The sequence below is a fragment of the Pleurodeles waltl genome, chromosome 8, assembly GCF_031143425.1.
Source record: "Pleurodeles waltl isolate 20211129_DDA chromosome 8, aPleWal1.hap1.20221129, whole genome shotgun sequence".
In the NCBI taxonomy this organism is placed as follows: Eukaryota; Metazoa; Chordata; class Amphibia; order Caudata; family Salamandridae; genus Pleurodeles; species Pleurodeles waltl.
In genome coordinates, this window is record NC_090447.1 from 1,149,011,645 (window position 1) to 1,149,083,733 (window position 72,089).

A 72,089-nucleotide genomic window follows, 5' to 3' on the forward strand; every position below is an offset into this window, starting at 1 on the left:
AAGGGCGTCACTCTCGACTTTGGGTATATTGACAAACCTGTGTTTGGGTCGTATTTTAGTTATGTCAGTGGTGACTGCTTTCTCAAATGCCAGAACCTCGCAAGGCATTGAAGATGAGGGTGGCATGAATTTGTAAGGTTTCTTCAGACCAGAGTCTGAAGGTAAATTGTCAATAGGTTTATCTTTAAAGAAGAATTGCAGTCTGATTTTTCTAAAAAACTGCGAGAGTTCACACTGTAACCGAAAAAGGTCATCTTTAGGAGTGGGTACAAAGCCCAAACCTCTATTCAGAGCCCTCATTTCATCAGGAGAAAGAGGTCTAGCGGACAAATTGACCACTAAGTCTTTGTTTGTTGGACCTTGCCCTGGCTCCGCGTGACCATCTGCGGTTCTTCCTGGGACCAGTGGACTCTCCTGCCTCTTCCTCGCCTTCTGCCTCTTCCTCTGCCCCTGCCGTGGCCTAAAAAAGGCAAGTATGGTAACATGGGACGGGGTTGGTAGAAGGGGAACGGTTGTTGCCATGCCAGCGGTTGACCCAGATGATATTGGGGAAAGTTGTAATAAGGTTGTGATCTCTCATCCTCAGTGCTCCAACCATCAGAAGAAGAACTGTGGCTGTATTTACGAGGTCTCCTACCTGAGGTAGAGGATTCATCTGATGAAACAGATTGAGTATCTGCGGTATAGTCTTCCTTAATATACGGATAGACCTTCTCTCTATTGAACTTGTTGATATCTTTCTGTAATTTAGTGATCTTTTGTTGTGTTAGAAATTCTTTTGTTTAATTCAGATCTCCGCTAGTCGACTCTTAAATGCCAAAATGGAAACTGTAGTTTACTGTATTAAATAGCCCTCACAGCAACAGCGTATGTGCGCTGTTAGGCGAGACCTAAAAAAGAAGTCAAAACTTAGCTAATTAGAAAATGGCATCAGGCACAGAGGGGCACTAAGAAAAAGTAGCAGGACACGTAGAAGGAGGTCCAGATGTTTGTAATTTGAAGACTTAGCACAGTTTTATGGTTATAAGAAACAATTCACCATAATTTTGTTAGGAATGTGACATGCAAGGGAGAACACATGGATTACAACTATGTGTGCATACATTAAGTATCCAGTACAGGAAAAACTACGCTTGCAATATGGCAACCATTCACGAGGAGTCCTACTATAAAATACTCTAGACATCATACCCCTAGATCCAGGATTTGAACATTATAGGCTTTGACCAAACCCTTGTAGCTTTCACAATCCAGGACACATTGATACAGTTTAAACTTTGTAGGCAAAGTCTACTTGCTGCTAAAACAGAAAGAAGCATGTGGAATCCAGCCAGGAAGGATGCGTGTTGCTGTAATATGACTGTTATATTACGTTACGCTGATTTGTATAATGCACTAATCACTGAGAGGGTATTGAGGTGCTTGGGCAAGGTGTGTGGTACCAAGATGCTTATATGAAGAGCCAGGTTTTCAGCTTTTTGCAGAACTCAATAAGTGAGGAGGCGGCTCTGATTTGTTGAGGGGAGGTTGTTAAATTTTTTAGGTTCGATGTAGGAGAATGAGCGACCTCCAGTTTTGCTACTGCGGATGTAGGGCATGTTTGCAAGTGAGTGAGGCACCGTATAGGAGTCTGGTGGGTTGGTGAAAAATGTATGTGGTTGTTCAGGTACTCTGGTCCTATGTTGTGTAGGGCTTTTTGTGTGTGTGAAAAGTTTGATTTGGCAGCGCTTGTGAATGCGGAGCCATTTAGGCTACCTGAAGTGCTATGTGATATGGATGCAGCATGGGAGGTACAGTAGGAGTCTTGCAGCTGTGTTCTGGATAGTCTCGAACGCATGTAGGAGTTGTTTGGAGATATTGGCATAGGGAGAGTTGCCATAGTCCAACCTGCTGGTGATGGGTGCTTGTTTGATGGGCCGTCTGGTGTTCTCAGGCAACCATCTGAAGATCTTTAGTAGCATCAATCAATCAATCAATAAGGATTTGCAGAGCACCGCTTATCACCCGCAAGGGGATCCAGGTGCTAGGTCTAGGCTGCTTGGGGGCTTCAGTCGAAGAGTCAGGTCTTGAGTCCCCTCCTGAACTCCTGGAGGGAGGGAGATGTCCAAAGGTGGATGAGGAGGCTGTCCCAAGATTTTGCGGCGAGGTAGGAGAAGGAACGACCTCTATTGTTGCTGAGGCAGATGCGGGGTGTGCGCGAGGGAGAGGGAGGTGGAATGCAAGAGTCTTGAGGGAAGATGGATGCTGAGGCGATAGTTGATGGACGCTGGTCCTTGGTTGTGGAGGGCTTTGTATTCGTATATCACGATCTTGAATTGGCATCTCTTACGTAGAGGGAGCCAGTGGAGGTTATTCAAGGGGGGTGATGTGGGTCTGTCTTGGGAGATCAAGGATGAATCTGGCCGCTGTGTTTTGGATGGTCTGAAGTCTCTTCAGGAGCTGAGATGCGATTCCAGCATAGAGAGCCTTGCCATGGTCAGGCGGCTGGTGTTGAGAGCTTGAGTGACGGTTCGTCCGGTGAAGACTGGGCGTCACTAGAAGATCTTATGAAGCATGCTTAGGATGTGGAAGCAGAAGATGCACACTGCGATGACTTGAGCCGTTGTGTTGAGCTTGTCATCTAGGGTGATCCCTAGATTTATTGCGTGGTCTGTAGGGGTTGTCCTACCTCTGAATCTCACCAAGTGGAATCCCATGGGGAGGTCTTGTTGACGAACAGCAATACTTTGCCTTGTCAGAGTTGAGCGTCTGTCAGTTGGTTCTTATCCAGTCTGCTACCATGGTCATGCAGTTCGTGAAGTTGTTTCTGGCAGTGTTTGTCTTGTACGCCAGACAACGTTAAAAATGGGGTTGAGGGACGATCCCTGCGGGACACTGCATATCAATTTCTTGGTCTCTCATACGAAGGGTGGCAGTCTGACCTCTTGGGTTCTCCCCATGAGGATCTGTAAGAATGTTTCTTAATCTTTAACCTGATTACAAAACAACAGCGATTTACTATACAGGGATTTGTTATCGGATGCCTGCACACATTATTAATCATAACATTTTAATTCATGTATTTTCAAATAGAAACAGAGTGCAGCATTTAGCCAAGTGAGATGGGACTGGTTATATCACTTAAGAGCAAACATCTGCCAGCCTTATTCTCACCACACATGCCACGTACAATATGCAAAAAGTATGTGGCAGGTATGGCGAAAGCAAAGCTTGAAGAGATCAAAAACTGAGCTGTAGTGGCTGCAGTAGCCTTTGTGTTAACCCTTAGTAACTTGAAACATCCCAGTGCTCAAGATTCGGCCAGTGTAACCAAGAAACAGGAGCTGTAATCTGAGCATTCTCACTTGAGCAGCCCAGACATGATAATTCCAATTGATGACCATAATGTACTCAGTGACCACATTTTTTGTAACAAAAAACCAACACACTTTCCAAAAGGTGCAAACTTCATATGTTAATTTCATAGTGGTCCACAGACCATCATAAAATTACCATCCTGTGTGAGTGTAAGACATTCATGGTGGGCATTCTGATTTCCTGCCAGCTGCAAATCAGAATGGTCTCAATTCCCATTGGTCGGAAAGATGCGGTTGTTCTGACCTTTCTGAATGATTTTCGCAGCTCACATCTCTTGCGACGGTAAAACACACTCCAGTGAGGCATGGGCAGCTGAACACAAACATTTTTGAGTTCGGCAAGAAATGTGTCCAGTTTTACTAGCTTGCGGATTTTTATAGCAATTTCAGTCTGTGCATAGCATTAAAAAAGAAGAGGCAGATTTCAGAGGAATCTGCTTTTCAGCTAATCATTTAATCTTGACTTAATCAGTATACCGATATGATAATGGTAGTGAATGTGATCCATTTCAGTCTCAAAAGCTAGAAAAACTGAATCACCTTGTAGGGATTTAGCACAGGAGCTCAACCACAACACTATGCTGCCACTTTTAAAATTTAAGGCAAAAACGTGTATCCAGCCGAAACTTTGCACATTTTAACTTTAATATCACCTTCATTACAATATTAGAACATTGTAAAGCTGAGAGCTTCACTCAAGTTAATGGTGTAGCTCCATGCTTATAATGGCTGACATAAGCGCGCAGCACCAACATTCCAATGTTTGACTTCTTGTTTCTCCCTTTTTTTTTTTTTTTTTTTAGAACATTCTACACTTATTGAGTAGAATGTTCTAATAGCCTTACAGCCCTTCTGCCTCTGGCTATACTGGTTTTTAAAGGTCCTGTCCCTTGTAATAACTCGGGCCTTTATCAACCGGTATAGCCCTCCGAAGCAGATTCTAAGGCTATGTTAGAATGTCCCTCTGCTCTAGCTTACTCCCTGCATTGATCGGTCCTGTAGTGTTTGTCGGCAGCAACTTGTCCGGGCTGCCTTGCTTCATAGTGTGGACAATGAACTTTGCCTCGCATTGTGCAGTCTCACGAAATAACAAGTAAATATGGAATGCATATAATCTCAAAGCGTACACTACTGGAGATGGAAAACAAATGACACCATGAATAAGAAAGTTCAAGCTTTAATATCAAGTCTGCTCACCAAGATCCCTGGCTTCTAAAACAGTGACTGCACCAGGTCCAAGTTATTCAAATAAAGCTAGAAAACACAATGAACCTATGTAAAGTGTGAGGTAAGTATGACATTCTGCTGACTGCGCAGTTCCAATGCCCCTGCCCTAGCTATTGTGTACTTGTTACATGTGTAAACATAGCTCGCTCTGCTGCAGCCTGTGTGTATAGGGGCTGCAGATAAGTGTGTGGGGGGGGGGTCACTACTGGGGGGGTGGTAGACTGCGTGTGTTTGCACAGCCACTGCCCATGAAGAACATATGTTATAAGACCATTTACTATTATTGTCTGCCAGTCGCGGCTCACGGGTGTTAAAGGGGGCGGGGTGGCACGCAGGGTGGAGGGGTACCGGGGAAGGGGGGGGCGAAACTGGGGAGGGTCGCTACGGGGGGGGGAATATTAAAAATTGAAAAATAAACTTACCTGCACGCCGGCCGCGTCGCTCCTCTGCATCAGCTGGCTGCAGGCACAGGCTCCCAGCCTGCCCTGCTGCCAATCCTGACGCTGCTCAGCCCGGGCACTGAGCCAGGGCGCACCCAGGTAGACTGGGAGCCTGTGCAGGCTCTCTCCAGACCACCAACACAGTTGCTGGGCTGGAGAGAGCCTATTGTGTGTGTGTGTTCGGCCAAACACACATGGGCTTTGTGGGGGAGTGCACTGATAGTCCCCCCTGTGGCCCGCCCCTTTAAAAGAAAATGATAATAAACTAAGTTTATTATTGTTTTCTTTTAAAAGTTTTGTTGCTGCCCCTACAACGGTCCTCTACCCTAACAAAAGGAGCTGCCCCTGTTGCCTGCGTATCTAGTTTGTGTGTGTCAAACTTGCCTTGCTACGGAAGCTGCAGAACATTTTCTGACAGGAAGATAAGAAAAGTTTCCGGTGGGCCTGCTCTGTGTGAAGTGCTGCTACACATGCAGACCTGTTTGGAATGGTCAGGCACAGCTGCTGCCTCTTTGGTTTGTATGAGAAAGGCTTGCACTGCTGCTACTCATGCAGCATATGTTGAAGGGAAACATGTAATCATAACTTATAAAGGAGCTTGCAACTCTGGTGGCCATGCTGTTCCTGGTGCGCTGTAAGAGAAGCTTGCATTACTTCTTCTTGTGCTGAACGTTTTCAGCCGAACTTTACTGAACGTCTGAAGTATGATCTATTATTATTGTAATTAAATACATCATCATATAGCAATAAATATAATGTGCAAAATCTTTGACTGCGGGCGAACAGTACTCAAAGAAGAGTGACTAGAGGGCGGGATGAAAGAGGATGTGAGGAAAGAGAAAGCACACAAATAGGGCTGGCTATTGGGAAGAGTTTAGCTAGCTCTGTGACTCACAATAAGTATGAAACAAATTATATATATTTGTAGAGTAACCACCTCCCTCGAGATTATTTTGTATGCGGTTTCTAGTCCTGGGCTTTTTTGCGATACCATAATGCATTCTCGTTGTTGTAGTCTTGTTTTGCTTCCAATGAAGTAATTAGACTAACACACCCGACATCAATAATTTGTAAGTGAAAAGTTCAGGATAGGATACAGTGTCCGTAAATATCTAGACTCAAGTTTTCAAGCAGTTAACTGGATTTAAGTCGCTTATGTCATATAATCTGCTCTTTGTGTCATACAACTATTTGTCCATATGTAGTAACACATTATATATATTTATAGAATGGTTCCTACTGATCATGTGAGAAGTTAAAACAGAAATAACTGGAAAATGTGACTCATTGCCACATTGTTAATTGTATGGTATTTTATTGCATCATTTATATAGATCTTACTACCCCACTGTGGGGTGCTGAAGCGCTTGTCAACATGAGTAGCATGCTACACCATGTAGGGGGTGTGGTTGGTTGTTATCTTTGCTTTGATCCTATGTTGGAAGTGTTTCATTGTCATGCGTGATGACCACCGAGTTGCAGTTTTTGTGTTATGGGACGTAGCATGAAGTAGTATGGTGTATGATGAAGTATGAGGGACAGGCGTGTAGTCTTATGGTTGTCAGTATGCTAGCACCGTTGAACAGCTCTGCAGGTCCCTTAATAACATTTTATATGAAATAATCTGCTTAGCTGGTTCCAGCACTGGGGTGTCCAACCTAAGATTTGTTTATAGTTTTTAATGCCCTAGGAGTTGGTGTTCGAATGGAAATGAAGACCATAATCCACACAAAAACTAGCAAACTTAAAAGGGCTAACGCACAGTTTACAAGAGCCATTATACACCATAAACATATTCCAACGAGTTCAAGTTCGATAATGCCCTCAGACCAATGTTCGAGTCTCATAATGCATCCTAGAGTTGCATTTTATAAGAAACCTTATTATTTTTAACTGATGATAAATCAATGCAGTAGATACAAATCTTTCGATTAAGTGTAGCGCCATCATCTAGTGGCTGTTCGGCAGACTTTTAAGATGATGAAAATCTTCACTGAAAGGATTGTAACCTTGCTGTCTCAAACAAGCCAAAGCAAAGAAAAGCTGGTCCGTTGGAGGAAATTCTTCCCATTTGGTCCATTTCCAACCTGCGAGGAAGCCAGAAAAGTAAACAACTTAGAAAATTGTAATAAGTTAAACAGGAACCTAAAGCAACAGGCAAAGAAAGGCGGCTTTTGAACCATGGTGTCCCGTGCCCCTCAAGAACAGTGGTGACTGGTGATATTTGAAAGTGGTGGAGCATAAGCTTCCAGTGAGCGAGTAAAGAAAACCTCACTATTTCTAAGAGGAGTTTGAGGGTGGAGGGAGTTTCTCTACGAAATAGATTTTGGGAGAAAACTAGGGTCAAATAGTGCATTTCAAACCACAATTTCCACATAAACTTGCTAAAATGTCAGATGGTACTCATGAAAAGATATCAGTACCTCCATGGTGCTGCAATTAACCCAACAGTTACCACAAGTCCATTCCATTATTTAAAAAATTCCATGAGTCCTGCCGTATGGTAAAAATTACCTCTGGTATGCCATTACCACCTTTTTCTGATGGGTGCCACACAGATGCCATGGGTGCTGCCTTATGCCAATAATTATGTACAATATGCCTGTATCAGAATTTTGTCATTGGTGCCACCTTGGACTATGGGGAACTCATATGCCAATGATCTACAGTAGGCCAGGACCAGCGTTTTCTCTTACCCCCCACCCCAAATATGCCACAGGTATCCTACTTGAGGCTAAGAATTAGCTCCAACAGTTTGGCGTAAGAGTTCCATATACCAAAAACTGCCTTCCATATCCTAAGCTCTGCTTTCTGCTCTTATATGGCAAGAATTACCTCCAGTATGTTGCCATTGAGCCTTCCATTGAGCCTTCCATTGAGCCAATAATTGCCACCATTATGCCAGTGTCACAATGTTGCCATGGGTACCCCCATGAGCTAAGAATTACCTTAGCTAGGTCATAAGCTGTGCCAGACAGACAGGCAGACACAGGCCTCTATTTCACTTCTCCCTTACATCCCCTTGTCCATTCTCCCTCATTCTTACTCATTCTCCCTAACATACTCTAACTCCTCACTTATTCTAACTCACACTCCTAGTCCACCATACTCCTTCATTTCACTCACCCCCTACTCACTGACTGTCACTCAAACACACACTCTTTCACACTCACTGACTCACTTCCCCTATTAACTCCCGGCACTGATACTCCCATACACCCATGCACTCTCACTGTTTCTCACTCACAAACACTCACTGACACATAAACAGAGCAACACTACTAAATGTTTCTTCAATTACACTGCATCCTCTGTTGGTCATTCTTCCATGGCAGTAATAGCACAGAAATCCTGTGCTCGCGATTGTATGCAGCACGTCACGATTCATGTAGTGGAGACGAGGAGCCAATAAGAGGGGCAGGACCAGGATTAACAGAGGAAGTCCCTCCTCAAGCCCCATAACAGCTTCTGCTATGGCTGAAAGCACAGCTCTACCAGAAGATGGAAAAGGGCTCGAGCTCTGTGTGGTCTCTTGTTGGGCACACGGATTTACTGGGGTTGACCCAGACAGTCCAGTTTAAGCAGATACACTGTGCTGTCCGAGCCCTGCACAGTATGGGTGCTAACAAAATGGATTGTGCCTGCATGAATGGACCATAGTTGAATTACGCCCCTCAGACATGCGCAATGCAGATATTCATTTGCAGCGTACCGTCTTCTTTATCAACACTTTGTATCATCACTCAGCTCCACGGACTCTATCCTCCTCCACTATTCAGTGACCCTGAGAAGCTAAGAGGGCTGACCTGCGAACAATGTTCATGAAAACATGAAGGTCATATTTTCACAAACACTTAAATAAAATAAATAATAGTGGAGATACAGAAAGGGTGCATTGTGTGGCAGTGCACAGGGCACCACCCAAACAACACAGCTGAGGAGCCGCCTCTACCCAAAAAGTGCCTTCAAACTGAAGACATTGAGATTAAACCTCATTACTCAACACTGCGAACAAAACAAGGGCTGTTACTGAACTTAACAGCACGGAGAAGCCTTTTGTACAATCTTTTTGGGTCGGTTGGTCAGTGTTAGAGGATCTACACATTCCTTCTGGTGTATCCAATATTAATGCTGTAATACCCCCAGAGATGGGTAGGAGTTTCTGCATGGAGCTGCTCAGCAACCTGATCACCATTGGTGCCAATATACCAACACTCAATGACTCCATCATCTGGTTGGGGTGAACTTTAGGATGTTCTTGAGGAGGTCAATATAGGATGGTGCTACCCACCCAACAAAGAAGGTGCATTTCCTGTTACCTGCCACTGAACTAACTTCTCCTGAAGTTGCCATTAGGAACTAGGAACCGCTACTCAACTGTCCTGCTCATTCTTCTTTAGCACACTCTGCTGGCTAGCCTGCTGCACTCTGGCATCGCTGATACTTGGGGTGGGAGATGCAACTCCTCTGGCCACTCACTGGGCTGCATGCCTGAGCATCAAAGGCATCAGGGCTGTGCCGGCAATGAGATTGCTAAACATAGCTTGTGGAACACTACATCAATCCCGGGCCTCTCTTCACAACACCACCCGCCTCCAGTAGCCCTGCATATTTTGGGGGAAATTAAGATAATGGTACAGGATAGCGACTGCTCACTGAAGGATCCATAAAGATTTTATAAGCATTCACTAGAATCGGCCATTGTTTCAAATCTGAAGCACAGTGCTAGACTGCTGTAGACTTTTCTCATTGCAAGAACTTTCACCTGACTTCTCACAAGATCCAGGTGGCTATCTTGTGTCTGGCTCCTTTGGACAATGTATTTCAGGGTAGAATACAATGAGGAACTCTCTGTGACACCATTTTTGCCACAATGGTACTTAATTCTGACATAGTAGCATTACTTGCCCTGAATCCCCACGTGTTTTAAACATAAGCAATGTCTATAAAATTGTTCTTAAGTAGTGCTATGTAAAGCACTCTGTTACCTCCTGCGGTGTAGTCTGTCTTGTATATGATAGCAAATAAATTAAATACATAAAATATGGACTAGTCTAAGTTTAGACATAGTTTCTATCTAAAAAGCGTTTTTTGACTTCCCTATATCTTTGGCGTCACTTGATGAATCTACATAAAACCTTCCAAAAATATTTGCCAGTCACATCAGCTGCTGTCTGGAATGTTTCGGGGTGATCTGTCCGGGAGGGGCTTACAAAAAGTGGCGGGGGTCCCAAGACATGTTTCCCCATTAATTTTTCCATAGGGATTTTGAACAGGGATAGCGCCGAAACTACTGGATGGAGTTATACCAAGTTTGGCAGAAAGGTAGGTCCTGGTCCAGAAAATGAACTTTTGTTTTGTTTTGGTGTAAATCTGTTCAGTAGTTTTTGAGAAATTAAGGGGGAAATATGTGTATATATAGGGATGCAAGGGATTCGTGACCCCTACCGAGCTCGTGCAGAGATCTGATTGGCTGTCAACACTTCAACCAGGAAGTGTTGGCAACCATCTTAGGACTCGGTAGCCGAGTTCCAGAAATAAAAATAAAATAAAATCAAAAAAGGAGCCAGGGTACAGACACCCTGACCCCTCAGCTCTGGTAGCTCTGGTGGTAGGGTCCCAGGGCTAAAAGCACTTTTTTTCTTCTTTTTTTAAATTCCCCATCTGCGGCAGATCTGACGAAAAAAAAAAAAAAAAAAAAAAAAAAAACGTGGAATCCCTCACTTCGTGTTTATTAACCTCCTGGGTGGGCCAAATCCCAGGAGCATTCTACTTTTTGAGTGGGGGGTGGGGTAGGGGGCCTCCTGTCTCTCTCCACCCAAACCTCCCTCCCCCCGCAGCACCAGGGACCGCAACCTCCCGAAATGGAAATTATATGCAGGGGAATCATTACCGCCCTAGGGCAAAAAAAATTATTAGCATGGGGAGGCCCATCAGCCTTCCCCTCAGCCCCCAGGACGGCCACTTTCCCGAGGCTTTAATTAGTTAAGAAGAAAGGGGGGTGGGGGAGGGGGGGAGAAATCTGGCACCCCCACTGCCCCGGGGATTGCCACCTTTTCCAGGGCTATATAACATAAATGGGGGTGGGGGAGAGGAAGAGGGAAGGTTACGCCTGGCCCCTCCATGAGAAACACCACCTCCTGGGGCAAGGATAAAAAGTTGTGAAGGGGTCTGGTTTTTGAACCCCATTTAGCCCCAGACATCACCACCGCTCCGGGGCTGTATGGGCCTGGGACCTCCACCCCCCCAGGGTTGGCTCCTGTTATGTCCTGGGATGAACACCCCGGGACACTGCTGTTTGCTGTGGCTTTGGGGGTGTCCATCCCCGGGACATAGCTGTTTGCTGTGGCTTGGCTGCAGCTTTGAAGCTACAGCCAAACCACAGCAAACACTTTAGTTTTTGACAGCGGGACCCGTCAAACAGGGACTGCGGGGGAGCTCTTGAAGGCTCCCTCGCGGTCCCAGATAGTCCATAAAGGGCTAAACAAATATTTAAAAAACAAAAGAAGAAGCAATAGCTCACTGTCGCAGACCTTCACACTGAGCACTCAGGGTTCAAGTCCAGCCGGACTCACTTTCCTCTCTTTTTTTTTTTTTTTTTTTTGAAGTACACATTTTTGTATTTGTTTTTAAATGGCAGATACATTTTTTATTTTAAATATCATATATATCATACATCAAAGCCTAAAAAACTCTCTCTTTCAATCAATGTCTCCCACTCACACACCCACTCACTTACGCACCCACTCAGAGCCTCGTGCACCCACTCACAGCCCCAGTCAGACCCTCACACACATACTCACAGACCCACTCAGACAGTTACGCACCCAACCATTCACACACCCACTCACAGCCACATGCACCCACTCACAGACCCACGCACACACTGATACAGCCACTCTCACACCCAGATTCACCCTCTCACACCTATTCGGACATGCAGAGAGGCCCCGGCCAACTTCCGCTGCGCAGGGTCAAAGGGCTGTGCACAGCATGGGGTTGGGTGGTTAGGCGGGTTGGTTGCAGGGTCGGCTACAGGCCAGGTCTTGCAGACAACCTCCACTGCACACGGGCGAAGGCCATGCAATGTTGGGTGCTTATGAGGGATTGGCCTCAATGGCCAACCACTGCTGCAAATGTCTGAAGGCCATGCGTGGTGGTGGTGGTTGGACTAGCATACAGCAATGACAATTAATGTATGTAAAAAATAAAATTAAAAAAAAAGACAGACAGTTACTGAAAAAAACCAAAGGTTACAGGGACGTTATAGTTAGAAAACAGAATTAAAAAACAAAAAAATAGAAATCCACTAGTTAGGCTCACATTTTAAACAGGTAAAACCATAGAAATTCACCAGTTATAGTTAGCGTTACCTCAAGAAACTATAACTTGTCGCCTAAGGTAACTATAACTCACGCCCTGCACTAATAATTACCCCACAAATTACAGCACTCATAACACCTTTGATATTATTAATGTAATTTTTGCAGTAACATTTGACAACAAAACTGTGCATTAGAGTAAAATGTGATTATATACATTGATAATTACAATAGTAATTATGATTATAAAAGTACAATTTATATTGTTTTTCATTTTTCCAGCTCTGGTGGTGAAGGACCGTGCAGAAGACTGAAACAAGCACATACTGTCCCTCTGATCCCCAGTGTATAAATGCATTTATGTTCAAAATGGAGTTACGCTGACAAGCCCGCAGGAGTAACCATCATAGAACACTTTGTTACTGGCAGGTCAAGTAAGGAATCACATTCCACTTTTAGACATTGTGAGAAATGTGGACAGCAACACATTTCCCGAAGTATTTTACCACAGAAAGTGCGGGAGCATGTTTACTATGAAGAGAGATTTACAGGCTACTAAGCGAAACGCTGAAGCAAGTGTCAGTTAGGATGCTGGAACGAGTGAGTGCACAAGTAAACGCTTAAACAGAAGAACATCATTAAAGTCAAACATGTATGCTGACGAATGTGTATTTTGTGGAAAGATAAAATGCTACAAGGGAACATCAACTCGTGAGAAATTAATCAAGGCAATGGGAGCTTTGAGAGTGTGCAACCATTAATTGTGATTTAAAGATCTTAGCAGTTTGTAGTAGGGACATAGTGGCTACAGAAGCCCATTATCATGTATCTTGTTATAGGAACTATACAAGGGTTAAAGCAAAAGAGGAAGATCATGCATCTAGCATTCAAACTGATGATCACTACAACAATCTGAGAGATGAAGCATATGATGAACTATTTCAATACATTAGAACTGTGATTATTCCTAACAAAGAGGTAATACGTGTGATGACTGTTACTGATAGGCGTGAAACCCTCCTGACATGCAGAAGAATACAGGGAACAGACAAATCAACCAAGAAGCAAATTTGAAGAAAATTGGACTCCGAGTTCGGTGACAGCTTCAATATATCCCCAGACAACCAAGGAAAATTATTGGCCCAACCAGATGGTGTCATGCTACATGACATAAGGGAAAACCAGAGCATGAAATGAGAATTATCAGTTTTAAAATTTAAGGCAACAAACATGAACAAGATTATTGATCAAACATCATCACACATAAGAACAATGATTAAAACAAACTGGACATCAACACCTTGGCCATATCATCTATCAGACATTGATAAGGAATCATTTACAGTGCCCGATTACTTTAAACGTTTCCCATTAGTACTTTTGACTGGAGGTCCAGAAAACACAAAGCTGTCCAAAAGGGTTGCCTTACTTATGCAATCATTCAGTCAGGACATTACATATTCCGTCTCAAATGGCCACCAGAAGCCCCCCCCAAACAATTGTTGCCCCCATATGCCGTAGAAACGCTGACAGTCAGTGTTGAAATCATTCACACTCTAAACAGACTTGGTTATGGGATTTCATACTCGCAACTGGAAGAAAATGATACTGCCTCGTGTCTTCAGAAACTCGCTGCTACCTTAAAAGAGCAAATTGTTCTTTCAGCTGACATTCAGCCTCATGTCTTCACTAACTTAGCATGGGATAACATTGATAGGCTGGAACAGACTCTTAATGGTAAGGGGATGACTCATTGAGTCATCGAGCTGTGCAGCCCAAGTTGTTTGGACCAGAATCTTTTACAACTCCTTTACCAAGCATTGAGAAACTAAAGCAAAGAACATTAACCACCACAAATACTGAAGAATTGTTCATGTATGTTTCTGATGAACGAGTTGGGCCTCAGCAATTGATGACAAGTACCAAAGTCATGCTGGAATATGTTGCCCAATTGAAGCTTGCACAAAATTAGAACGTAATCTGGGTTGTTACAAGACAAGAAGCGAGCCTCCCACAGATAATACCCAGTTGGACAGGATTTAACATCAGTACTAGAGACCTAGTTAGTGCACCACAGGATTCCATTGGCTACTTATCCACCATTAATGCCCATGGAACTTAGTTGACAGCTGTTTCTGAAATTTTGAAACAGTCACGAGCTGATAAGAAAATCACTGCATTTGGTGAACATTGTAGTGGTTATGGATCAAGCTCTCTATGCAAAAGCAACTGAGATTGTGTGGAAGCTTAAAGCTAAGTACAACAGAGTCATTCTTCAAATAGGCACCTTTCACACCATTTGCAATGTCAAGTCCATTCTTGGAAAACACTTTCAAGGTGCTGGTCTTTGCAACCTTTTCATTGAAGAAGATGTGATAGCAGAAGGATCAATATTATTAGTACTAGATAGATAATCTTATGTACAATCATGCAGTTTGAGTACAAAGTGTGTGTATGAAGCTATGTTGAGACTGGCTTGGTTGGAATTTATCCTGAGTGGAGAAGAATTATGAAAAGAACATTTAGGCAGAATACTCCTTCATTGAGGATGTCAACGACTTTGCCAATGACCTATGCCAACAGAGATTAGACGATCTCTTGCAGAATGCTGCCTATGCCAAAGTAAAACAGTTTTGGAATGTATTCCTGGAACATCTTCAACAGGACAATGGAGATCTCTCTGCATTTTGGATGGCGTATGTGGTTATTGCTGAAAATATCTCGCTAGCTCTGTTGCGTGCTGCTCGAGAAGGAAATTGGCATATCTTACAACAATTTGCTCTATGATCCCATGGTGTTTTGCATATGACAGGATGAACTGCGCTAAATATCTTCCTGTATATTATCCAAAATGACATTACATGCAGTGAAACATCCAGATACACCACAACTTTATCAACGCATGCTTTTCAGTTCAACTGTCAGATGTTAATCCGTTTGGATGAATTCCGGTCGATCAAGTGATAGATGTAACAGTCAACAAAAACACACAGACTCTGGGTGGTACGACAAGGTTCAACCTCAAGGCGTGTGCTATGAAAAGATATTATATGACGACTGAACACAGAAGCGCCTTTTTGGGTCAGATAAGGGAAATGGTTCATAACAACAGATCAGATCTTACGCAGACCTACATAAGTCAGGAATTGAAAAAGATGAAGATACTGTTACGAGAGCAGTTAGTCTGGTTCAAAGCTGGATAAACCCAGTTGTTGGTCCACATGGTCTCATTATTCTCTCCACAGCAAAAAAGGCATCTCAAGACATAGTATCCGACATAATGAAGACGGATGAAATAGGTGCACAGTGCTATACAGACTTCAAACTTGAGTGACTTGAGAATAATCCTCCTTTCAAGAAGTTTCATGACCCAATGATAACGAACAAACTAAAAACCTTCACTAACATGTCCAAGAAGAAGGCAGTGAACAGCAATGGCAGACCAATCATCATGAAAGCAGACAAAGCACTATTTGGTTGAATCATTGTTACAGCACAGAATCAGAAACTTCAAATGGCAGATGTACTCTCTCATCCCTTTGGACCTTTACCATGGGCTTTAGCACCCCTTGTGAAGGTCTGTTGCGAAAGACAGTCAAAGCTATTTTAGCAACATACTTGCAGAAAAACGTTATCCCTGCTAAAGAAATACCTGGAAATTCAGCCATGCTGATTAAAAGGTATGGCTCTTGTTCAGAGAATAAAAGGAGAGTAATCAAACTTTGGTGAGGTGACTATGTCGGTCTTGTCCAGGGCTTTGCGGGAAGGAAATAGAAGTCAAAGAATAAATGTTGTGTTTGATACGTACAATGAGACGTCTTTTAGGAACAGCAAAAGAATAATCAGAGGGGAAGAACCCCGGCACCAGTTACAGAGCATCTCACCTTCCAAGATTGTCAGACAGTGGAGGAAATTCCCAACTCTCATTGCATTTCTTGTTAACCAATGGAAGAAAGAGTATTTTGTAAAACCTGTGAATAAAACACTGTTTGTGAACTACAAAATCACATCTGATGGGAGCCACGAAGTGCCCTACCTCAATAGTGCACATGAAGAAGCAAATGGTAATTTGTTGCTGCATGCTGCACACACTGCTAATGAGAGTTATGAGGCAGTAATGATAAGCTCAGATGACACAGATGTGTTTATTATGTTTTTGGGATTCCATGACAGAATCACGGCTAAATTGTTTCTGAAATGTGGTACTAAAATACGCATGCAAGTCCTTGATATTGAGAAAATAGCTTTAACCCTACGTGAAAATTTTTGTCGGGCTATGATAGGTCTCCATATGTTTACCAGTAAGCGCATTGGCGGGAAAAGAAAAAGGAAGTGCATTAAAATGTCTGTCTGCCAACAGACATACACAGGAAACATGTTCACACCTCAGAGACAAATGGGATCTTGCTGAAAAAATGGACAGATTGGAGCAATTCTCACGCTTGCTGTATGCACCAAAATCTTCAGTTCATCATGTGAATGACTTGAGATATCACCTATTCTGCACAAAGAAGGGGGAGACAGACAGCCATCATATTCCACCTTGCAGGGACTTTCTGAAGACACATGCCGAGTATGCAAATTATCAAGCTGCTATAAGCAAGAGATGTCTTCGGAATGAGCCACAGACACCTAGTCCAATTGGGAGAGGATAGAAGTTGGAAAAAACACAAGGGAGCAGAGCAACCGGTAGTGGACGGGATGTTAAGGCAACCAGTACTTCATGCTGTTTTAAATCTACTAGCTTGCAAATGCATTAGGAATTGCAAACTGCCAACATTAGTCTGCTGTCTAAATGGCCTCAAGTGCACTGACATGTGCAGACTTGCCGTCTGTGAAAATCAAACAGACGCAGAGAATGATGACACCTATCCAGAAGATGATGACGACGAATGTGAATGATAAAATTGTGTTTATGTTCACTCATGACATACACTGTCTATGTAAGATGTGGCAACTATTATTTGAAATTGTAAGTGAAAATTATGCATATAATCCATATCAAGATATGAAGAATACAATTAAGTTTTGTTATTATTTTAAGGACTGCTAATGAACTCACATATTACATCACTTATGACATGATGATGTTATACAACTTACTACTGTTTAAATTACCTTTTTAAAGTAACAAATTCTTAGAACTGCACCTATTTTTTTTTAATTGAGCATATAACAGAAACTGTGCAAATATCTATCCAAGTACAAATTCAATTGTGATAATACATCACAATGAAATGAATATGCAATATCCAGTTATTTCTCATCTTTGTTCTAGACAATTAATGTCTTGTGGGTGTGGTCATACATCGTAGGCACCATAGCTTGTCATGAAGAAAATTCCATCAGGTCTCAGCTGGTGCATGTCCGTCTATTGAGCAACTCTACTATTCTACTACCCCTCCGTCTTATCAACCGTGGCCCCCCTTTTCATGTTCTTCAGAGATGTCCACACCTAACCAAGTGAGATATGCCCCTAGGTGGCCCCATATGTCTGGCGGTTGTAGGCTGAAGGGAGGAGCATACTTCAGATCAGTTGTTGCAGTTGTTGAGGTCTCTGAACCATTCATTCTTACTTGGGACTGTTGTGCACCATACTTTAAATATACCATTACTTTAACCATTTTTTTTTTTAGTGATTTTTTGCTTCCCACCCCCCCCAATCATATTTACCCAACTCTCTTACTGAGCACACCTTTTGACCATGAGCCGAAGGGAGTTAGACACAGTTCCTGGACGTAGGGTCTATCCCAAGTCCCTCTAGGTGGCCAACCAATCCACCTGAATCATTTGGTCCAACCACAGTGCATTTTTGTTGTAATTGTAACTTGCATTTATATAGCGCTTACTACCTGTTGGACGGGCAGGTTTGTCTCGGTCTTCTGCCGGTTCTCCAGGCAAAAATCCTTGAAAATGTTTCTAAGTCCCGGCATTTAGGGTTAGGTGGGAGGAGTACTCTGACACTTTATACAAGCGAGTCAGGAGCTTACGAACACCACTTAGGGGTCAGGTCTCACTGCAGGGGAAGACAAAAGGCAGGGGCGCGGTCTAGTTGCAAGTGGTCAGCAGGGCTTTTCTGAAAGGTGTCCCTGCAGCTTAAGAGGAGATCAGCCTTCTGACTCTGGGAGTCCACTTCTCAGTCTTTAGTGCGAGCTGGTCGGGCCCTTGGGGTCTCTCCCCCTGGTTTCAACAGCAGGTACATTTCTTCTTCTGTATTCCACAGGTCAAGATGTGTTCTGAAGAGGGTATTGGTGGTGCCATATTTATGCCCAGTGCAGTCTGTGGTTGGGGCAGACTCCTGACCACTTGTTAGCCAATGGGGTAAACATTCACAATGGTGAACCAATCCACTTTTGCACAACTTCCTGTGTGTTTTACTGTAAACTAGATCAAGATTGCAGAACCTTTCTTTCCTTGTGCAGAGCTCCCTGTGCCCTCTCAGAGGTGTGGTTATGATAATGGGCAAACTCTCCCTTGTGGTCATTCAAAACCAGTTCTGGGGGCAGCTCCTTTCACACGGGGATTGGTGCCTGGCTGACAAGCAGGCCTAGGTCTGAGCTGTATCTGCCTGTAACAGGGCAGGTACCTTTTGAGGTTTAGGTTCCTGGGTACAGCCCACATGGCCAAAACTGGTTCTGGGGACAACCCCTCTCACTGGGACTTGTGCCTGGCTGGCAAGCAGGCCTCAGTGTGAGCTATATCATTTCCTGTAACAAGGTAGGTACCTTTGGAAGTTTAATTTAGTTCCTATAGCCTAGATTTCCATCTTGTCAGGAGGAAAAGCTTGTCTCCATACCCAAGCCTATTGTCCACTGTCTGAGAATAATACATATCCCACCGCAGGAAACCCATTAACAGTCGGGTGATCCTGAACACTGGCAGAAAGGCACACTTGGCTTATGAAGGAAAGTGCCCACTTTCTAAAGTGGAATTTACAAAATAGTAATTTAAAATCTGTCTGGACTAATAGGTTGGATTTTAAATTATTATTAAAAAGAGCCCCTTAATCATCTTTCTAGCGAGTCCCAAACTGAAGTTATGCATTATTAGATGCTATAATGTAAAACAGTGCTTTTCTAAGGAAAAGCAGCCCTAATTTTTAATTACTATGCACCCCATCATATCAGCATGTAGGGCCTACTTGGGTGTTAAATTTTTAGTATTGTAAAGGAAGGTTTATCCCTGGTAAAAGGGTTATTTTAGCAAGTCAAATTGGCAGTTTTAAAACTGCTCACTCAGGCTGCTGTGGCAAGCCTAGCAGCACGTTGTACGTGGTCACTTTACTGGTGGCACAAAAGTTGCTGCAGTTCACTAGTGACATTTACCGTATATGCCCTGGGTATGGGTACCACGTACTAGGGACATACAGGTAGACTAAATGTGCCAATTAATATGTTTTTAGGGGTCAAAACACATGCACTGGAGCCTGGTTGGCAGGAACCCAATATACACAGTCCAAAAACCAGCAGCATTAGTTAAAACAAGCATTGGTAAATGAATTAGGTTTTGCCTGTGTTATTAATAAGCAGCTGTTTTTTGTTGTAGCATTGCGGGGTTATTAACTCGGTTTAGCTTTTCCTGGCATTATGACACACCCAAGTAAAATTTCAACAAAATGTGTGTGCATTACGAAAGGAAATTACTGAAGAGGTGGCTGAAGGCCAAGAACTTTAAGAACTATAGCTTTAAGAATTCAAACTCTAACATCTTATCTTCGTGCATTTGTTACTTTGGGTACAAGAAAATTACAGGTAGGGCACGAACCCCGGGGATGTTGTCATAATGGGAATAAGAAAGGACATTTAATATTGAAGAGTCCACAAATACTTGTGCTGTGGAAAGAAGTGTCACAGCTCATCAACAATTCTGCAGTATGCCTTATCAGAGTTATATAGTGCTGCATTGCCATTAGTAAGGATCCGTGGTGCGGTTATTTTTTCAGAAAGCATTATATAAATACACTCCTCGTGAACAGATAAGAAAAACACACTTTCTTCAGGCCCATAGATAAGGAAGGATTCAACCTCTGGCACACCAAGCAGTGAAAAGAAGATTCCCGGAAATGGTGATGCTATAAAAGATGGTTCTGATAGATAGTGTCAAAACTATCTGAAATTAATTTACATGGAGAATTGTTCATTAGAAGACTCATGCAATAATTAACACTGCAAGCTTTGAACAAAGGAGGTGAGCTTGGAAAGGCCTCCAAAAGCTCGGTAGTGAAAACTTCAGATGATTGTAACACATGCAAGGACACATCACTAGGGAAAGCAGGGTGGATTCTGGGAGAGAGTTACACAGCAAGGGAATATGAAATGCTGTAACTCTTTGGTGATGTGGTCGTACACTGAAACTCCTAGTCTAGTGTTGAACTTCCCAGCCAAGCATTAAAAAAAAAAAAACACCTTACAATAAACTAAAAAAATAATAATAGTTTACACATTTTGCCCAAGAAACTGTCTTAAAAACCACAACATCTATATTTTACCCAACCAGTTATCCTTTTGATTGGCATGAACAACAAACCAATTACATTTCAGGATACTAGATGACCAAAGCACCAGTGTGTAAAAAGAATTCTCAGCTTATGGAGCAATTTTTTCAGTGAAGGCAGCACAACGAGGACACCACTGGAGTGTTTTTCAAGCTATGTCTGCATACGATTGCTGCAAAAAGCACATTTCATTTTCTTGTGCCTCAAGAACATTAAATCAGCACCATCATGTCTGAATGAGAACATTCATTTTTGTTAAGAATTAGCTAAGCCCCATGCTGTAGCAGAGCCATAGTCAGTTTAAACAACTTTCATACGTGTCTAGTGCAACACTTATACCTTTCTGCAACACCTAATGCTTAAGCACAGCTACAAGTTAATTACATCAAGGAAGGATCATGCCTACAGTGCCCACTCCTCAAGCCAATGCTTCTCATGTAGACAACACTACAACCCCACTGATTTTTAGCCATGTACTCTACTAGGGCCTCTGGAACCAGATGACTATAGAAGCACTTTACAGCCACGTCAGGAGTTGGAGCGGTACAACTCTAGACACTGCATCAACCATGTTGTCAAATACAGTTACATTGTTGAGAGCCCATCCTTTATTAAAGCGCGTTACACAAGAACTGTTTGCAGCAAGTCATCATCTGCGACTTGTCCTAGTCACATATGGCTCTTTGGCAAGGAGTGCACCAATATGTTCAATCAGTAATGCAGCACATGGATTTCTGCCGTCAGGGGCACTGCCCAAATTAAGACCCTAACCAAAGCTCTACATACTGTACCATAGCCACATTCACTTGTGTCCTGTAGAATGAATGTGGAAGCTCCACGCCTTCCCATTGAGATCAAGGATTAACTAAATATTGGTATCCTTCATGTGAAGGGCACTTTCAAACGTATTTAGTTACAAAAGGGCACCGGTCTCAATCCTGATAATCAGATTAAAACCCCGCACTGAAAGCTGCTCAATTCAAAGTAGCGATAACCCTACCAAACCCAAAAATAAAAAGCAACATGATCTATTCATGAATCTTACATATGTGAAGTGAACGCCTTGTCATAATGGTCAGCCCATACCGACTTCGATGCGGTCGTGACATGTCAACGGTCTGCAGCACGGTTAAAGAACTGCAGAATAGCCATGCCTGAAATATACTCTGCTGCAAACCGCCAAACCGAATTAAGTCAACCATGTGACATTAGTGAATAAACAGAGACCGGACTGAATGAATGCTCAGAGGAAAGTAAAAACAGACCCAAAGCCTGCTTTATGTACACTTAGAAGCAGAACCATTGTATAATGCAGCTGATGTAAATCCAGTAACATAGTTACAAAAAGTGCATCCATAGTGACGCCCTGGTGTAAAAACTGCAATGAAGACAGTGCAACTCTAATAACTGAAATGAAGAAATAGAGAAAATAATGTGAGAACACTCTGTGTGTGCCTCATTGTTGTGCAGAGGCTGTATGAGCGTGCCAAAAAGAGGAGCTGGCCTGAAACTGACGCATGGGAATGCAAGCACCTCATTGAGAGCTACTTACATACAAGGCAACGTCCTGAGAGGCAGCCACATCAAAGTCAGGCTGTGTGAGCACAACAAAGATAATGATAATAAGAGAAGAGTCAGCATGAAACTGATGAGGTACATTGAGTTCCGTATCTGACAGGGGCTGCGTTGAGAGACGCGGGTTATGTGCGCAAGGGCTGTGCAGGAAAAACATTAAAAGAAATCTACTTCAAAGGCGGATGAAAACAGTAGTTGGGCCTTGAGACACTGATAAGAGGTAACACAGGAAGAACAGGAAATAGCATGCAACAGCCAATGCAAAAAGAGAAAAAGTAAGTGGCAAGCACAGAAACCAATGAAAGATGTAAGCCCTTTTAAGATATATATTAACAATAGATTTCACAACCACAGCGCAAGCCATGTGCAGGTGAAACCTAAAAATGTGGGTGATCATGCAAAAAGAGGCAATTTCTCACAACAATGTAAACTTCTCCATGCTACGACTTTACAGTACAATGCCGGAAGCCCTGGAAAATACATTAGTCACAGTGTTGCATAGGCTCTCATTATCCTAATGAGACTACTGGATTCAGGCAGCAGAATCACTTGTACTGTTGGGGACTGAGTCTGAACCCACTACAGGTGACACCTGTAGGCCTAATCCAGGTTTTGTTCCTGCTAACTAGCAGTGCCTCATCCCACCCTAGAGCAGGGATGATTGGGCAACCAAGCGCATGACACAATTGACTCCTCAGGGAAATCGTGGTCACTCAGTTCTCATCTGTTTCTCTCCGTTACATTAGTCTCACATATGCAAGGACAATCAGGGGCAGAGTTAGTTCAATAGGGTTTTATTGAAGTAACTGCATCTTAGATAATAAAGCACGTATTGCAATAACTAGGAGGATGAAGCATGACCGGACTAAAATTGTGACAAGGAGAGTAAAACACAAACATAACGCTACCATATTGTCACTAAGGATTTTAAGAACAGTTCCTACCTTAGCTATGTTAGAGCACAGAATGTTAAGCTCTAATTCTGCCCTTTAGGTTTCCCCTGGGACGACATCATGCCTCATACCTGAGCAAGAGGTCTGTAGTCTGCATAAGCAGCTCCAGCGAAGCACTCAGCAATCAGCTTACAGTTGTGGTCATCTGGCTGGAATCTCCCTCTAACGTACATGGGTCAATGTAGTGTTTTTATAATAAAACAGCTGATGTTCCAAGAAAGGATCCCCACGTAAGAGTGTGTATGTATCTGTGAACATTAGAGACAAAGCGTACCACTTTTGCCGGCAACCTATCTTATTGCAGCCTTGAGAAAAGCCCAGAGTGAAAGAAATGTCTTGTTTAAGAACGAACGCAGTGCTGGCCTAGGCATAGAACAGCCAGACAGAGAAAATAAAACAAGACCGTAAATGTGGCTATTGTTAAAATAATAAAACAAAGCTGAATAAAGTATGTCTAGGTTAAAGTGCACAGCGGCAGGCCTAGTTTGCTAAAATAACGTGTGTAAAGCTAAAACTAAAATGGCTACCAAACAACAGCACGCCTGTGACTAACACAGTTACTAAACTAGATCACAAATGTGGCCTTTTATGAGCTTTTTTTTTTTTTTTTTAATCAGTTTCTCAGTATTTATACAACTTTTAAAATATTACGCTAAAATTAGGCCTACGGCAGATAGCCCAATGCTCAGAATGAACTGTGAATGCATAATGGTGTATGAGTGAACTTTGAACATACTAGTACTAAACTTGTTGCATTCTGACATCTGGGATATGAGAGGGTCAGAGGAGCAGTTTCTACTGAAGTCTCTATTTGGGTGAGAGTTCAAAAGATGAAGCCCAACACAACATGATGAATGTTTGTACCCATCAATTTCACCATTGCAAGATACTGCATGAGACATCTGAACATAGGAGTTAGCGGTTGCCACATGTCCGCTTTCCTACCACATCACACATAAATTAGAGACAATGTACTGACTGGCTGTTAGAGCAAAAAGGTGAATAAAAACAGTTTAAGACTACATACAAAGAACCTAACACTACTAGCCTTAAAGATACAGACTAATAATCTCTACCTTCGTTTTTGTTGGGTTCAACATTCGTCGGCTCAGATGTATGTTTTAAATCCACTTCTGCTCTCATTACTATTGTGATATAGTGGTAATTATCCTTCAAGCTGATTGCGTTCACCACAGAAGCAAAGCGAATATTTTCCAGGTGAAGATCTGCTTCTTCCAAGGTTTCCCTAGCTGCACATTTCTCCCAGGTTTCACTAGAAAAAGTAAAAGAAAACATATGGAATAATTAAATTTCTGAAAATTGTTTAACTCTTGCCATCTTAGGTATATATTTAAGATTCATTTATGTGCCCACGCATGTGGCCACCCTAATCGAGTGTAACTAGTGCGTATACGTTATGGCGCTTATGTCAGCATGCACAATGTGCAGCCGCCATTATAAGCTGGAAAACATAATGAAGCAATCAGCGCAACAGGTGTATACAATTTCATGTCACTATTTGTTTCAATATCGGTCATTCTTGAGTGCTCCAGTATGATGGTAAGAGCAGTACCATATGAATTATCAAGAGTGTTGTTGACTTCTTTGAACTATAATTAGATGCTACTGTTAAAGAGCAAACATTATTAATAAAAATGTGTCACTAAAAGATAATGTGAAACAACCTGTATTAAAAGGCCTAACTGAAAATGTGTGTTAGAAAATTAAAAAGTGCAACTGATATGGTGGATACCATAAACAATTAAGTATTACGTGAAATAATGTTTAATGAAAATGTATTTTGCTTACTCATAATTACATATATTGAAAAAGATGATTATTAATACGTACTAAAAGATTAATGGTTTAAATTTATTATGAAATGTTTTATTCTTCATACTTAGCACTAGTTTAAAAAGGCATCACGTTTTAGTAATTTTTCACAAACACGATGTTTAAATGGTCTGCTAACACTGCAAAATAATGTTTCTTCAAACATCCTCCTCTTTCTGCTGGTGTTGTACATTTCCTTGAGATAAAAAATTGTTAGTTTCAAACACACCGCCTCAGTGCTCTATGCAGTGTTTTCATGTTGCATATTTTGTTTTTGCTCGAGTTTTATTATTTTGGCAGGAAGCACATAGTTTAAATGTACTTTTCTGTATGGAAGCTGACTGTAGTAGAGAGAGGAGTGACAGCGAAAACCAATTTGAAATGCTGAAGGAGGAAGAGAGACATCTGAAGCGCAGATGTTTTAGTGGCTGTAAACTAAACCACCTCATAGTCCTGTCCAATCGAAGCTTAGTTAATAACTTTTGGGACTTTAATATAACAAAGCTTTAGGCGATATAAGTCAATAAGCCCATTTTCTGAGCTTCTTGTTAGTTCTATATTACCTGAGATTCCATTTAGCTTCAATTCTGTTCAGATGCTGGTTTTTAGTTTCTGCCTATGATTTGAACATTTTAGATACTAAGGCACACTTTACTGAACTGTTTCCCTTTCATGCCCTGATGCTGGCTAATGAAGACCTGATGTTCCTGTGCTCTGCTGATGAAGATAGTACTGATTGCTGATCCATTTAGGAGAGGTATAACCAATGTGAATTTGTTTTTCTTGTAGGTTTTTCTCCCTTGGAAAATCCAACCACTTATTTTGGTTTTTGCCATAGTTAGATTTTTTCCAAATAAATTATCTTATTTTTCTTTTTGCATGAAGCCCACACATGCTTTCTAGTTAGAGTAATAGTTAGGGATGCCTGACCTAATATCTAAATTTGACTGTTCATTAATTGTTTACAAGTTATTCAATTGCACAAACTAAATGTATGCCGTTTCTATTTTTCACTTGATTCTGTTGTTATTCCGCATTGTTATTTTGGTGTGTTAATGATAAATGCTTTGATTGGATTGAGATCCTTTAGGCATTTTGGACAGCCTGTTATGTTTCTGTATTTCTATCATGTGATATTAGCATTAATTTGAGGGCAATAAATGTTTAAACTTTACTAAACTGGTGTGGTGATTCATGGCCACATAGGTCACGGTGTGTTTAAATTACTGACTCCAATTGATTATATGATGATTATTGGTTCGCATTGTCTAGCTGGATGATTTCACACTCCTGTTTGAGTCAAAAGGTCCAAGTCGACGTCTGAAGGTAATAGATGACTTACTCTATACGTGTCACCTTATCATAATAATATAAAAGCAAATAAGGTCTGACACGCCTCCATCACTGACAGAGACACCTTCCTCAATAAGAAAAGTATGAGAGTGCAAGGGGAGAGAAGTACACAAGGGAGACAGCTGGAAAACATACACTCCTGTGGAGTGCTTAGGCACAAAGAAAAAAAAGTAATTCCCTAAAAGAGAGCAGTAGCAGGACACAAGTAAAGAGACTATGCTTAAAGAGAGAGAGAGACACACACAGAAAACGGACAAGGCAAACTAAGTAATAAGAAACAAGCAAATGAGAGCGACAATAAAGTCAACCAATGTACACTGTCTTGTAGTTGTGACCCAAAAAAAGCTCTGCACTTTTTTGCAGGGTGGAGTGGGGGGGGGTGGGTGTGGAGGTGGGAGATTGGGGTAATAGAGTATCATCAGTAGCAAAGACATTAACTCTGATGAACAACTTGCATGTCAAGGTTCAGACTGCTGGCAAGGGCAACCTGGTTTTCCATTCTTCAGAAGAGATGTATCAAACATAATTGCACCACTAATTATTTGTAATAGTTAAAGATGGCACAAAATATGGCATGAAGCTTTATATACATGTTTCCTTTATTGCCTTTGAACCACACTAGTTATAAAAGCCCTAAGACTCCACCCATGCTTCTATAAACCACACCCTCTCCTTACTCAATCCCAGAGGCTCACCTGCCAGGTCACCAAATTTCTCTATTTTGAGCAGAGTGGCAAGGCCCCAGAGTCCCCAATGCAATGCTAGGTCCATTACTGCTCTTAGATTAAGCTTCTGCAGCACTCTAACACCAAGAGAGCTCAATGCAATCGCCAAATAAACCTCACACCCAGCCCAACAACATTCAAAGTTCTGCCTCTCATGTGCGTTCCCACTAATGCAGTAATTCTGTCTAATGGATGTCTGCCCATTAAGATGCATAACCTGTTCCTTTAGTAGCAGTGCTATTTTTAGGGTCGAGCCTGCTTTGCATGCGCTCGCGCATGCGTATAGCAGGGAGACTCTTTAGTATTTAGTAAAGGGCTCCGAGCACTGTCAACTTCACGTCAGTGCTTTTTATTGGTTCGTGGGCTTCCCTAATTAAATCGGCTTGCTTTCATTAGTCGAGGCACGCATATGGCATGCCTTTTCCGGTGGCTAGCCCTCCTCCAGCGCAGCGACCAAGTACAGAAAACATGCGAGGCTCGCTGTTTTCCATCGGGCTCGTGGACTTCTTTTTTAACTAATTTACGAGCCCGATCTCGCTTGGCAGAAGTCGAGCGCTTTACCTACTTGATTTCACTTTTTCGGGTTACGTGCATAAATGCACTTTTGCCCGATAGGTGAAAAGTCGGGTTAGGAGTTTACAACGCGATCGGCTCTAACACGAGCAAACGCGAGACCCGATGCATTGTAAATGCTTGTTTTTTATGTCTGCTGCAAGCACGTGATTTGAAAAACATAAAAATATGTCTCCGTTTTTAAATTAATTACATGAATTCCTTTATTCCTGGTGACAGACATGCTGTACACAAAAAAAAGTACTATAAATCACATTATAACCAACAACAATCATTTTATTAGGTTTTATTTTATTTTCTATACGAAATATGCCTTATTGGTGTGATCACCACAGATTTTCTTACCTTTTGCTGGACCCTAGATTTTTATTTGCTGTAGAGCTTTGTGCATTTTACTGCTTCTAACTAAGCATAAAGTACTTGCGATTATCTTTTTATCTTGGTAAAACTGGGATACTCCTAATGGGCATATTTAACTTACCTATAAGTCCCTAGTATGAGGTTCAAAGTGTACTCAGGGCATGTAAATGTCACTTGTGGACTGCAGCACTAATCTTGCCATTCATTACAGTGGTAGTGTAATCATGACTGCAGGCCTTACTTTTGTAGCTTGAGTGTGGAGTTTTAAAATAAAATTCAACCCGTCAACCCCTTTTGACAGACCTAAACCTTCCTTCTAAATATTTATAAGTCACCCCTAAACAGGCCTTATTGCCCATTGGACAGGATGCATGTTATTTAAAAAGTACAGGGCATGTGACAGTTAATGTTACACATAGTCCCAAAGATATTTTTACTACAAGGCTGGCTGTATCATAGAAAAATACTGGGATTCAATATTAAATACAAATATTGTATCTCAGGAATGGGACTAGCTAGAATAATAATAAAACAGCTATTATAATAGTTATTCAAATCTGATTTAGTGGGGAAGTGTATTTTTATTGGATATTAAAATAAGCTAACTTTTAGAAAGTTAGCTTTTCCCTGCCTAAAGCCTATGGGGACCCATTTTTATTTTTTCTCCCATTCCCACCAGACAGTATTAAGTGTTCAAACTGGTGTGAAAGGTCTTCCAGAAGCAAATAATTTCTGACTTGACTGGGCAGAGATCAACCTCCTGAACATGACAGAATATACAGGGTTAGGCTGTGAGCATCTTTTTGGACATACATAGGTCAGGTCAACTCGTCCTCGAATGTCATATCTTGCTTGACAATTCTGCTGGGTTGTTCATATAACACTTGAAGTGCAGCACAAAGAGACTTACCCAGTCAAAGTCAAAGTCAAATGTTAGCTGACACCTGGGCAGGGCCATTCCTTTATCACCTCAACCAGGCAGGCTCCAATCACACTGGGCCTCTTTTTGACATTACAGTGTCAGAGCCTGCTTGACAGGTGGGCTGGGTTTATATGCAACTCTTGGGGCATTCTTCAAAGTAGGGAAACAGGATACCAAAACAATTATTGGGTAGCCACTGTAGGGTTATGGATAACCCTTCTTTTTGTTTTATTAGACTTCGGTCTCTGAGCTTGTTGGGGTTATATGGTTGCTTCAGGAATTCGGAATTCCTATAGCCTGATTCCTGGAACATATTGTTTGGGGTCAAGGGCAACACGTTTTCATGTTTATTTTGTCCTTAGGACAAGTAGGCCCAACCCCCTGCAACACAAACCCTCTAGCTGCCAGTTTACATGGAGGGGAACTGTCTGCAGTTGAGATAGTATGTGTCCCCACATGTTACTACTGTTACAACTTATATTTATGGTACATTAATGAAAACCCTTCATTATTAGGGTGAGCGCTGTAAGTAAACGTTTTCAGGTCATACTGCACTACAGACAGTGGTTCCAGTTTAAAAACAAAAAGTGTACCCACGTGTAGGAGGCTGGCCTGGCTTATAGTGTGTACCTTGTGGTACTTACACCTTGTGCCAGGTCCAGTTATCCCGTATTAGTAGATTAGTAGTGTTCTAGCAGCTTAGGCTGATAGAGGTAGCTATAGCAGAGCAGCTTAGGTTGAACTAGGAGACATGCAAAGCTCCTACTATACCACTTATATCATATAGCACTATATCATAAGAAACACAATACTCAGAGTTACTAAAAATAAAGGTACTTTATTTTAGTGACAATATGCCAAAAGTATCTCAGAGGATATACTCCCTTAGGAGGTAAGTAAAATACACAAAATATACACACAAACCAAAATCAGGTAAGTAAAACACTTAGAAAAGTAGTGCAAACACTGTAAAACACAATAGAATGCAGTAGGAGACAATAGGCCTAGGGAAAACACAAACCATATTCTCCAAAAGTGGAATGCGAACCACGAATGGACCCCAGGCCTAGTGTAGTGTGTAGAGGGTCGCTGGGAGTGTAAGAAGACACGAAGGGTGTCCAAGATACCCCACCCCAAGAACCTGAAAAGTAGGAGTAAAGTTACCCTACTACCCCAGAAAGACAGTAAAGTTGAGATAGGGAATTCTGCAAAGGCAACAACTGACTGCAAAGCACTGAAGACGGATTCCTGGACCGGAGGACCTGCAAACAAAGGGGACCAAGTCCAAGAGTCACACAAGTGTCCGGGGGGGGCAGGAGCCCACTAAACCCCGGATGAAGGTGCAAAAGGGCTGTCTCCGGGTAGAAGAAAACGAAGATTCTGCAACAACGGAAGGTGCCAGGAACTTCACCTTTGGTCAGACGATGTCCCACGGCGTGCTGGAGGATGCAGAGTTGTTTCCATGCAGAAAGACCATAAACAAGCCTTGCTAGCTGAAAGAGTTGCGGTTGAAGATAATGGGTGCTGCCCTACCAGAAGGTCGGCCCTTGGAGGAGGAGACAGAGGGGGCGCTCAGCAACAGAGAGAGCCCACGCAAAAGCAGGCAGCACCCGCAGAAGCACTTGAACAGGCGTTCAAGAAATCTGAGCACGGCGGTCGTCTCAACACAACAAAAGAGGGTCCCACGAAGCCGGTGGTCAACTCAGCGAGTGCTGGGGACCTGTGCTGTGCACGAAGGAATCCTTGCCAAAGTGCACAGAAGCCTTAGCAGCTGCAGATCACGCAGTACACAGGATTTCATGATCTTAGACAGGTCACATGGCCATGTTCGGAGTTACCATTGTGAAGCTACACATAGGTATTGACCTATACGTATTTCACGCGTGTAATGGTGTCCCCGCACTCACAACGTCCGGGGAAATTGCCCTGAACAATGTGGGGGCACCTTGGCTAGTGCCAGGGTGCCCTCACACTTAGTAACTTTGCACCTAACCTTCACTAAGTGAGGGTTAGACATATAGGTGACTTATAAGTTACTTAAGTGCAGTGTAAAATGGCTGTGAAATAACGTAGACGTTATTTCACTCAGGCTGCAGTGGCAGTCCTGTGTAAGAATTGTCTGAGCTCCCTATGGGTGGCAAAAGAAATGCTGCAGCCCAAGGGAACTCCTGGAACCCCAATACCCTGGGTACCTACGTACCATTAACTAGGGAATTATAAGGGTGTTCCAGTGTGCCAATCAGAACTGGTGAAAATAGTCACTAGCCTGCAGTGACAATTTTAAAAGCAGAGAGAGCATAAACACTGAGGTTCTGGTTAGCAGAGCCTCAGTGATACAGTTAGGCACCACACAGGGAACACATATAGGCCACAACCTATGAGCACTGGGGTCCTGGCTAGCAGGATCCCAGTGACACACAAACAAACACACTGAAAATAGGGTTTCCACTATGAGCACTGGGGTCCTGGCTAGCAGGATCCCAGTGAGACAGTAAAAACACCCTGACATATACTCACAAACAGGCCAAAAGTCGGGGTAACAAGGCTAGAAAGAGGCTACCTTCCTTCACCACGTTTGAAAAGTTTAACAAATATGAGGCTACGTATAATGCTCCCAGAATGCTCTCTGATTACATGCAAATGTTTGCAGAAGCTTGTAAGCAAGAGTGATGATTCTTTGCTTTTAAAATAAGATGTTCAGAAGAAAATGCAAGTAGGAAAAAAAAGTTTTGCTACTAGGAAATGTTAGGTACCATTTCTTTGAAGCGTCATTTAGTAAATTGTGTAAATGCATGCTAGTATTTCAAAAAAATATTCCTAATGGGAAATCGATGTAACCATTTTCTACAATATTATGGGAAGCATGAAAATAAACAAGCACTGGCAAAGCAAACCGATCCGACATTTTTTGGTGAGTCTTTTGGTTTTGTTAATGCGTGCCTTGTTTTGACATGGCTTTTGTAACACTTTATTGTTGTGGGAGCTGCCAGGCCCTCATTTTTGTAACAAACACTGGCAAAAAATAAAATAAAAGGAAGAGGTTTTTGGTCTCAAAAAGCACACATTGCCAACAGTGTCATAACAATACCACCAGAGGCATAACAAAGGACCTGCAGCCCACACCTGTCCTGAGTGAGTCTGGAGAGGGGAGCCCTCCGTGTTCTTTGCAATGGGCCCCCTCAAGTTTCACTACACCACTGATTGCCACAGTAGTTCTGGGCAGTGAACAAAACTACTTTGTGTGCCAATACGCTCCTTGTGGAAGAGCTGAATGCGATCACTCACTGTAAAGCCAGCCGATAGACAGAGAGAGAAATAGAAGTTTAATAAAAACAAAATGTCTTTGTTAACGCCAGACCTAATTAGGCACCCACTTCTTAAAGAAAGTACCAAAAGTGTGTTGATGGTATATGTCTTTGAATTAGTGGCTTCCATGAAATCTCAAGAACTTACAGAAGTAGACCAGGAAATCGTACTCCTATAAAATATTTGTGAACTGATTTTTAGCATGAGCAAATCTGCATGTGTAAATTTGCTCATGTGAAAATCTATTGGGCTTTTACAAGTTCACTTTCCCCCAACTACTTTTTTCCCCAACCCTGTCAGAACTTCTACTTCTGCCATTGTCCGGAGTAAATTTCCAACCTTTCTCATTATGGGAAAAATTAGAGAAGAGCTGGTGAAAATCCTTAAAACATGTAAGTGGGTAGGTTTGCAGACTCACAGACATTCCAGCCCTGGAACCATTGCTTACTGCTTCTTCGAGCCCCAGTATGGAGATCTGCAGAAAGGTGGCAAAATAAAGAAATTGCTATAGTAGCGACTAAAATTGCAAATATTCAAACCCTACTATAGTAGTAGCCCTGGCATAATCAGAGAGGCTATTATCAGAGCTCTTACTTAATGAGATTGCTGCCATAGTTTGTCACCATACTGCATGGTACCAAAGGGACAAGTAGATTTTTTTTTTTTACAGGACAAGTAGATTTTAAGAAGCAACCTATCCGATGGACAAGTAGATATTTTATTAAGTTCCACACCCCTGCTGCTTCTAACTGGATTTTAATGTTAGATGTGGGAGCTCATCCCTGCCCCCCTACCCCCCCCCCCCCAAAAAAAAGCAATCACCAGCATCAATAGTGTGTCAGTGTTTGCCTGGGCAGTGAAATGCCCGCAAACCCACTAGGATTACCATAGTATACTCTACACACACCTTAAGCCCTTACATCCCAAGTTCAGTGTGACTGAGGACTTTTGCCATCTTGAAAATGACCAAAGTGGGTAGGAGTAATCTGGAAATCTTTACCAAATTGGTCAGGGCATCCCCAGGGGTCATTCCCACCCACTAGCATGGGCCACGCATAAATGTGGCATCACTAGGAACCCACTTCAGAACAATCCTGGACCTACAGAAGATCAGAAGGGGACTGAGACCTGTGAACTGCCTAGAAGACTAGACCTGTTCTCCCGCTCACACCCAGGTCAATTAAATAGACTCCAAGGGTCATAAGGCTGACCTTCTGTTAAAGCTATAGGGACACAATCTACAGCGGCCTTTGTTTGCAACTGCCCAGCTGACCAGTGAGAACTGAAACTAGACTGGACCAAGCTGCGGATTCTGCCTGACAACCTGTGAGTTTCTGATTGTCTCCCTTGAGGTCCTGTGGTAGACTGGGGTTTCAAGGACAAAGTCAAAAGATAAAATATTGACCCAGGACAACCCTGGTTGGTGTATCCGTTCCGTGCTTAATTGCAGTCACCGTCAAATTCCACCTAGGTCCTGTATTACTGCAACCATCGACTATGATCTGGATTTTCATGCTTCTTTGCACGATTTCTACTTAAAAGCATAAACATGTATATCTCTGCTTCCCCTTATTGAAGTTTTGTCATTCTGTTTATTAAAGTTCACTCTATTTTTTATAATTCAATATTGTTTTGCATTTTGAACTTATTACTGTTTTAGGACTGCATAAATACTTTACACAGTGCCTCTATGTAAAGCCTGTCTGCTTTGTGCCATAGCTACAGTTAAGCACAAGTTTATATAATGACTTTAGTGGTTCACCCTGACAAGGACTGCAATTTCTCCTTGAGGAACATACTTACCCTCAACAAATAGTGTAAAAATTGGGTTTCCTATTTCCAATTCAATTAAATAAATCTACTTTTTCTGCTCTAGTGTTGCTACAAATGGGGTCTCTATTTGGCAGTGGTTTGCATCCTGTCCAAGTAGGAACCCTCACTCTAGTAGGGGTAAGTGATCACACCGCTAAGATAACCTCTGCTCGCCCCCGGTAGCTTGGCTCAAGCAGCTAGGTATATCTAAGAGGCAATATGTAAAGTATTTGTACACACACACATAGTACAAACAAAACAAAAGTACTCCACACCAGTTTAGAAAAATAACCAATATTCACCTGAGTTAAACAAGACCAAACCGACAAGAATCCAAAATACACAAGTAAAGCGGAGAATTTTCAAAGATTAAGTGTAGTATGGCACAATAGGTCCAACTGGGGCTATCCCAACGGCTTGATGGAGGAGCTTGCAACAGTCCAGCACCACCTGCGAGGGAGCACGGCCGACCACAGAGTTATGTAGACCTTGGTTACACTACCTTGGAAATGATGAGGCAACAAGGATGTTGCACAGTGTCGGTGAGGTGTCGCTAGAGCCGGGGTGGTGTTGGTTCCTTACTGCCAACGGGGAGGTGAGGTGTCGGTTCCTTATTCGTAGGCAGGGGAGGTGAGGCCTCAGTTCCTTATGGTTGCAGGGGAGTTGATGTGGCGTTGGCGGCGGTTCCTTACAACAAGGCGGGGTTGATGAATGCTGCAGGTCAAGACGCAAGGCATCAACTTAGCAGTGTAATAATCACACCATGGGGCCAAAAGTGAGGCGGCAGAGTCAGATGTCACGGACATCGGTGACACGACATTCTGGACTCACACTGTGGGGGGACTTTGGAGGCGTAGCGGCTGCAATGGGGCCCACATTGTAGGTCACGGTCCTCGCACTCAGTGGAGACCAGTGCTCCGGTGCAGGCAGCATTGCTGGGTTAGACAGCAGCACAGGTTCCCAAGTTGTTCTGCAAGTCGATGTAAGAGTTTCTTCCTGATTGCACCAAACTCACTCCCACTGGAGTTCACACCACTTGGCAAGTCAGGACTCTCAGCAAGAGAGCCCAGGTCTTGGCAGGTGAAGTCTTTGATAGCCCTGAGACTTCTTAACAGGAGGCGAGCTCAGTTCAAGCTCTTGGAGAACCTTGGAAAACAGGATGTAGAAAGCAAAGTCCAGTCCTTTCACTCCCAGGACAGAAGCAGCAGGCAGAGTGGCAGTCCCTCATCCAGCATCCAGCTTGTCTTCCTGGCCAAATTTCCTCAGTCCAGAAGGAGTTTAACTATGTGGTGTCAGAGGTCCAGTACTTATACCCATTTCTGTCTTTGAAGTAGACAAACTTCAAAGAAAAGTCTCTGCAGGGCACACGACCCTGCCTTTTCCTGCCCTGGCCCCAGACACACTCCAGGGGGGTTGAGACTACTTTATGTGAGGACGGGCACAGCCTTATTCAGGTACAAGTGTACCCTGCCAATTGGGCTGCCTTGGGCCTGCTTTAGGGGTGATTTGCATGCCGTAAAAGGGAAAGTTTGGGCTTGCCAGGTTGACACAGCAGTTTAAAACTGCACACACAGACAACTGCGTTGGCAGGCCTGAGACTTGTTTACAGGGCTACTCATGTGGGTGGCCCAATCAGTCCTGCAGGCCCACTAGTAGCTTTAGGTTTACAGGCCCTAGGCACACCTGGTGCAGTGTACTAGAGACTTACTAGTAAATCAAATATGTCAATCATGAAGAAATCAATCACCAATACAATTTAGACAGAGAGCATATGCCCGTTAGCACTTTTTACAGTGGTAAAGTGCCCAGAGTTCTAAAGCCAACAAAACAGATCTGAAAAAATGTTATGTTATAGGGATTTATAAAGTGCATGGCTACCCGAGGGCCTCCCAGCGCTGAATGCAGTCCTTCAAAATACAGTCTGAGATTTATGCACTAAATAGCCAAGTCTTAAGCAGTCGCCGAAAGGGAAGCTTGTGGGTGGCTGGTCAGCCAAAGCTTGAGGGGAAGGGAATTCCATAGTTTACTTCCCAAGTAAGCCATAGAGGTACCACCCCATCTAGCTTTCTTTTTTTACAACTGGAAGTCTAGCTAATGCAGCCGATGAGGATCTAAGCTGTCTGGGAGGCATATAGAAGGAGGCTAATGAGCTTAGCAGAGTAGGGCCTCTATTGTGTAAGGACCTGTGAATATAGCACAGAGCTTTGAACTTTATGCGCTGTGCCAGCGGAAGCCAGTGAAGAGAGGAGATGGTCTCTTTGACCGACATATGTCTAGGTATGTCTAAGAGAAGTCGGGCAGCGGCATTCTGGACCACCTGAAATTTTGTGCTTACATACTTTGGCGAGCCGAGGTATAACACATTACCGTAGTCCAGCCAGGAGATAAAAAGGGACTGAATAATTAGTCTTTTAGCCACAAATGGCAAGATTCTGAGGACTTTCCTCAGAAGCCTGAGCAGACTGAAACAGCTTGCGGAGATCTTTTTTACATGAAGGTCCATCGTAAGTCACGGGTCTAGCCAGACTCCGAGTCTCTTAATATTCTCTTTAGGAGGGGGCAGATTCCTTATGGAATCTAAGGAACAAGATTATAGCCCCAGAGGAGAACAATGCCCTAATATCATTATTTTGGTTTTGTCTTCGTTTAACTTCAGTTTGCATTCTGGCATCCATCTGGTCACTGCTTGTATGCATGGTGTAAGAGTTGAGCCTTCAGTGCTGCAAAAATAGGAGGATGAAGGCAAAAAGTCTGGGGATAACCCTGCTAAAAGGGCCAGGTCCAACAAGTATATTAAAAAAGTGAGAATGTTGGGGATTTCAAGATGGAGGTTCTATTAGGAGAGCATAAATTTATCAAGCATACTCCAAACTAGTTCCAGGCACTGTGTATTTAGGATAGGCTTATGTAGACCTAAAATGGCCAATACACAATAGATGTGGCCAGACCAGCGTTTTATGTTGAATGTTAAAAGTCATAAATGCTTATGCAGTTCAAGTATCTTGTGATAGCAAGCCAATGACAAGCTCTCAACCATGCTCTAGATAGGAGAAAGTAAACTATGGAGAAAGGCACCCTTTGAGGTAAAGCAACAAGAAATTATGAAAAAAAGGGGAAGAATACACCTTTAGTGATGTGTGGTTATAAGTATACACATTCTGCACTTTCAACGAACCAGCTGCGTTAAAGAACAAGGAATCAGTTTTAAATAATGTTATTGCAGGATAACTGTGCTGTCTCGGACTTTGATAGGCCCTCTTCCATCGATCTAAAATAAGTAAAAGAATGCTAAAGAACCAAGCCTTGGCTAATGAAATGTGTCTTGCCTATGAGACTTCTAAGCTTTGCCAAAGTTTTTAGCCATCATCTACATTACTGCAGCATAGATTATTTTAAAAAAACACACAAAAAACATGATGATGGTGTCTGCCTCATTTTGTTGGCATGCACTTGAAAAAGAAAAAAAAGGAAAGCACAAACACAACTCATTAAAAAGTAGCATGAAAACATGATTAAAAAAAAGAAAAAAAAAATCCATGAGCTGGCTAAGATCACCCAATTTAAATGGGAAGCTGCGATTTATTCAGATTTTCTGGTTTCACTTAGTGCAAATCTGTATATATTTGTCTTTTCTTATGTTAAGGCTTTGCTTTTACCTCTTAGATCATTATTATGTAGTTTTTTAATACATCGTGAAATTGACCCACTGCCTGAGGCTTTACATGAGCAACATATAGGAATCCGGTTATTAAATGATTTGCTCAGAATCACAGGGTGTTGAGCTGATGTTAAGACTCGAACCTGGATCCCCAGCCAGGACCTCTGACCGTGATGCCAGATCCTAGGTAGGAGTTGGAAGGGAAACAGCATTTACAATGTGGACATTACAAATTAATGCAGTTACCACGAATGCATTACCATACACAGCTAATTACACTACATATAACATCTTCTATGACATCATTGATATTACTACATCATTTGATGTGAAATTATTGATGAGAAAATGGTGCATGGCGGGGGATCAAGTTTTAGTTACCCTAGGGCACGAATTATAGTTACGTGCAATAACTATAGTTGGTGAACTTCTGTGGATTTTAGAGTTTAAAAGGTTATGTTGTAACTAAACATTTCACCTAGCTATAACGTCTCAAGTCCTAAGATGTCTGCCACCACTTACTGGCTGTGGAAGTCAATCAGATCTCACTTTGAGATCTGTTGGCTCTGCAGATCCTCCACGGCGTGAAACATACACATTTTTGTAACTTTTATTTCTCCAACACTACTGAACGGGTTTACACCAAAACTCAAAAAACACTCTTTCTGGACCAAGAGCTTAGCTTTCTGCAACATTTAGTGTAAATTCGCTCAGCAGTATGAGCTGTAGCAGAGTCTATGGAAAAATGAAGGTGGAAATCTCATTTGGGGATCCTGCCTTTTTCTTGTCCCCCGCTTGACTGATCACCCCAAACATTTCCAAGCGCAAACTAGTCAAAAAGTAGCACTTTTTAATAAAGTTTTGTGGTGATTCGATAAAAAAGGCCAAACTTAATATCAACACAAAAAAATGAATTTTGTATGGAAACACAATCCTAATTATAACTACGAACTAGGTAATACAGATTTCACTTTACCTTGCATAATAAAGGCATACTTTGTAAATGCATGCGTGGTTAGGTCATACAACCCTCCGCAGAAGGCAGGCACAAGCCACATTTTGTCTCTTTATAGGCTCGAGGTTCCAACAGGACCTCGAGCTGAGCCAGAGCCAGGTTTCATGCTCGAACCTGACTCCAGCTTTCAATGTCTCAACCACCTCTAGGAGGTGAAAAATACAATGCACAACCCAATGTTAGAAACACATTTCATGTGAAGGAACGTGAGAAAACACAATAAAAAAAAATTAAAATTCAGAATGTAATAATTTTGCCTGACTTTAACATGAGACCCTATTTGAAGCTGGCCACGCCTACATTTTACCGGCGAGGCCACTTACCCGTATTCCAAATGTCCCCCTGGCAGCTGGTACATGCCGGGCCCTGTGGAGGCGTTTGTTCTCTTACCCAGGAGGACACAGCCCGGGTGTGCAATGGGGCTGGTAACAACTACTGCCACCCCAACCCCTGGGCGCGAAGGTGTCTTGAAATCAGCACACTTCAAATCCATGCTCGGAAAAGCGAGTACCGATTGGGAAAGACAGTCAGACCCGACTTCCTTCGCACTAAAGAACATAGCTGAATTTCCCCTAAAAACAAGCCCAACCGCACACTCCGCCAAACAGGCTACAAAAGCAAGGAAAGAACAATATTGACAGTGGCGCGACTCAATTTATGACAAACAACCTATGCGATATATATTTTTGCAAAGAGCTATTACAGATTGGCACAAAAAGATGTTATTATGCAAATTATTAGAGATACTCGTAATTTCTAAGTTGCTACTTTAGGCGTACGAACAATTCCCGGTATTTTCAGGGGGTATGTGGACCTAACACCACAGCTCTGCCTAGTGCCACGCACCAAGGCTTACAATAACGCATTTCTAACATTTGTGGGCATTACAGCATGTACCCCAGTATATGTCAGGTGCCACCTTGTTTGAGCTCTGCCTTTATTTCCTCAAGCAGTGACACACAGGAGGGCTGCCTGGAGCCGTCCTCAGCGTCACTGTTGGTGTCATAATTAACCGCCTGCTCCTTCTTTGCAACAACGATTTTAGATCGCAAGGAGAAGGGGGCTGTCTGTACTCTAGGTGCCTCCCTCTGGTTGGAGGGTATACACCACGCCCACCATGGATTTCGGTGTGTGACATAGGTACGCTCAGAGGTCTTCAAACTTTTTGATGCCGGGACCCCATCTTTTTATTTTTTTTATTTTATTTTTTTAAATCTGTTTATTAAACATAACATTCACATACCAGTACATTGGCTGTTTACAATTTATCGAATTATTTGCTTGCATAAATAATCTTGCACAGCCTCTTTGCATATTAACTGGTATGAAAGAGAAAGAGAAAAATCAAATTATAAACAAACATAAGATAATGCCAACAGAGCAAGAAAAAAGGAAACATACAGCTTAAATACTGTGCGGCAACTACTTGCCGAATATCAATGCAGCTAAGCACGACCAATGTCATTGATAATATTTGCAACCTCAAGCCGAGGTAGGGAGAGGCTAGAGGAAGGAATGCAGCTAATATATGTAAGTGTGTTTAGATCGAAGGACAGAGGTGGGGCAAGGATTGTGTTTTGTGGGGTTCAGCTGGATGCTGAGCCTAATTGGCATTGATCGAACTGGGTTTGACCTGCGTAGAGTCTTGTACGCAGTGGAAACAGCCTGATTTGTTAGGTTAATACTTTGAGGATTAGAATGAGAGTGTCAGCAATGTCTATAATTAAGATTGAGACAGTTCAAGTATCCTGCTGATCGTATCCACCTTGCTGTAAGATTTGTGTATGTTGCACTATTCACGGGGGGTGCAGGTCGTCACGCGCTTCTATTGCCACCACAAAGGTATTCCAGACTTCAGGGCCCACTTCGATGAGACCTTTACGTTGCAATAGATTAAGTGTCTGCGCCTCGGCCTGCGAGCGACTATGTAAGTCGCGCAGCCAAACCGAATGGGACGGAACATGTGGAGCCTTCCAATGTGTTGCAATCAGACGTTTGAAGACAACAAACGCTAAGTCTATGAATCTGTGTGTCTGTTTATCTCCCTTAGTGCGGTGACGTATGCCCAGTAAGCAGGACTCTGGTATGGGGGATAATGCGAGGGATGAGATGTCTGCTGTAACGTTTGTAACTCGGTGCCAGGCTGAGTTTATTGAGTGACAACTCCAAACCATGTGGTAAAAGTCAGCTGCCGGGGTAGCACATCTTGGGCACGACGGAGTTGTGTTCGGGTATATTCTTAGAATGCGGGCTGGGGATAAATAAGCATGGTGAATATAATTAAATTGGGTATAGCGTAAGCGAGGATTACGGGATATTGATTTGATTGTTGCAAGAGCTGCGGTCCAGGTTTTTAGTGGTAATGGCGTAGGAAGGACCATGTCCCAGCGTGCTTTAGCATGCAGCAGGGTAGTGCAAACTGCTGCTAATAGTATTTTGTATATTTTAGTTATGGTACCTTTTGCGCTACCTATTGTAAGGATAGTAGTGAATAATGGGGACTCAGGGGGTACATTATTGCCGAGGCCCCAGGTCTTGTTTAGCAGTCGTTTAATGGCGCTGTATGTCAAAAAGGCCCCATTGTGCATCACCCCGGCAGGCACCAGTTCCGTAAAGGAGTACAGCGCGGAATGGGAGTATAGATCGCCCACCTTCAGTGTATTTATATCCCGTGTGTTATGATGTATTGAAATAATTTGGGTGCCCGGCAATTGAAACAGCGGTATCAAGGGTGAGTAAGGGGGGGAGGGGGACTTGCCATGGCATATCTGTACCAGCAAAAGCGAGCTGCTTCCATCAGTATGTGTTTCGAGGGTAAGGAGTGAGGGGTAGATAACAATGTGAGCAGCAGCCCCTTGGGGGCCATACATGACTGCAGCAGTGCGCCCTCAGCGGAAGGGGCATCATGCAGCCATCCAGCCAGCCACGACAGTTGAGCGGCCGCGTAGTATCTTTCGAGGTTAGGCATGCCCAACCCGCCCATTTCCTGCGGATGTTGTGTTATGGTCAACGCTACTCTACGTCTATCTTTGCCCCAGAGTAGGTCGGTTAATATTGAATGTAATTTATTAAAGAAGGAGCGTGGCAGGCACACTGGCAGGGCAGTAAAATAATATAGGAACCTCGGGAGGATAATCATCTTGGTTATTGCTACCCGGCCCAACGGGGATAAAGGGAGTGAGCTCCAGAATGGTATCGAGCCGCGAGTGGATCTCACCACTCTGTCAATATTGCCCTCTTTTAAATCTGTAACAGAGTGGTAAATCTGCACCCCGAGGTACCTAATGGTTGTATATGACCACGGTAGTTTATATTGCGGAAGTGTTATATGCGCATCAGTCGGAATGGAGATAAGAGGGAAAATACTGGATTTGGACCAGTTGACGTGAAGTCCAGAGGCGAGGGCGAAGGAGTCCAGCAATTTCAGCACCTCTGACATGGAGGTAGAATGATTACGCAGATAAATCAGGGCATCATCTGCATATAGAGATATGATATGATAGGTGTTAGATTCCGGGATACCCCACATATGCGCGAAGCTACGCAGTTTGATTGCCAGTGGCTCCATGGCAATGGCAAACAGCAAGGGGGATAATGGGCAACCCTGTCTGGTGCCTCTACTTATGGCAAATGCTTCGGAGATAATGCGACCATTTTTTACACGTGCTGTGGGCTTAGAGTACAGCGTCCTGATCCAGTTTATGAAGCCAGGTCCGAAGCCGAACGCCCTGAGTGTGCAAATAAGATAATTCCAGCTTAGTGTGTCAAACGCTTTTTCAATATCTAGGGAGAGGGCGACCGCTTCGGTGTTCGTGTTGTTATGCATTATATGAAGCAGTCTCCTAATATTTAGGAAGGTGCTCCTGCCGGGGATAAAGCCGGACTGGTCTTGATGTATCAGACTCGGTAGGTAGGGGAGGAGCCTATTCGCTAATATTTTCCCTAGTAATTTGCAGTCTGTGTTTAGGAGGGAGAGCGGTCTGTATGATTTAACATCAAGTGGGTCTCGACCAGCTTTTGGAAGGACCACTATTAAAGCTTCGCGCAAAGAGTCTGGCATTTGCAAATTATGGTACGCCTCATTGAACACTTCAACGAGCGGGGGCAGGAGATGACTCGCATGAGAGTTAAAATATTCCACCGGGAGTCCATCCGATCCGGGGGTTTTACTGCGCGCCATTTGTGCCAAAGCTGAGCGCAGTTCTTCAATGGTAATGGGGCCATCTAGAATATGGGTGTTATCGAGGATAAGTTGGTTTTGAGAGACAAGTTGTAGTGTATCAGTTAGGTGTGATTCCGGCGGAGGGGGAGGAGACGTATAAAGTGTACGATAATATGTGAAAAAGGCTTCATTAATGCCAGACTGAGTGTTAACGATAACGTTGGGGTTTAAACGTATCGCGCCGATAGGTGTTGGCTGTGAGGGCTGTCGAGTCAGCCAAGCCAACAATCTACCGGATCTGTCTCCTTCAGCGTGCTGTCTTGTTATATAATGTCTGTAGTCATGTTTGCCTAGCCTAGTATCTGCTTCGCTATGAGCGGCCCTGAGCGAATTCAGTGTTGTTAGTATGGACTCGTCCCCAACAACCGCAGCCTCCGCATTACGGATTTTTACCTCTAATGTTTGTAGCTCTTTAGTGAGTACTTTTCTCACCCCTACCGTGGCTGCAAGGCAGTGTCCCCTTATCACCACTTTGTGGGCATCCCACTCTATAGAGCGGGATGATGACGAGTTTTTATTTAGCAGGAAATAATCAGCTAATATTTTAGCTATCTCTGTTTGAAAGGGGGGATCTAAAAGGGCTTCCGGCTGTAAACGCCACGTTGGTATGCGGGTGTGCATGTGACCCCAAGCTATTGTTACACATAAAGGATTATGATCTGATATAGTGCGCGCTAAGTATTCAGATCCGCACACCTTCTGAATCACTGTTGCAGATACAAAAACCATATCTATTCTGGTATACAGCTTATGTACAGGGGAATAATAAGAGTATTCCCGTTGGGCAGGATTGGCCGTCCTCCATACTTCGCTCAGGCCATTGTTTAAAGCCCAGCTTGCTAGTGCTTGAGAGGCACGATTGGAAGGAGCTGAGGTAAGCGGGGGGAACGAGCGGTCCTTTTGAGTGTCTAAGACACTGTTAAAGTCTCCTCCCCAAACGCATTCCAACGTAGGGTCATTAAGGTTGCCGGTTGAAAGTGTAGATAGGAAATCTCGCTGGTCTACATTTGGGGAGTACAGTGCAACTAGGGCTAAAGGGGATCCATCTAGTATGCCCTCAACTATCACGTGGCGACCATTTGAGTCACATTGTGTGCGAGACACGGTGAATGGAACCCCGGGGGCGATCCAAATCGCTACCCACGGGCAAATGATGAAGAAGTTGTGCCATGCAATTGCCCCTTCCATTTTGAGCGTGTGTTTTCTAGCGTAGCTTTAGAGAGATGTGTTTCTTGCAATAATGCTATATGTATCTGATGTCTCTTAAGAAAGGCGTAAACTCTCTGACGCTTCCGTGGGGTTGCCATGCCTCTAATATTCCATGTGAGCACTTTGTATTTTGCTATACTCTGATGAGTTTGAGTGGCCATGATATTGTTGTGGTTTTCGTATGCCCAAGGGAATGATTGCCTGCTGACCATGACATAAAAACATTGTGACATGCGCACACTAAGGTTGGGCGACCCACACCAGCGACATTGCGAGCTGCAGTCCTATTGCTATGATAATCATGACATGTACATTTGCTGCTGCATTTGCAATTAACTAACATGTGATAAAACCAACGATTAAATAAAAGGGAGCACACTAAAACAACACACAATAACAACTGAATTGAAAAATAGAAATCTATTCCAGCATTTGCTGGCATGAGAGAATGGTCCATATGGAGCAGGGGGGTGTCGGGCAGCTTTGATACAGAGTCTAGGGTTTACCTTGCCCTGTTCACTTGTGGTGAAGAGTGTGCCGCCCAGGGGCACAATCGAATCACGCGGCGTAACAGGTGGATGCCGATGGCGCTCAGAAGGAGGTGTAATAGTATTGTGATACTGTCCACGATCTGTAAGAACCAGTAGGGCCCAGCTGTTTAGCAGATATCATCTGCTGTGCGTGGTGTGAGGGTAGGGCCACGTGTGGATTCAGCTGAGTCAGAGTTTGCATCCTGTTCCTGCTCAACGTCCGCTTGTGTAGAGGAGGCAGTAGGTGACGCGTTAACAAATCTGGATGTGGCTCGCAGAAGTCGGGAGCGTTCAGTTTGCGCTTGTTCAGGCGAGGGCTTCGCGCCTTGTTTCTTGCGCTGTCTGCGACCTGACGTGGAGGAGGGTCTATCGGCTCCCAGAGCAATTGTGTCTAATGGATCGGCTAGCCCCTTGGCATGTAGCCAGGTCCAGGCGTCCTCTGGAGAGGTAAAAAAGAGTGTGCGAGTGTCATCTTGTATCCGGAGTCTGGCAGGGAACAACAGCGCATACTTGATGTTGTGTTTTCGGAGACACGCCTTAACATGGTAGAAAGAGTTGCGTTTCTTCTGTACTTCTGCTGTAAAATCTGGGTAGGCTGTAATCACACCATCTTCGAAGCTTACCGGGCCAGATTTGCGAAATAACTGTAGGATAAGATCTCTGTCACGGTAATTAAGGAGTCTTACTATAAGCGGACGTGGTTGGGAGCCAGGAGGGGGAGGCCTGGCAGGGATCCTGTGTGCTCTTTCGACAGAAAAGAACTTCGGGATATTATCCTTCAGAATAGTATCAGTAAGCCATTTCTCTATAAATAGTTCAGCACTGAGGCCCTCGGCACGCTCGGGGAATCCCACCATACGGATATTGTTGCGGCGAGATCTACCTTCTGCATCCTCAGCTCTGCGTTTTAAAGAGTCCACCTCTGTCGATAAGTGAACTAGTTGCGATTGGAGATCTTTCACCGAGCGGGGGATAGCCACAGTATCTCTTTCAAGTTCCGATACCCTATCAGCTAGTGCGTGTTGGTCAGTGCGAAGTATGTTAAGATCTTCTGTTACCGAACCTATTTTAGCTTCCAGAGTAATTTTAGTGTCTAGAATGGCTTGTAGTATCTTTTCGAATTGTGATGTGTGTGATTGTAGGGTCAATTCTAGTTTCTGAAGTGCCACTTGTGTGTTGGCGTAGGGCTCTGAGGAGGATGAAGTGGCGTGTTCCATCTTGCCCAGAGGTGCACGTGGGGTTTTTGGTTTGACCATTTGGCAAGTACAGGAGCTCTTAGACGTTAGCGTGCTGAGAAAACGCGAAGCAGTATGCACGATCTAGTCAAGTGTCACACCAGTTCGAGCCTAGACGTTAAAAAGGAGCAAGGCCAGGAACAAGCAAGGCTTTGGATGGTATTTTTGCTATCACTTGTGTCACTTAATAATGACAGGGCTGGTATGAATTTATAAGACTGGTGGAATAGGGAGCAATACGCTGTGCATTGTGACAGAAGTTACAGCAACACATGGGAACTAGTGTCCCAAGAGGGATGATTCATGCGTGTGCGCACTACCACACGGTAACTGTCATCAATAGGCACTTCCCTTATAAACAGCCAGGTCCATTATGTGTTTACCCCTCTCCCAGATAGCTGACTTCCTAATGCCTCGGTCTCCCAGAAGTGAAGCACGGGCCAATGCAGGACAAGGATACGTACAGTAGGGGCTGCGGCTGTGGTCCCCTGTGCTGGTGTAGCAATCCGCATTGATTCAGTGCGTTTAATTGGCCACAATTTATCATCCAACGTGGCCTGCGACACTGGAGCCAGTTATTTAGTGAGTCTGTTTTCCCGGACTGCTCTGTGCAGGGAGCAGGGATGCCACAGGTCGATGCTGCCCCGCAGCGATAACACAGAGTGAGTTTACAGGGTGGGCGCCCCAATGCGACGCGCCATTGCACAGCGCCACCCACGTGCCAGCGGGCCTTTTATGGCAGAGTTAGGCACTATTGTTTGCAAAGGATGCAGAGGTGTTACGTATTGGCCGCCGCCTGTTGGGCCTGTTGATGCGATGGATTAATCAGTAGCCAGAGCGCGGGGCGCTATGCAGCTATGGGTGGGCAGAGGAAACCAGAACATCCACACCGGCTTCTCATCTCGATGATTATGGTGCGGGGGAGGGCCTACCTTGACAGGATTCGGCCCCTGAGGGGCTTCGCCGCAGTGAATAAAATAAATTCCAGCCAGCACAGTTCCGCGTAGAGTTCACAATGGCGCCTTCCGTGCATGCGGCGCAATCCCCAGGCCACACCAACAGGAGGCGTGTTCCGTGCGGTACGACCTCCAGGACGGCCGCGGAACGGTGTGTTACCGCAGAACAGCAGGAGAGTCACAGTACGGGAAGCCCCATTCACCGGGTGTAAAACAGGTAAGCCTGCTCCGGCAGGGCTTATCTCGCTAAGATGGCGCTGTACCGTAGGTGGCCTGGACGGCACTGCCCCTCCAGAGCGCGCACCCCGGCGCCTCTCACCACCGGGTAAAAACGAAGGTGCTATGTCGCCTCAGCATAACGCGAACCCGTGTTCTGGGACCGGGTCGCGGGTGGTTCCATGTAGCGCTCGCCGCGAGCGCGTTGTCTGCAGCGCGATCACGGCCTCAATCCAGCCGATCGCCAGCCATGCGAGTAGCGCGTCTCCGGCCGCGATTAACGATGCCGCCCCCGGGCAGCCCTCTTAGCGGCAGTCGGACCCGCTCTCGGGGGGGCCCGGGCGCCTCCAACAGGATAATTTACCGGGCCAGGGATCGGAGCTGCAGTTTATGCTGCCGCTCCGGTCGCCATCTTGGCCACGCCCCCCATGCCGGGACCCCATCTTAAAAATTTATAGGTGTAAGGACCCCCTTCTGATAAAGATTTCTAGAACCTGGTCCTCCTCATCATCAACAACAATAATAAACGTCCCCATTTCCCACAGCAAATCATTTTTACTGTGAGGAAATAATATTAAACAGTTTTTAGCAAACCAAAGGTCAGTGAGTGTGGGGGCGTGGTCAAGGGTGTGGCTAAAAACAAAGGTACTCATTTATGAGGATTTGGCATAGGACAGTGCCACAAGTCTTCTTGCTACACTGCCCCACGCCAATACGAAAGGGCAGGAATGCACCGTATTTATGAAATACAGTGCATTTCTGTCCTTTCCCCCGCTCTGGCGCACAATTGTTGCCTAGCGCCAATATAGGCAGAATTGTATTTGTGCAGGAAGGGGCACCTTCCAGCACAAAAACAATCCAGAGAGGCATTGTACCTCTTTCTATATGTGCGGCAGATAGCAACACACGTGGAAAGAGGAAAAAACAAAGAGAAATGAAAACATTTCTCCTCATTATGCCTGCTCTGGGGAGGCGTAAGGTTTTGGCACTGCTCCAGTTTACGTGATTTTGTAAATCTGGGGCAGTGTCAAAATCCATGCATGTTGCATGGGAACACCCACCACTACTTCCGTGGAACGCCTCCTCGACGCAAAGTAAGGCAATGCAGCAGCTTGCGCTGCTTTGCCTTTCTCCATATCTACAATGCCATTCAAAGCCACTCAGGAAGGCTTTGCGTCACCTCATAGGTATTATTGAGAGGCTTGTGCTGCTGGAGCATCAAAAAAATTGATGCTCCAGCAGCGCAAGCCTCTCATAAATAAACTCAAAATATTCTCTACGCATTTTTTAGGTCTCTCACTGTCAGGTAGCTACATATAAAATAGCAGCCAGCTTAAATGAAAAATAAATAAAAGGAAGTTGTTACTCAATGGTAAATGCACTGTAGTGCATTATGAAACCTCTATTAGTTAATGCACTGCAGAGGTCTGCATGTAACCAGAGAGCGACAGAACTAAATCTTGGTTAGTGCAGTTGAGAATAGTGACTTGTGTATTTTTTCTGCCATGAGGTCACAGCCTGTGACAGAAAGCACTGTGAATATGTGAGGCATTATTTTATACTTGCATTACACACATTATAAGATAGGCCACTACAAAAAGGTTTAAGACAAAACTGTGGTTCCAAAATGTAGATTTAAGTAATACCAGAGCATATTCAATACCTTTTTTTTTTTTAATAGCTGTCCTGTCAACACCTCCAGGTGAAGTAAGCACTGTGGAAATACAATTACAATTCAAAACATGCACTTCACAGCGCAGTTGTTAACTCTTTGCACTACCCTCAAAAAGAATAAATATTTGTCGTCCCAAAGCTTTGAGTGATTCGATCATTTAAAGCTGCTCCCTAGCACCCTTTACATTTGCAGATGAGCTCGTAGAGAACATTTACATTTCATTCAGGAAGCAGACGCCATGGGAAGGCCTCCTTAGCTGTCTGTGCGGCTTTCACAGCATAGGAGACTCAAAGTTCAGCTGAGGCATTTTGAGGAACGGCTGGGGGAATGCGCAACCCCCTTTCCAGGACTCCACGGCCCCCCTGGGGGTCGCGACCCCCAGATTGAAGACCTCTGCTCTAGAGGTTGTGCTGCACAAACTGGACAGGACTGGCGATGCTTCTGAGTGCCCCGGCTGGATTGATGAAGTGTCCCATCAAAGTCTCCCTCTGTAAATTAGTTTCAAGACTCTGAAATGAGCGATGTCATAGGGCTTTCAGCATGTCAGAAAAACACCCCAACCTCTCCGTGCAGTACTCAGCACTGACATTAAAGGGACATACAGCACATTTGAACACCGAGGCGTTGCTGCCCACAGAGCACCAAAAACCGGTCCGTGTGAGTAGCCAGACGCACTAAATGACCGGGCACCAGCACAGCTCAGCACTGACATGACATGCACAACCCTCAGCACACAGATTATCACTGCCTTACGATAAAGATTTGGCACGAATTCTACGTCCGGACTGGAGGCTCTGATTCTATGTCAGGACCGGAGGCTTCGGATTATGCTTTTCTCTCTCTTTATTGTCAACACACAGCAGCCAATAGAAACACATGAAAAAACTAAAACTACATTTCCCATAGTCACAGAGCCTCACTATGACTGCCCCAATCAGGATCAGCCATCCCTTATATAACACAAAAGGGGTCATTATGACACACCCACTCATGCACACACGCATTCAAACACAGTCATCCCCCCCCCCCTCTCTGGGGTCCTCTGGCAGGAGACGGGATGCGGCGCTGCTGCCAGCAGCAGCGTCCGCCAGAAAAACACCACCAGGCGTAGGTGGTGTTTTGCTGGCGTGGCGCTGCTGCTGGCAGCAGCGCCACCTTACCGCCGTCCGCCGCCATGACCATAGCCGGAATTCCACCAGAAGGCTGGCGGAATTCCAGTTACGGTCATAATGCCATGGACGGTCGGTAGCCACGGTGACAGTTTGTTGGCGGCTGTCGCCGTGGCGGTAGGCGGCATTTGCCACCAATCTTATAATGAGGGCCAAAGTCAGTAAAGTCCATCCTCTTTCTTTGCTGCTTCACGCAGAGATAAGTGCTCCCAATCTTTTATTGTAGCTTGTCGAACGTTATTGAATTGACTGTTGTTTTTCACTATAGGCACAGTGATTTGCCTTCAGGCGCTCTTTTCGCTTGTTTTTGTTCGGCGGCGTGTGCCGTGTTGCTGTAGTAATGGTCCTTCCGACCGTGACGGCCGAAGCCAGTGAGAAGCCTTAGGGGAAGCGCAGCCTGTGCGGAGCAGTCCTCTTTCTGCCACCGTGATCACACATGCGCACAGCTTGGGTTTTTCGAGCTTGTGAGAGCGATCGGCACCGGCAGTAAAGAACGTCCTGTTGCTCCAGCGCTCTCCGTCTTACGCCCGTGAGGGGCTGCAGCAATACCTGACAGAGCTTGGCTTTAGGGGAAAGTGGTGCTGGCCTCCTCCGTTCACCTCTACTCATTTTGTTTACCGGCAAGGGTCTCCTTGACCTTTTTGGCACCAGGGTCTTTCCCCCCCCTTTTATAACTGAAGCAGTGTGTACTGGGACCTCTAATATTGATTATTACACTGCAAACATGGCCCAATATAATGAAGATGAAAATTATGGGGACTATATTGGATAGCCTGACCAGCACATCGAGGGACGCCTGGTAAAAGCCCTAAACTTTCATGTGCAAGACTGTAAATAAAGCTTTGGTAAAGGCCTTATGTCCTTTTGCGCAGCCTATATTTAATTTTGGTCTCAGGCGTTTTGGCGCAGGCTCGGGGAACCCACCCCAGTTGAGCTCAATTTAAATGAGCCTGGCCGGTCAGATTTTAACCCATTAACTCGGTGTTAAATGATCCTTAGTCAAGGGGCTGATCCAAGTTCGCAGTCCGCGCGCAATTCCACTGATGCATCTTCAGCTTTGGATTCTGAAGAGAATTTACCTGCTGATAAGCGCAAGGGCAAGCGCAAATGCAAAATGCGCCATTCCGAGAACTCAGATATTTCTCCCCCTGCGACAAAAAATCTCCTATTTGACCCAGATAATATAGTGCATCCCAGGTCCTCAGAGTGGACTCCTTGTCCTGAGGTGGCTTCTTACGTGCAATCCCGTCTCAGAAACTTGCGGAGTTGGCCTCAGCGAATGCTAGACCGGCTGCTAAAGGCCTTTTGTTGGCGACAGGTTCGTCAAGGATCTCGCTAAATATGTCCCTACTTTTTCGGCCTTGGACAAGGCCCAAACCTCAATTAGAAAAGTGTTCAACAGTGGCCTTTTTCACAGGGCTTGGCGTTTCAGGAGTCAATTGTCTGGCCGTTTCGCATCACAGACCTCTCGCCCATACCAGAGAAGTCGAGGAGACTCAAATTTCCAACCTAACTCCAACTTCTACCCAGCTAGAGGTCGAGGATATAGAGGACGCAATCCTAGAGGATCTCACAAGGGAGGATATTACAATCAAAATTCCTCTCAAACAGGTAACAATCATATCTTCTGAGGATGTTGTTCTGGGAGAAAAGTGAGTCTATTTGCTCAAAATTGGTCTTTCATTATGTAAGATGCTTGGGTACTAGACACAATCTCAGGTTATCATATAGAGTTCTATTCAGACCCCCAGCAAACCGAGATCCCTCCTCCTCTCAGTTTTTCCCATCAAGAGACAGTTTTCATAGATCAAGAAATAGAGGCTGTTCTTCAAAAAGGCGCGATTGTCACTTCTCATCCTCATCCAAGAGGTTTCATAAGTACAATGTTTCTGGTCCAAAAGAAGGGAGGGAGTTTACGTTTGGTACTCAACCTGCGACACTTCAACTCATGTATTGTTTACCGACATTTCAAGATGGAGGGCATCCATCTTTTCAGAGATCTCTTATTGGAAGGGGACTGGATGGTCCGTTTGGACCTCACGGATGCGAATCTGACTATTCCTATTTTTGCCCCCCATCGCAGATTCCTTTAATTCTTTTGGAGGGACCAATGTTAAGAGTTTTCCACTCTTCCTTTTGGCCTTTCTTCGGCCCCCTGGGGCTTCACCAAGGTAATGCGACCGGTGATACAATGGCTAAGGGAAAATGGTGTTCGTCTGATAGTTTATTTAGACAACATCCTCATCATGGCTCAGAAGGAGCGTCTAGCTCATCTCCATCTTTCCTGGACCGTGCAACTCCTTCAAGATCTAGGGTTTATAATCGATGTGGAGAAATCCCAGTTAAAACCAGTACAAATTATAGACTTTTTGGGCTTCAGGATAGACTCCGTCTTGACTCTGCTGAAACTTCCTTTAACCAAGAGACTAGCTATAAAGAAAGAGTTGAAGAAAGCATTGTCTGCTCATTCGATTTCCTTGAGGGTACTAGCCCAATTGGTGGGCCTCCTAGCATCGTCCATTCAGGCCATTTTCCCGCGTCCTCTACACTATCGTGCTCTCCAGAGGTTGAAGATTCTTCACCTTCGCAGGGGTCTGACTTACTCCAAACTGATTGTTCTTTCTCAAGAAGCCCGGACGGAGCTTCAATTTTGGCTGACTCATATGGATGCTTGGAATGGCAAGGCGATTTTTACCTCGGTTCCTGAAGTGATCATAGAATCAGATGCCAGCAGATGGGGCTGGTGAGCCAGATGTGGTCAGATGGAGACGGGGGGACGGTGGTCCCCAGAGGAACTTCAGCTGCACATCAATTGCTTGGAACTTCTGGTGGGTTCCTTTGCAGTGAAGACTTTGTCCCCCTTAAAATCAAAATTTTGTATCCTTCTGAAGATGGACACCATTTCAGCAGTACGGTACATCAACACTCTGAGGGGAACATGGTCTCAGATGTTGGCGGAAATTGCAAAAGACTTCTGGCATTTTTGTCTAGCACATCAGATTTCCATAACAGCAGAATATATCCTGGGGAAAGTGAATGTGGTCGCGGACTGGAATTCCAGGTATCCGAGGGATGCCAGCAATTGGCGTCTTCACCCCAGAATATTTCAATTTCTGAATCAGCTTTGGGGTCCGTGCTCGATATACCTGTTTGCATCGCAGCTGAATACACATCTTCCACTATTCTACAGTTGGAGACCGGACCCGAACGCTCTCTGCTCGGATGCCTTTCTCAAAATTTGGACATGAGGATTGTATTATGCCTTTCCCCCATTTTCCATGATCCACCGAGTTCTCTCCCAGGTAATTCGTCAGAGAGCAGAATTAGTTCTGATAACCCCGTGTTGGAAAGCTCAGTCAGGGTTTCCGGTGGCATTGACGCAATGTTGTGCTGCTCTAGTTCGAGTCCTCCCTTCACAGGATCTCTTATTGGACCCAACGGGGAGTCCACCTCCTCTGATTTTGGAGGAACAGTTGTTGCTCATGGATTGGAGGATATCAGGGGATCATCTCAGGGCACAGGAATTTCGGAAGACACTAGATTTTTCCTTTCTCAATCCTTGGCACCTAGTCCGCATAAACTATGTGCCTCCGCCTGGAAGAGATGGTTGGATTGGTGCAGTCAGAGGGGTATGGATCCCTTGGGGGCCTCAGTGCAGATGGTAGCAAATTTTTTGACGCATATTGTGGCTCAAGGTCTAGCATACAGAACAGTGAATAATTTTAGATCGGCCATGTCAGCTAAACACCCTCACATTGATGGTAAACCAGTGGGTGAACACCAGTTAGTCTGTAAGTTATTGCGTTGTGTTCGTATGCTTCGTCATCCTCTTCCAAAATATTCAACTCTTTGGGGTGTCAATATTATTTTGAAGTTTTTGGTGGCTTGCCTGGCCAATGAAGGTCTTTCAAGGAAGCAATTGTCAGCAAAATTGACCATGTTACTTTGTCTAATTTCATGCAGCAGTCTCTGACGTAAAAGCCTTGGACATTACAGGTAGAGTTTTTACTCCTATGGGAGTCTCTTTTCGTATTCCTAAGCGTACAAAATCAAATTCAAAATGTATTAGTTATCCAGTGTTTAGAGATAACTCTAAATTATGTGTGGTAAATTGCCTAAAGGTATGTGAAGATGTTACTAGAGAATTGCAAAGGGATGTAGCTGGGTAATTATTGATTTCCTTGCAAAAGCCCTTTGGTCCTGTTTCCTCCGCGACTCTTGCGGGATGGGTCAGATGGTTGTTGCAAGAGGCAGGCATTGATACATCTATATTTGGAGCTCATTCTGTTCGTGAGGCTATGGCTTCCAAAGCTTTCAATTCAGGTTCTAGGTTGGAAGATGTTGGAGCAGATATGCTAATATGAGAATATGCTAATGACTTGCGTATACATACTAATAAAAAGAACGATATTAATAAATGAAATAACGTGTAATGTGCAAAATGTGACCACGGGGAGTGGTCACCATCTGTGCTAAAAGTACTAAATACTGTGAAATGTTTAACGTTTGTATTAATATATCATAATTAACGATATAACCTATGTTTCTTAATGCCATATGTTCTTAGCTTAGCCAGAGGCCTAGTCAGCTCTAGGCCTTGCCTGCTTAAACATGGAGATGCGATGAGCTGCCGCAGACTGGAACTGGAGAGAAGAACCTTGAACTGTACGGAGTTCAACTACGAGCTCTGCTAATCGAAAAATGCAAACTCACCAGCGGACAGGAGACGATCAGAACAAATTGATACAATTATGTGTAGAGTAGGCTAAATGTACTTTCCCAGGACTTGAACGATGGAGCTACAGACTAAGAGCTGGGAGCAACAATTTCGTTACCTGAAGAACCGGATGATGTTCTCATCGACAGAAGAACCAATCATGTTAATGGAACTTGACTCTCAAAATAAAGTAGACAGGTGGTAAACAAAAATTATAGGTTAGAGTCATAACCCCCGATAAGGTTGACCAATGGGCAATTTGTGGGATGGACTGAGAGACCCTAATAAAAAGTCATGATATGAAGGGAAAAATCAGAATGGAGAGGCGAAAGTTGATGATGTCAGGAGACGCTGTCCGAAGAGCTGAAAACTTGGGCTTGCTTCTGTGAGCCTGAGCCTTGCTGATTACTAATGACCCGGAGACGAAGTCTGACTCGTTGCTGATCTATCTTGGATAGGTAGCTATAACCTGACTAACTAATGAATGCTTTTCTTTCTAGATACCAACTGCGCTGTTTAAAAGTTTTCTCTTTTAGATAGATTATTTCCAAATTAATGATTTTTGACTAAATTGTTTTAGCATGAAGACTCACATGCTGATGCCAATTCGGAGATAGGTAGGCTGACAAGGGTGACTTGGGGTGACTTAGACTGACTGACTTATATTGCTGAGTCATTCGATATATTATGTATTGCTATTTGCTTGTTTAACGTTGATTACATATTAACAAGTGATGAGAATTTATGGCATATGTTGGTAATAAAGTAAATTGGTAATCATGATATGGTTGAATAAAAGTTTTACGAATAGAGTTGTAACTAATAGGGAATAAACAGAACTAACTTTTATATGAGTCATGGTGGTTTTTCTGACTAGATTAGTTCATGGATATTTGAGTTGATCACTTATTGAATCGTTGAAGTTTTCTTTTACTTGCTATACTTGACTCGGGTGCCTTTTGCGATCCAAAAGGTTCATCGACCTATACGCGTCCCCTGGTAAGTTTACTTACTAAGGACAAGGCGCGTCATCAGTTTTGGTAGCACCTTGATGGTTAGTTTCCTTAGGGAATGAGTTAAGTAACAAGTAAAGGTTATGGTGGTAGTTTAAATTTTAGTATAGTTGTTTTGATTTCATGAGGTTTGAATTTTGTTTTTCTGAATTGACAATGGTAGCAAAGATAAGGTTCCCTTAAGCCCAGAAATGACTTTCTCAGATCCTGGATCCCGTGAGTAAGGTTGGGTATGTTCCCGGCGCATTTGAGGTAGTATGAGAGTGGTAGAATTGCCCTTGCCTGAGCTTAAGCAGTTCGCAGGTGAATTGTGATGTATGTGAGGTAAACAGTAGGGAGTTTGCGTACTCCAGTTTACAGTTAGTAGGAGTGTGCGTACTCCTAAAAGGGGTGTGAGTAGGGAAGTCGTCGAACTTCACAAGTGTGTAGCGCTTGGTGCTCAAAAACTGTCCACGTGGTTGTTGGTGATGTACGGACCCTGCGTGGTCTAAGACTCCGGAGTATAATGACAAGTGTAGGAGACACTTGGGTATATGTTGTAATCTGGCTGGGTTAGTAGGTTGATCGGGCGTGGTCAACAAGTCTGAATGAACGTACGTTGAATGAAAGAAGCTTCGACTGAGATTTGACGAGTCCTATGTGCACCAGGACAGACCCTAAGATCAGTTGAGAGTAAAGTTTGCGGGTCGAATTTTACTTGCGGATGTGGGCGACTGAGAAAGAGGAATAGCTAAGGTCCCAAAGTGCGCTTTCAATGAAAATCTGTAAGGTCCCTGAAGCGATTGTTTCCCTTCCTGTAATAAACCAGCGGATTTGTTTTAGTTTTATTTGACGAAGACGCTCGCAATACAAATGCAGTAGTCAAATGAATTTGAGTTGAGGAGGGCGAAGCCGCAAGACTTTGTCAGCCGCTGTGTGTTAGTGTGACGCCAGTGTGTGCCGTGCTGGGATAGGTTGGTTACTGAGAAGAGCCGTGACCGGATTGGCAGCTGTCCGTGAGAGGCAGTTGGTTGAGCGAACGGGTGAATGGATTCTTGCGAGTAAAAGTCATTTCACGTATTGAATTGTAATACATAAAACAGGCAAAATGAAGTTTTTCAAGGCTTTTAGAAGTGCGATGAAAGGTGAATCTTACATTAAGGCTTCAGTGGGGGAACCAACCCCCCGGAGGATAGTCCAACATATCTCGTAATGACAGAAAAGGGTATAGCTTCTTGTCTTTGTTTAAAACAATGGAGTGCATTTACTAAGAATCAAGGAACCTTAGCATTTCCAGAGCATAGAACGTTCAATGTAAGGGTTCTAGATCAGTTGTGATTATCTTTGTATGACATGAGACCGTTACCGAGACCAGCACAGTTAGAGGCTTTAGCAGTTTGGGAGCTAGTGGCCAGACAGCAGCAAGAGCTAAAGACCAATAGAAGGATAAAGAAGATAGAGAAATCACTAGCCGAAGCTAGGTGGGATTAGAAACAAAAAAGATGGAGAATAGCAACCATGAAGGAGATTAAGATGTTCCCTGCAATCACGGAGGGTGATGATTCAAATAAGGGAGACGATAACAAGGAAAGGTAGAATGAGGAGAAAAGAAAAGAGAAAAAGTCTTATGTAGACGATGACGATTCTGATGTAGAAGATTACATTACGCAGTTGCTGAGAGATAGACCTCCACCTATGACGACTTATGCAGGGGGTCCAGGGAATATTGCTACAGCTCCTCCTGCTCCGCCTGGGAGCCGTGGGTGCCGTACAAACAGAAGGAGGACAGATACTAGGGGTAGTACAGAGTACACCAGTTGCAGGAACCAGAGCAGAAGCTCAAGTACAGGTGTCTACACCTTCTGCACCAGGAATTTACCCGAATGTACCCACTCTTGAGACTGTTTCAAGTAATTTTGGTGCCGAGGGAGAGGTGCATCCGCAACCAATGCTAGTTCAGACCAACTCGACTCCAATGTTACTGCCGTCAGCACAGGCACAGAATATGCCGAGATCTAATCAGATAACGGGGACATCAGTGGATCTCGCACCAGTTATGAATCCGGCAATGGGAGTACCACTTACCCAAAGTGCAGGTTCCAGTGTAGCACCAGATGCAATATCGCTGCCGATTACTGTTGGTCCAGCGGTACCATTATATGCCCAGAAGAAATCAGAAACAGGAGAACAGGCAGAGATATCACAGAGTTTGATGAGATGAAGAACGGGAGACTTAGTACAATCAACATCATCATCAAGTACTTGTCCGGGTGACCCTAAATCTCCTGATGCACTACCAGATGCAAATCAGAGTATGAGACTTTTGACACCACAAGCTGTAGGGACAGGGATACAGCAGTTGTCAGCGACTAATGCGAGTAACATTTCATTACAAGGGTTAACAGCACAGCAGTTAACTAGTTGGTTGGATAGTTTAAATTCTTCACAAGGTGCCTCAAGCAGGGAAGAGCGACTGAATCGAGTAGGACTAAATATCGAGGCAAATGAATTGGTCGAAGGAACAATGGGATTGAATAGGCTAGAATCCTATACTGAAGAAGAGCTAAGGTATTTGTGTCTGAGAATTATGAAGGAAGTGGGAAAAATACACCACATGCCACCACAGAGCCTCCCCCCACAGGAAACACCAGCACAGCACCCACCCAGCGGACCCATCCCTCTGTCCCCAGGACACGTCAAGCAGTAGTGTGTCCACCACTACAGGGAACCCAGGCAAACCCACAAACCCAAGAACATCAGGGACCTGGGGGCAGTGGCAGTAGGCAAATGGTTCAGGGGACAGAGGAACAGGAAAACCGGGGAACTGGGAGGACTGCTGTGCAACAGGGGGAGGACAGGCCCAGGGAACCCACTCTCCACGAGGCCCTCTCCAACATCATGGGAGCGTACCATAATTCCCAGGAGATGATGGCAACGGTACTGGACTGGAACTGGAGGTTTCAGGAGACCCAACGGCTGCAGGAGGAACAGTATTTGGGGATCAGGGAGGAACTCAAGTCCATCAACACCACCCTGGTCACCATTGTAGGGGTGCTGAAGGACCTTGTGAACACCAGGAGGGACACTGTGGCACAACAAGGGGCCCCTGACACTAGCCTGGATGATAAACAGCCCACCACCTCCGCCGGTGCTAGTGGACAGGAGGCACCACCACAGGACCACGACACCAGTACCCCACCCCCTGCAGATGGAGATCCACCCCGCAAACGGTCCCTGAGATCCAGGCACAAGACAGAGAACAATGCCAAGGCCCCCGCCAAGAAATGAGACCACCCTGAATGTCATCCTTCTGTCCCCCTTTGTCACCCTGTCCATCCTTAAACTGCCCTAGCTCCACTTCCTATGCCCCTTTGGACAATGCACCTGTGAAACAAATAGACTCGACTCTGCCGTGGACATTCCTCCACCATCACCCCTGACCATTTTACAACCCCCTCCACTAATTTGCACTTAAATAAACACCCTTGAATCACTAAACAATCTGGAGTCAGTCTGTGCTTTCACAAATGTGTATTTGCTATAACTAAGGAAAATAGCAATGTGGATTGTATTGTCAACATACCTATGTCACACAGCTCTAGTCCATGAGGTAACATAGCAGAGGTCACACAGTGGGACCCACATCTGTGAAATGGAAAGGCAAAGTGACAAGTCAGGGTCCATACACTGGGTGAAAGTGACAGACATATGATAGGTCTAACAATTGTATGAGATGGGGGAGGCAGTGATGCCTTCTTACCTGTGTCTCACTGGAAGTATTGCTGGATAACGGTGTTTCTGTTGTCGATATCCTCTTCTTCTGCCTCCTCTTTTTCACTGTCCACAGGCTCCACAGCTGCCACAAGACATCCTTCTGGACCATCCTCCTGCAGAAAAGGCACCTGTCGTGGCAAAGCCAGGTTGTGCAGCATACAGCAGGCCACGATGATCTGGCACACCCTCTTTGGTGAGTAGTAGAGAGAACCACCTGTCATATGGAGGCATCGGAACCTGGCCTTCAGGAGGCAGAAGGTCCTTTCGATTACTCTCCTAGTTCGCCCATTTGCCTCATTGTAGCGTTCCTCTGCCCTTGTCCTGGGATTTCTCACTGGGGTCAATAGCCATGACAGTTTGGGGTACCCAGAGTCACCTGCAAATGTCGAGGGACAACTGTTAGACACACTCTAACCCTTAGGGACAACCCCAGACCCAGACAATCATTCACACGGTATAGGGTCCTTGTCCTCACCTATTAGCCACACACGGTGCCTCTGGAGTTGCCCCATCACAAAAGGGATGCTGCTATTCCTCAAAATGTAAGCATCATACACCAAGCCTGGAAATTTGGAATTCACATGGGAGATGCACTTGGCGGCCAAACACACCATCTGCACATTCATTGAATGGTAGCTCTTCCGGTTTCTGTACACCTGTTCATTTCTGCAGTGGGGTACCAAGGCCACATGTGTCCCATCAATGGCACCTATGATGTTGGGGATATGTCCCAGGGCATAGAAGTCACCTTTCACTGTAGGCAAATCCTCCACCTGAGGGAAAACGATGTAGCTGCGCATGTGTTTCAGCAGGGCAGACAACACTCTGGACAACACGTTTGAGAACATTGGCTTGGACATTCCTGATGCAATTGCCACTGTTGTTTGAAAAGACCCACTTGCCAGGAAATGGAGTACTGACAGGACCTGCACTAGAGGGGGTATTCCTGTGGGATGGCGGATAGCTGACATCAGGTCTGGCTCCAACTGGGCACACAGTTCCTGGATTGTGGCACAATCAAGTCTGTAAGTGAAAATTATGTGTCTGTCTTCCATTGTCGACAGGTCCACCAGCGGTCTGTACACCGGAGGATGCCGCCATCTCCTCACCTGCCCCAGCGGACGTGCCCTATGGATGAGAACAGCGAGCAGAGAGTCAGCCAACACTGAGGTATAATAAAAAATATTTATTGCACATATTTGTCAATCCGCAATGTGCCTGTCACTGTGTGTATGCAAGGCATAGATAGGTGTGATGCATTTAAAATTAATGCCATGTGGCCCCCTGAAATGGCGGCTGCCTGACCTGTAATGTGGGACAAGGGGATATGAGGTAACTGCGCTGGCGTTCTAAACCGTTGCGGTAGGCGGTCAAAGACCGCGGCGCAGTCCTGCATTGGTTAACATTGGACCCTATGGGTCCGAGGAGCCAATGACGATGTACGCCGGCGGTGACGGTACGCACCACCGCGGACATGACTGCCATTTTCTGTCTGTTCACTCACTTGATACCTGACCTTCGACAGGAGAGGACCTACACTGCAAGTGCTGCTGTGACCTCAGTCTGGAAGCGACGATGGCTCGTGTCTGGGGAAAGGGCCCCTGCCTTCACTTTGGAGGAGTTGGAGAAGTTAGTGGATGGTGTCCTCCCCCAGTACACGCTACTCTACGGTCCTCCAGACAAACAGGTGAGTACACTGTGAGCATGCTGTATGGGCAATGCCTGTTTGGAGTGGTGTGGATGGAAGATAGAGGGGGGTGGACTGAGGCCTGCATGAGCGGACGGTGAGTGTATGTGCATCAGGGCAAGGGTGGGAATGTGGGTCAATGACTGTGACTGTCCGGACGGTTAAAGATTATATCCTTTTTCCCTGTACTATTCCTCTACCTCCCACCAGAAGGATATATGGCATGCCATCGCCAAGGACGTCCGGACCCCGGGGGTCCACCACAGACGGAGCACCCACTGCCGGAAAAGATGGGAGGACATTCGCCGCTGGAGCAAGCTGGAGGCCCAGCTGGGGATGGCCTCCCAACATGGGAGGGGTGCCCGTCGCACCATGACCCCCCTGATGTTCCAGATCCTGGCGGTGGCGTATCCGGAGTTGGATGGGCACTTGAGGGCATCACAGCAGCCACAAGGGGGTGAGTACAGTCTCATTCAGCTGATTCTGCGCGCATTACGAGGTGTCTGGGTGGGGGAGGTGGGCTGTGGGTTCCCCTAGGCCAGGGCGAGTTTTGTAGGCAAGGTCCCTTCGTGAGGCAGGCTATGTGGCACCCCAACCCCACCAGTGGTAAGAGCCAACTACACCTAGTCAGGCTCCTGTGACTTCCATGTGTGCAGCAATCAGGCATAGGCCTTGTACCCCATGTCTCTGTGATTAATTAGGGAACTCTAAGTGCATGGCGTAGGGCAGAGGGCTGCTGTGTCTGTAGTGTCCGCCAACGGTAGTGGTATTGCATGCACTGAACATGTCTTTCTTCTGTCTCCACCCCCCCCACTTTTTGTGGTCTCCCTGTTCTTGTGTGCATTAGCATCATCAGACGGAGGAGCAGTGCCACCGGAGCAGGAGGGAGCTGCATCCCACATGGCCCTGGAGTGCGAGACAACGGAGTCTGAAACCACCAGTGGGACGGAGGGCGAGGGGAGCTCCACGGCGGGGACAGGAGGTGACATCAGCGACAGCGATTCCTCCTCTGATGGGAGCTCCCTTGCTGTGGCGGGCCCCTCTGTGCCCCCGCATCAACAGGTACAGCCGCCACCCCCCCCTCCCAGCACCGCCCTCCCAGAAGCCCCTCAGCGTGTGTCCCGTGGCCGTTCACCCAGGAGGATGGGCATCTCCTTCTCCCCAGGCACCTCAGGCCCTGCCCCAGTCAGCCCTGCTGCCCTCAGTGAGGAGGCTATTGACCTCCTGAGATCCCTCACTGTTGGGCAGTCTACCATTCTGAATGCCATCCAGGGTGTAGAGAGGCAGTTGAAGCAAACAAATGCATACCTGGAGGGCATTCATTCTGGCCAGGCAGCCCAACAGAGAGCATTTCAGGCTCTGGCCTCAGCACTGATGGCAGCCATTGTCCCTGTGTCCAGCCTCCCCCCTCCAACTTCCTCCACCCAGACCCAATCCCCTGTACATCAGCCTATCCCAAGCACACCGTCAGACCAGCATGCACACACCTCAACACACAAGGGTGGCTCTGGCAAACTTAAGCACCACACATCCAACAGGCACTCACACAAGCATCATACCCATGCACACATACCAACATCCACTGCCTACACTGTGTCCCCCTCCTCCACGTCTCCCTCCTCTACCTCTTCCTCCACTCCCAAACCCCCTCCATCTACCCGTCCCAGTGTGTCTAAAAAGCTTTTCCTATCTAATGTTGACCTCTTACCTACACCTCCCCCCCCCTCCGTCCCCTAGGGCCCGCCTTTCCAGGTCCCAACCCAGCACCTCAGCCACCACATCACCGGACACAATGGTGCCAGCAATTTTGGGCTTTTGGAGTGCGCCAAGCAACAGGGCTGCCAGTGTTCCACGGAGCGAGGGCAAGGACATTCCGCCACCTCCAAAAGTAAAAAAGTTGCCCACATCCCAGAGGGAGAAGGCGAAAACACCTGCCACCAAGGGCTCAGGCAAAACAAAAGTGGATAGTGGCAAGACAGCTGCGCCACCATCCAAGGTGGGGAAGGGCCAGAAGATCAAGGGCAGGTCCACGTCGACGCCAACCTGCACGGCAGACAAGACCGCCACCAGCACCGCAGTCACTGAGCCCGCCACCAGCACCGCAGTCACTGAGCCCGCCACCAGCACCGCAGTCAGTGAGCCCGCCACCAGCACCGCCGCCACAAAGACCGCCGCCAGCACCGATTCCACAGAGCCAGCCGCCAGCACCGATGCCACAGAGCCCGCTGCCAGCATCGATGCCACAGAGTCCGCCGCCAGCACCGATGCCACAGAGTCTGCCGCAAGCACCGGCGCTAAAGACACCGCCACCAGCACTGATGCCACTGAGGCAGCCGCAAGCACCACCGCTACTGACACCGCCGCCAGCACCGCCAGCGGACCTGCGACACCCTGAGCCAGTGGCACCACCGCAGGCATGGCTGCCATCCCCAGTGGTTAGCCGTCCGAGGCTGCTGGTCTGTTCCAGGAGCCTGGGCAGCTTGCATGTTGCACCACCGTCGGTGGAGTGTCACATCCACTACCTCAGTCATTGGCAGGATGAAGCACTCTGGGTACCAAGCCCCCTCCAGAACCAGTGGAGAAAGACATCCACTACCTCAGTCCTTGGCAGGATGAAGCACTCTGGGCACCAAGCCCCCTCCAGAACCAGTGGAGAAAGGCATCCACTACCTCAGTCCTTGGCAGGATGAAGCACTCTGGGCACAAAGCCCCCTCCAGAACCAGTGGAGAAAGGCATCCACTACCTCAGTCCTGGGCAGGATGAAACACTCTGGGTACAAAGCCCCCTCCAGAACCAGTGGAGAAAGGCATCCACTACCTCAGTCCTTGGCAGGATGATGCACTCTGGGCACCAAGCCCCCTTCAGAACCAGTGGAGGAAGACATCCACTTGAGAGACTGTGGCTTTGCACTCCCCAGGATGCAGCAGTGGGCAAACCACCCACTGGAGACACTTGAGAGACTGTGGCTTTGCACTTCCCAGGATGCAGCAGTGGGCAAACCACCCACTGGAGACACTTGAGAGACTATGGCTTTGCACTCCCCAGGATAAAGCAGTGGGCAAACCACCCACTGGAAAGACTTGAGAGACTGTGGCTTTGCACTCCCCAGGATGCAGCAGTGGGCAAACCACCCACTGGAAAGACTTGAGAGAATGTGGCTTCGCACTCCCCAGGATAAAGCAGTGGGCATGGAGCCCCCTCGTGGAGTTAGCGTTGTGCACTCATCCGGCTGAGGTGCCCCCCTTCCCTTCCCCCTGAGGTGCCTGTTTCATTTCGATCTGATGCCCCAGCAGTGTTCTCTCTGTTGGGAGTCTGGTATCGAGTGTGGGCCTCGCCCATGCATTTTGGGCCCAGTGGTCCACGGACTATGAATAGTGCACTATCCGGACTTGTATAGTTGGTGTACATAATTGTTTATACTGTATTTAAAGTTTTGACTAATGGATTTGTCATGATTACAATCGTTCTCCTCATTTCCTTTTTTCATTGCGTTCTTCCAGTGGGGGATTGGAGGGGTAAATATAATGTTGCAGCATGTATTTGTGTGTATGTTGTTGTGGGTGAGGGTGGGGGTGGGGGTTTTGCGTGTTGCATGTGTGTGTCACTCTCTTTTCCCTCCCCCTTCCCCTGTGTTGTAGGTGTAGTACTCACTGTGGTCATCGCCGCTGTCGTTCGTGCTCCTGGTAGAGGAGCAGGAATACTATCACAGGGAGTATTTGGAGTTCTGGCTCCATGGCATCCTGGTTCCTTGTGGAATGTGTAGAGGTGAGTGTTTTCCCTTCCAAGTCCTGTTTCCGCCGTGTTCTTGTTCGCGTTGGTTCCGCCCCGGAAAAGGTGGCGGATTGGCCTCTCATAATAGTGTGGGCGGTACATTGTCTTCCGCCTGTCTGTTGGCGGTGACCGCCATGCTGTTTGTTTCTACCGCCGTGGCGGTCAGAGTGTTAAAGTGGCTGTCTATGTTGGAGGTTTCTGCCATGGTCGTGATTCCATTTTTTTTTCTGCCGGCGGTCTTACCGCCGCTTTAACACCGACCACCAGGGTTGAAATGAGGGCCATTGTCTTTTACCAATGATTACCCTAAATTGAGAGAAAAGCCGGTTGAGTGGTACCAACAAAAAGAGAGGTTTGTGAAATTTTCCAAATGTTTGTGGGAATTCTTGAATACCTTGTTTGAGATAGTGGTACCAGCTGACTTATGGGTCGAATGTAAAAGAACAGTGGACTGGCCAACGAGTGAACCCGAGAGGCATAAGATTACAGGCGCACCATCACCTGAGGTAATGAAAAATTATTATAAGGTGATTGAGTTTCTCAAAACTAAGATTTTCCCAAAAAACATTGATTGGCAGAGAATTGAAAGGACGGTTCATGAAACCAAAGAGTCAATACATGCCTATTATGAAAGATTGCTAAAGGCTATCAAGGAGTACAGTGGTAAGGAATCAGTCAAACCAAAAGACATGTTGCATTTCGTATTTAGGTTCGTTGAAGGGTTAAGACCTGAAGTAGGACAGATGATTAAGAATCATTTGATTTGTTGGCAGGCAAAGCCGATTGACAAGGTGTTGCAGTACGCCAAATACTGTAGTGATGAGATTGAGCTAAAGCAAAAGAAGGTGAAGGAAAAGGCAATGGTAATGCAGATTAATGCAGCACAATCAGGAGTGCAAGGAGCTTTAGAGAGCTATCGCGTTTCAGCCTCAAGCGAGGGGTAGAGGACATGGTATGGATGTGATGCGTGGTCCGGATCTGAATACAGTGGTTGTTCAGAATGACATGCAGGGGATGAAAAGAATGTTGCCATGTCACCTGTGTGGAAACATGGGACACTGGAAGCGGGAGTGCCCGTTAATGGTGCAGGAAGGAATGATTCAGCAAGTTGATGTCAACACAGTATAACCCGTGAGAGTCCCCAGAGTGATGGGCCAAGTCCTGAATGTTCAAACTCGAGGTCAAAATGTTTTACTAGTTCAACAGATGCAGGTGCCACGAGCACAATTTACTCCTTTAGCACCGGTGCAGCAGCAGATTTCTATGGTGCCTAGACAGCAAATGCATATACCCCAAGCCCCGATGGAGCAGCAACAGGTTATGGTTACTCAACAGGTCAATGGTCAGAGACCAGATAACAGTAATAATACAGTACACCAATTCCCATTTCACAGTGAGGATGAAATAAACGATGAATGGATGAGTGACAGTTCGGATGAAGGAGCTTGCATACTTGCTGCATCTCTAGAGGTCGATCAGAGAGGGCCATTTGTGAAGGGAAAGGTAATGGGACATAAAGTGTCATTCTTGGTCGACACTGGAGCTACACGCTCTACAGTAAGGAGTATAGAAGTCCCGGATTTACCTCTTTCTGGAAGGACAGTGCAGGTTGTGGGAGTGGAGAATAGGCAATTAACGAATCCTATCACAGAACCAGTACAGATTGAAATTGGAAATTATACCGGACTGCATAGATTTGTGGTATGCGACTCAAGTCCTGTATCCTTGTTAGGCAGAGACGTATTGTGCAAGATCAAATGCTCCATAAATTGTACAGATGCAGGACTAGAAGTCCAGACAAATAGTGACGATGAGGAAGAGCAGCCATCAGCTATGGTTCTTAATAACACATTTGAAGAGTACCCTTTGATTGAGATGTTTCCAATGTTTACTTTGGAGGAATTGCATGCGGATTTACAGGGAACAGTGAAGAAGGAGGTTTGGGATTTGACGGGAAAAGAAGTAGGGTTGATCAAAGGTGTGGAGCCAATTAAAATTACTTTGAAGCCGAATGTTGAGTTTCCAAAATTTCCACAGTACAATATGCCAAAGGATGTGTTAATGAAAGTGGCACAAATAATTTGGGATTTCTTGAAGAAGGGTGTTTTGAAGGAAGTGTTGAGCAGTCCATGTAATTCACCTATAATGGGATTGAAAAAGCCTTGTGGAAAAGTGCAAATTGTGCAGGATTTAGGGAAAGTGAATGACATGGTGGTTAAATGTTGCCCCGTTGTGCCCAATCCAGCAGTGATACTGTTTCAGATTCCATGTGAGGCAGAGTGGTTCACAGCAGTCGATCTGTCACAAGCTTTCTTTTCAGTACCACTTCACGAGGATAGTCAGTTTCTTTTCAGTTTCACATTCCTAGATAAGGCCTACAGCTGGTGCAGGCTTCCACAAGGGTATATGGAATCACCATCCTTGTTTAACCAGATTTTGAAAAAGAATTTGGAGTAATTGGAATTACCCTGCCAATCGACTCTTGTACAGTACATTGATGACTTATTGATTGCATCCAGAACGAGGGAAAAGTGTAAACATGATTTGATTGTCCTACTTAATCATCTGGGGGACTTCGGTCACAAAGTCTCACCTGCAAAATTGCAATACTGTCAGAAGTATGTCAAATACTTGGGTCATCAGATTGAGAAAGGGTTGAGGAAAATTTCCTGAGAGAGGATTACGATGATACTGCAGAGAAATCCACCGACTTCCCAGAAAGATGTGCGCATGTTCTTGGGAATGGTAGGATACTGTAGACAATGGATTAAAAATTTTGCTGTGATTGCCAAGCCCTTGCAACTGTTGACTCATAAGGGAGTTATAGATCCTATTACTCTAGATGAAGATCAGATGAAGGCTTTCACTGAATTGAGAGAGAGTCTGTGCAGAGCTCCAGCATTGGGAATGCCTGATTACACGAAGCCTTTCACATTGTTTTGTCATGAACGTGATGCTTGTTCTTTGTCTGTCTTGACACAGGTCCATGGAGGTGCTTATCGCCCAGTAGCCTATTTTTCAGCTACCTTGGACCCAGTTGAAGCAGCTTTACCAGGTTGTCTGCGAGCAGTAGCCACAGTTGGTCAAAGTCTTTCCCAATGTGAGGGGGTAATTTTGGGATACCCAGTGACGGTAATGGTGCCACATTCAGTTGAAATTTTGCTGACAAAAACAAAAACCCAACATTTGACGGGGGCACGACTGACAAGGTATGAAACGAGCATATTGGGAGCTCCAAATGTTACTTTGAAAAGATGTACAGTGTTAAATCCAGCAACACTACTGCCAAGTGATACTGTTGAAGTTGAAAAAGAGGAAGACATAGGGGGTCATTCTGACCCTGGGGGCCGGTGGCCGCCAGGGCCACCGACCACGGGAGCACCGCCAACAGCCTGGCGGTGCCCCTTAGGGCATTCTGACCGCAGCGCTTTGGCCGCGGTCAGTGCAGGAAAACCGGCGGTCTCCCGCCGGTTTTCCGCTGCCCGTCAGAATCCTCCAAGGCGGCGCAGCATGCTGCGCCGCCTTGGGGATTCTGACACCCCCTACCGCCATCCTGTTCCTGGCGGTTCGCCCGCCAGGAACAGGATGGCGGTAGGGGGTGTCGCGGGGCCCCTGGGGGCCCCTGCAGTGCCCATGCCAATGGCATGGGCACTGCAGGGGCCCCCGTAAGAGGGCCCCGCTTGTATTTCACTGTCTGCATAGCAGACAGTGAAATACGCGACGGGTGCAGTAGCACCCGTCGCACCTTCCCACTCCGCCGGCTCGATTACGAGCCGTCTTCATGGTGGGAAGGTCGTTTTCCCCTGGGCTGGCGGGCGGCCTTTTGAAGGCCGCCCGCCAGCCCAGGGGAAAACTCAAAATACCCGCCGCGGTCTTCCGACCGCGGTACGGTATTTTGGCGGCTCCCGCCGGGCGCGCGGTGACCGCGCCCGGCGGGAGTCAGAATGACCCCCATAGAGCATGATTGTCTTGAGGTAACAGACCTCTGCACAAAACCTAGACCTGATATTAGAGACACTCGACTGGAAGAAAATGATCAAATTGTTTTTGTTGATGGTTCATGCCTTAGAGATGGGGCAGGTACATTGAGAGCAGGATATGCTGTGTGTACAATTACAGGAACACTGGAGGCATCTTGGCTTCATGGTGTATATACAGCACAAGTGGCAGAATTGGTGGCTCTCACTAGAGCATGTTATGTCTCTACCCGGCTGCGAGTGACAATATACACAGATAGCCAATATGGATTCCGAATTGTGCATGATTTTGGTCAATTGTGGTTACAAAGAGGAATTATGACCTCCTCTGGAACCCCAATACGAAATGGTGACAAGATAAAAGAGTTGTTGTATGCAATACAGTTACCTGAAGAAATTGCTGTAGTAAAATGCAGTGCACATCAGAAAACACCGACTACATTTCCTTGGGAAATGGGTATGGGGATCAGGTAGCAAGATTTTGTGCCCTGAACTGTATATCGTTCAAGGATAAGTGGGAACTAATGCAAGAAGAAGAGACCAGTTGTGCAAATTTTGCTTTAAAAGTAATCGACACTCTAGAGGAATTGAAAACATTGCAGGAAAATGTAGACAAGGAAGAGAAAAAGATATGGATCAAGTTGAAATGTGTACAAAGACCAGATGAGATCTGGGTACCTGAGGAGGGTCAGATGGTGTTACCGAATTGTCTGCTGTCTCAGATGGCTCGGTACTACCATGGACAGGCACACATTGGAAGGGATGCCATGATCAGATTGTTCAAGGTTGATTGGTTCAATCCGAAATTTAGAAAAGCAGCTGAGGCAGTGTGTCATAGATGTGTAATCTGTCAGCAATTGAATGTGGGGAAGGGGACAGTGGTAAATTTGAGCCACTTTGGAAGAGCAGCAGGACAATTCAGAAGAATGCAATTGGATTTCATTGTGATGCCTGCATGTGGCGGGTTGAAGTACGTGTTGGTGATTGTGTGTGTGTTCAGTCATTGGATTGAAGCATACCCCACACGCAGGAATGACAGTCTCACAGTAGCAAGGTTATTGCTTAGAGAGCTGATACCAAAGTTCAGATTTCCGATCTCTTTAGAATCAGATAGGGGAACGCACTTCAATAACGAGGTGATCAAACTCCTATGTGCAGCACTAAACATTGAACAGAAGCTACATTGCAGCTATCGACCAGAAGCATCAGGATTGGTAGAACAAATGAATGGTACCCTGAAGTCAAGAATTGCCAAAATGTGTGCAGCCACAAATTTGAAATGGCCAGATGCATTACCTTTAGTGTTGATGTCAATGAGAAATGTACCTGACAAGAAGACAGGGTTATCCCCACACAAGATTATCATGGGAAGAGCAATGAGACTACCAGCAATACCAGCCAATGCTCTTGTCAATATCACAGATGATATGGTGTTAGACTACTGCAAGGGTCTAGCTGATGTGGTTCGATCTTTTTCTCAGCAGGTACAAGCTGTTACTCTGCCACCTATCCATGATCCAGGCCACAACTTGAGAGCCGGAGACTGGGTCGTGATCATGTGCGAAAAACCTGCCTAGAACCGTGTTGGAGAGGTCCGTACCAAGTGCCACAGTTGTAAAGTGCGCAGGATTGCCTAATTGGATACATGCAAGCCATACAAAAAAGGTGGTGAGTCCCCAAGATCATGAAGAAGTGTTGCCGAGAACACCAGCAGCAGCGAAATGAATAATTTTGCCTGAACCAGAGCCAGAACAAGTTGAGCCGGAGGTGGACCCAGAACTAACAGAAGAAGGATCAATCACCCCAGTAAGAGACGAGGGTGTGGAGAATCAAGAAGCACAACGTACAGACAATGTAGAAAAAACATTAAAAGACCCATGTACAGGAGAAGTATAAACGCAAACTAGGGAGTCCGAAAAGCAAGAAGACACAGTGCCAGAGCCTGAGGGGAAAAGAGTTGAGGCGGGTCAAAGCAAAGGTGACCTGACTCCTCCTGAACCCGTTACAGGTCCATCAAGAGAAGGCACGCCAGACAAGGTAAAGGAGAAAAGTCCTATCTTAAAAAGATTACTGACAGAAGGGATAAGAAAAGGGGATAATTGGAATGAATCTCAGATAGGCAAGAAGAAAGACTTGGTGATAAATGAAACAATAGAGGAAGAACAAGACACCACAAGGAAAGATGAACTGAGTGATGGAGAATTGACAAGGGAAAGGAGGTTGAAAAGAAAGAGAGTGGCAAGTCGAAAATACACAGGGCCAGAGTGGGCATACGCTATAACAAGTGATTGGCAAAACAAATTTATGTTCTTTTGTTTCGACAGAAGTTCCGAATCAGTATTTTGATGTAACCTGAAGGGAAAGAAAAGATAGACTGTGTTGATTAAAATTACTTACCGGAAAATACATTGATAGCCTGTTATGACACTTAAAACCTGGAATTGACCAGCTGCTAATCGATTTTGACAAAGGAAAAAAGGGGTCTTGTCGTGTGAAGTTAAAAGTGCAAAGATATATATATTTTTTTTAATTTAGATTTTTGTGTTGCATATTAATTAGGACTAAAATATTCTACTTTCTGATTCTTCACAGATCATGACTAATTTAGATAATAACGCAAGACATATTAGGTATTGTGGATATTTGAGTGTAGGTATGGCGATTGTGTGTGGAGTATTGTTTGTAATAATGATTGTGGGTATGACAATTCATGAGATGAAGGAAGTGAGAGATACATCTGTGCATGAAACTACTACACTAACAGCTATAGAAAGGTTCAAATTAGATGAGCAATATTTGCATGATTAAACTAACGTAAGAGGAAAATTGTCTTCTAATGTCTTTTATCGTCTATTGAGTGAATATGTGGAAACGATGGATGCAAAGGATTGTCTTTTGTGTGCACAAATACCTTCATCCGAAGAAGAAGGGCTTACTTATCATAGTCTACCCTTGGCCTTATGGTATAACTTGTAGTTTGTTACTAACACACTTCTATAATCAGGAGTACATTCAATACTTTTATTCTAATGAT

General features: G+C 45.0%; 1 protein-coding gene across 1 annotated transcript; it reads right to left on the bottom strand.

Annotated features, from left to right (window-relative positions):
* Positions 1–4,517: 4,517 nt before the first annotated feature.
* On the bottom strand, positions 4,518–39,487 carry NUDT15 (nudix hydrolase 15). Its single transcript, XM_069205384.1, has 3 exons — positions 39,248–39,487; positions 24,444–24,640; positions 4,518–7,110 (listed from the first exon to the last, which is right to left on the bottom strand). Exons 1-3 carry the CDS (start codon positions 39,481–39,483, stop codon positions 6,974–6,976), a joined length of 570 nt encoding a protein of 189 aa, XP_069061485.1. The 5' UTR covers positions 39,484–39,487; the 3' UTR covers positions 4,518–6,973.
* Between the last annotated feature and the right edge of the window lie 32,602 nt (positions 39,488–72,089).

Excerpts from the sequence above, each read along its gene's own strand:
- NUDT15 (XM_069205384.1), bottom strand. The coding sequence starts at position 39,483 with ATGTTCTTTAGTGCGAAGGAAGTCGGGTCTGACTGTCTTTCCCAATCG. Across the intron at positions 24,641-39,247 it reads GGGGGACATTTGGAATACGG|TGAAACCTGGGAGAAATGTG; the intron begins GTAAGTGGCCTC and ends TACTTTTTCTAG. Across the intron at positions 7,111-24,443 it reads TGAACCCAACAAAAACGAAG|GTTGGAAATGGACCAAATGG; the intron begins GTAGAGATTATT and ends GCTTCCTCGCAG.